This window comes from Coffea arabica, chromosome 6e (assembly GCF_036785885.1).
Source record: "Coffea arabica cultivar ET-39 chromosome 6e, Coffea Arabica ET-39 HiFi, whole genome shotgun sequence".
Lineage (NCBI taxonomy): Eukaryota > Viridiplantae > Streptophyta > Magnoliopsida > Gentianales > Rubiaceae > Coffea > Coffea arabica.
In genome coordinates, this window is record NC_092321.1 from 31,920,892 (window position 1) to 31,992,980 (window position 72,089).

The following is a 72,089-nucleotide window of genomic DNA, read 5'->3' on the forward strand; positions in this document are numbered from 1 at the left end:
GAAGAAAAATAATTAATATGAATTCTCTGAAAATCATATACTTCTAGTAAAGAAAATAAAAGAGCAATGCAAAAATTTATCATTTTTAACTCTACCATTTGATGAAAATAATCTTATATAAGAAACTGATACTTCAGAAAAAGTATGGAGTATAGTTTTAAAAACAGAAAATAACCTATTAGGTTGATATGCATCAGGAATATTTTCAGAAATAGAAAAAAGATATCACATAAGTGAAAAGAATTACTTGCAGTAATAAGAAGATGTCATAAATTTTATACTTTTTTTATTACCTAAGAAATTTAAGTTACGAACAGATAATTCTTAATTAACAGCATTTATTAAAAATAATATTAAACCTTTGCCTCAAAATAAATGATTAATTAGATGGCAACTGGCATTATCTGAATTCATTGTTGAAATTAAACTAATAAAATTTGATAAGAATTGTCATGCAGATTTTCTCACTAGAGATGGAAGGCCTAATGAATAAGCAAACAATCCTTTTGAATAAAATCTCAGAGTTATCAAGAAATGAATAAAGAATTTTTTGAATTTCTTATCAATCATGCCGAACAAGGCTAGAATATAGTCAGCCTTTACGACAAAATTTAACCATTATTATATGACCTATTCAAAAATGATGAAATGGAAAATCTTCCCCCTTAAATGGGACAAGACGATTGTCAATAGATTGAGAGATCTAGAATAAAAATTTTCAATGATGGAATATATTTGAGACTAGATTTTAGCCGGAACCAGACATTTCAAAGGATACCCATACTCGATAATATAATTAATGAGCATCCGCTTGTTTCTAAATACAATTCACTTATGAGAGAATGATATGATTTACTGTGAAGACTCACAAAAATTTATCTATTTTAAACTCCTAATTCTAGTTCATTTAATTATTTAATTGCCTGTTTGCCCCGAATATTATTTTCTAGCCTCTTTAGACCTAATTACATGGGTCTATAACTTAATTATATTTTTAAAGTGATTTGTTTCAAAATTTAATTTTTGGAAGCTCGTTAAGTGAGAATAGCGATTGTGCGTTTGGAAACAATAACCGTTTTGGGCGGCAGTGAGCTTGGAAAATTGGAGACATGTACATTAGTCTTAAAATAGGTATTTTTATGTTTAAGTGTTCAAATGTTAGTTAGTTATATTATCGTTATAAGAATTTCTCGGAAGGTTCACTTTATCGCGTAAAAATCGGAAGTACGCTTTTTTACGCACGCGATTAATTGAGGGACTTAACACTTTTATTTTTAGACCATTAAGAGTGAATAATAATAGTATAAATGAAAGTGCATTAGAGGTTTAGTGCACTAGTGAAATAAACTCGAGAGGAATCGAGCACAAAACCCGCGCGCGCGCGCACTAGTCACGGTTGACTTTTGTGCACAAAGACCCCAACTATCAAGCTTCCTTTAGAAGCTAACTTCACCAGATTTTTTCTCTCTCTCTCTTGCTCCAAACAGCCGGCCAAGGAGGAAGAAAAAACAGCTCCAAATTCTTCTTCATTTCACCACTAAATCCTTCACCAAATCACCTCAAACTTCAACCACATTTTCCTAAGCACTTGGCGATCAAGATAAGCTAGGAAAGGAGCTGCCTCTCACGGGTTTTCTTCAGCTCAAAGTGACCGAAATTTCTGTCTTGACCATTTAAGAAAGTAATGATGATCAACCCCTTAATTCTTGATTTATGGAAGTTAGATTACACTCATGAGCTCTTGGATTCTCATGGGTAGCTTTATTGATGTTGGAAAGTTGATGTGTGGGCTCTATGAACTCCCACTATGGCTTAATGGACTAATTTGTTGTGTTTTGATGATATTAATGTTGGTTTAATGCTTAAATTAGTGGAAATGAGTGATATTATGGATGAAAGTTCAAAGGGGAGTGAGGATGAAAATTTTCCATTTCTGCCCCTGTGTTGTCCGTGACCCATAGGGTGATTTTTCGTGGTTCTAATGACTTGTTTCTGATGTATATGTGTAGTATAAGTTGTGTAGAAAGTTTCGTCAAAAAATAACGTGATTTGGTTGGCCAAATGTTGTGTTTTCGGAAATCAGTAAAACTGGAAATTTTTCCCTTAACTGCTCTGGCAGTGTTTTTCAAACGGCTATAACTTTTTACTCCGATGTCAAAATCGAGTTCCGTTTGTGGCACTGGAAACTTGACATTCCAAGATTTCCAACGGTATAAAATTCAAGTTCTGATTCCACCTGAATAGTCCATACCAATCGTTTGAACATGACTGTCCTGTTTCGCGTCTACATTGGGAGCTCTGTTTTGAGCAGCGAATTGATGCTCAAATATGAGCTAGCTGTGGACAGATTTTGAAAATGATTTATTCTAAGAAATTGTAGCTTTATAAATCTAGTTTTTAACACCATGAACCACGCTTAATTCTGAGTTGAATTGAGTGATTTATGACCAAATTTTGAAACTGACTTTGTGGGAGAAAACCCTCATTTTGGACAGATTTGTAACCAATCTTGACTTGAGACTTGCTATTCGAAATTCTTGGTGTAAATCACCTACCAAATGTATCTTGGATCATTATTAGACTTGGTTATCATAAATGAGATATGTTTTAGGAATTTTTATTGGCCAAAGGTTTGAGGAAAAGAAAACTAGAGGTGCAAGGCAGCTTTGCCTTGGAGATTTGGAAACTTTGATGGTTTTATTAACCAACTTCCCGAATGAATTTTCCTATGAAATTTGGTAGAGGAATAGCCCTTATAAGGTAGGATGATACTACCAAACTTGGTGCCATTCTAAGTCCATTTCAATATTCAACCAACGTTCCAAAGTTAGCAATTTAAATCTGGAAAATTGGCCCAACGGTCTCATTTTTCAGCAAATTTGAGCCGCCATATCTTGGTGCTCAGAACTCCAATTCTTATTCTGCTTGTTGTGTTGTAAAATTTAAATGTAACTCTAATTGAGTTCCGAATTTCAGAGGCTAGTTCACATTGTGTGAATTATACCGAATTTCCAAACTTTGCCGAAAATCAACCCAAATCTGTCTTGGTATTCCAAAACAGCAAATTGAAGCCAAAATTCGAATGTCTTCCAATTTGAATCATGGAAAAGTGTCTTCTAGGAACTTTTAGTACTTCGGAAGTAATTTCCAACGGTACCAAGTTTTCCAATTTTGGACCTACTGAGTGCAAGATCTGATTTTTCTAAGTTTGACGCGCAAAGTTGAAATTTGCCGATTTCTTAGAAAATGGAATTTTGAGAACTCGTTATTCTTTCTTGATAATAATTGGTCACTTTAAACTCGATTTCATGAAGGAAATAAGTTTTTCTTATGTTAATAAAATCTCACTTTTGAACCTTTATTTTAAGTGGTTAAGGTTCTTGGTTTGAGGTATGGACTAGTCCAAATGAGTGTAACTCCTTTCTTGATTAATACGTGATTGTGAGTGAAAAATACTTGTTAATTGTTTCAGGTGCTCAAGTGAGTCTTGAAGAGAATTCCGGAGGGGACAACTAAAGATTTTCTCGCTCAATTACTTTTGAATTGGTGAGTGTCAAGTGCATGACTTGCCGTGTTTACTTGATTTACCTGTTTATGTACGTGAATATCACTTGATGAGATGAGTGTGTACTTTATCGCACTCGATCTCCTTTACTTGAACTTTACTTGCATTAACTTGGTTTTCAAAGTCGATTTGAGTGAATCTCGTCGACTAAAATATACTCGTTTTCGTGTGCATGTCGTATTGTTGTGCGTGTCGTGCGTGTCGGGTTGTCGGGTGGAGTGAATCTCCTTGACTTATGGGGACACCCAATTCTCTTAGCCAATCTTGCAACTCGAGCCGGCATGGGCTTGGTCGGGAAGCTTGATAAACCAAGAGAATAACAAAATATAACTTGATCTTTTGAGATCTTGTTCGGCATACTCGTGGAGTATCGCCCTTTTCGTGCGTGTTTTAAAAATCAAAACTTGATCTCTTGAGATCTCGTTCGGCATACTCGACGAGTATCGCCTTTTTCGTGCGTGTTTGGTTTCGGATCCGAGAGGGTGGAATGTTGGCCGGATGAAGTAATAAATGAAGTTTCTACGGATATAATACCCACCCGGATGACGGAGTATCATCACGAGGGGGTATCGGATCGAGCCGTGGCGAAGCAAGTGGAAAATAGCTCCTGAGAGCTCCTGCATCCTTGAATTGTTTCTGTTTACTTTTCTCACTCGAATTGTAATTTACTTGAATATTGGGATTGTTACTTGGACAACGTGTTTGCATGTGTGTTTTCTTGGCCTCACGAGCAATTGCTCACCCCGTAGATTTATTTTCCTTAGCAGGAATGGATGGAATGAAACTCGATGGAACCCTTTGGATGTACTTTTGTATTAGGGTTTCAAATGTAATCGACTAGACATTTTGGCTGTTGTATATATTTGGGAATTGATGTATCTTTTGGATCCTGATGTAAGAATTGGGTAACGGATGTATTTTGAACTCGTGGTGAAAGACTTGGATATTCGATTATGGAAGCGACTTTTCCTTATTTGACTAGTATAAATTGTTATATATTGTTAAGTTTGAATCGATTTGTCTCGAGTCCTGGCGAGAGTTGGGCAGGCATTCCGCGGATACCCTTGAGTTCGCCCTTGGGAGAAGTGGGGGCGTCACATTTACAAAATACAGAAACATATTACATGGATTTCACAAAAAGTTATTCTTGGATGAATTGTGTGTAGGGATGTGATAGCTATGATAGAATTACGGAGTAATCAGTGCTATATACATGACTACTCCTAATTTTTCTAAAATTTCCAAACTCTCTCGGTGGATTCAAGAAGGAGTAAAGCATATTTATCAAAATAATCTTACATATGGTTTCAAAGATATTTTAATGCTCAAGATTATTTTAACTGGACTAGATTTTAAAGATTCAAATAGATATGATCCCTTTCATTAAATCTAAGTTATGAAATTTGATGAGTTAGACATAAAAATTTACCTTCAACGAAATAAATATGAATACTTTTCTGAAGACAAGATATATTGAAGAACCCTTGAAATATAAGAATTGTTCTGTAAAATCTTGAAAGTACATCCAAATGAGGTTTTCGTACATATGGAGAAAATGGAGCATTTTCTTCAATTATGACTACATATGCAAGAAAAACTGTAGAGGCAGCAATGAATTATTTAAATTGAAAAATATGCTTACTTGAAAGTGGTCGGATAAAGTCTAGCAACAAAGCAATCAAAACTTTATGCAGGATGAGAAAACATAAAAATAACAAGTGTCCGACTTGTACTAAGAATAAAAAAAGAAGATAAGGACACCGCCTAAACCCTAAACTAATGAATTAATAGAAATAAATAGACTTGCAGAAATAGAGGAAATATTTTTCGATGAAAGTATATTTATCTTTACAGATACATAATACGAAATAAATAGTAAAGCTAAGTGAGATAGAAGAAGAGAAAAATAAATCTACCAAAATAATAGATATTCATTCAAAAAAAATTAGGTAAATATAGTTAGGAAGCGCTTATAGATAGAAAAATATTAACAAAATTTTAAAAAGTAGTTTTTCAATAAATTCTTATAGTGAATTTGATGTACCTGTATTAGAAAAGATAAAATTTTATCTAACAAAACACCATATGCTCTATGGAATAAGTCTCAAAGAAAAAGTGCTAGAATATAGCCTTACTACCAATAAAATAATGATTCCATTATTATCTCAAAAAGATATTTACGACAAATTAGAAAAAATACTAGAGAAAATAAGAGAATGCATAGGATGGATTCATATAGGTTTTATTCAAATAATTATTAGATCCACATTTAGAGAAGGACTAAATACTCAAATAGAACTTGCTATAGTTGACAATCGAATAAAAAATAGGGAAGAAGTAACCCTTGGTATTCTTAGAGGAAACCTTAAATATCAAAAACCAATTTTTAATATATATCCAAAAAAATTTTATAATATACAGGATAAAAATTTTGATACGACACTTTCCTTAATACAAGATTTCAAAAGAAAAGGTTTCTTTTGAATGGAAATAGACCATTCTCTATTACATATATGATTGCTTATTCTTTATCAAATACTTATCATACTGAGAAATTCATAGATCTCCCTAAATTATTTGTCAAAGCAGAAAAAATATATCCTCCATAAATTACTAATATAGAAGTAAATGAGGAATTTAATCTAGATACAGGTCGAAAACCCCTACTAGATAAGCCAAATGCATTGTTACCCAAATTATCCCACACAAGAAATATGGTTAGAAGTAGTTCACATCGTTTTCCAAAATTAAATACCAATCAAAAAATAATACCAAGTTACAAAATAGAAACTAAATATTGGAATGAAAAAATATGAAAACTGTAATATTTTAATACATACAGGTGTTAATGGAAATTATAAATCTCATAAATTGGTTGAGAACTTATCTTTTTATCAATTACAAGATCCTTATCAATATACAAATTTTAATGGAGAAACCCATGAAATAAAGGAAACTGTAGAAATAGAAATTAAATTAATAGGTAACCGAATTCCTATTCGACTTCTAGTTGAAAATGAAGGATTCAACGATTCTCTTGAAATAATGTTGGGAACAAGATTTTTAGATTCAATATCCTCCTATAATATAACTATTAGTGGAATAGTTATTACCCCCAATGATAAAAGATATATGCTGAAAGAAAATAATGAGTCAATATAGTATTTATATACCCATAAAAATACGCTATAAAGAATATAAAGTTGATTACTTTGTAGCATATACTGATAGTGGATCGGGAACATATTATGTAAATCTATATGTTTTCCACCATAATATCATGAAACCTTACCTGATTGAACATGTATTGATATTTCTAATAACCCTATTACTTTAAATTTTGAAATAGCTAAATCACAAATATTACTTGGTTCATTTCTTGTTAAATGTCCTCCATTTTACTTCTTTGATATAGGACTAAATATACTCTTAGGAAATAATTTTCTCCAAATATTTCATAAAGTTTTATTCGATACTTTACAATTTCAAATATATTTTAAAACTCCTTATGGCCACTGAATCGTCGTTTCCTGGTTTAAATATGCTTATGCCTGCAAAATTCCTATAACTTTTCATTCTCGCGTAGGTCAGCGTAGTGATATTGGATATTCAGAAAAATAAAAAATACATAAAGGAAACCCTATGTGAAAGACAATTACATTTGAAACAATTATAAGTAAAAATCATATCTACTACCTTAGAAGGCATAAAAGAAAAATTACGATTAATTTATACAGAAAACCCTCTAAAATTTTGGGATAAAAACCAAGATTATGTTGAAATAAAACTCAAAGACAAAAATAAAATAATTGGGTTAAAGCTTATGAGGTATAATCTAATTGATCAAGATGAATTCAAAAAATAAATTAAAGAATTGTTAGAAATATCTTTAATAAGAGAAAGTAATTCTTCCCATTTTTCACCAACTTTTATGGTAAGAAACCATACTAAAATAATAAGAAATAAATTTGGAATGGTTGTTAGCTATAAACAGTTAAATAATGAAACTATATTCGACAGATGCTTTTTACCATATAAAGAAACTCTCACAAACACGAGTAAAAGAATGAAAAAATATTCTAAATTTGATTGCAAGAGCAGTTCTAGCAAATAAAAATGCATCCTGATGTATTAAATACACAGTTTTTAGTACTTTTGAAGAATAATATGAATGGTTAGTTATGTAGTTTGGATTCAAAAATGCCCCTCAAATATATCAACGAAAGAAGGATAAAATCTTTAAGAATTATCCTTTCTTATATGTACATATTGATGATATCTTAATAGAATCAGATTCAATAGAAGAGCATTTAGAGCATTTAAATATATTTGCTGATGTATGTCTAAAACATGGAATCGGATTATCAGAGAAGAAAGCAAAATAGGATTAAAAGAAATTAAATTTTTAGGTTTAGAAATAAATGGTGAAGGAATAAAAATGTAATCACATATTTTAGAAAAAATACAAGCATTTCCTAATAAACTAGAAGATAAAAAATAATTGTAAAGATTTTTGAAAATATTAAATTATGCATCAAAGAAAAAAGCAAAAATAGGATTAAAAGAAATTGAATTTTTAGGTTTAGAAATAAATGGTGAAGGAATAAAAATGCAATCACATATTTTAGAAACAATATAAGTATTTCCTAATAAACTAGAAGATAAAAAATAATTGTAAAGATTTTTTGGAACATTAAATTATGCATCAGACTTAATCGACAACTTGGCATAAAAAAAAAAGAACTACAAAATTTACTGAAGAAGAATAATAAATATGAATTTTCTGAAAATCATATAACTCTAGTAAAGAAAATAAAAGAGCAATATAAAAATTTTTCATTTTTAACTCAACCATTTGATGAAAATAATTTTATATTAGAAACTGGTACTTCTGAGAAAGTATGGAGTGCAGTTTTAAAAATAGAAAATAACCTATTATGTAGATATGCATCATGGATATTTTCAAAAACAGAAAAAAGATATCACATAAATGAAAAAGAATTGCTTGCAGTAATAAGAGGATGTCATAAATTTTATTACTGTGATACCCCAACTTTTAGGATACTATTGTTGTTTAGCCTCAAAGAGAATATTACGGTTTCTTTATTTTATTGTTTTGTTTTACAGACTAGAAACCCTAAATTCTAGAAATAAAGTCTAATCAAAACCCTAGTTTCATTTGTGATTGACCGTTTTCTCAAATTTCTCATATTTCAACCGAAATCCTAAATTCAATTTATGGAATTGTAAAATCCCTCACGTTTTCTTAAAAATGCCCTTTTAATTGGAAATTATGATTTTATAATAGCCCTACCATCCAATCACCCCACAATAAGTGCAAATGAACATGAAAGTAAAGGTTTTCACTTTTCGTTTTCAAGTTGGAACAAGTTAGGGTTTTCATGTTTTTCCGTAAGGTGATTTTTTGGTACGGAGTGAGGATCAAATTTGGTAGGTACGAGTGACTTTTGGATGAGGAAATATTATATGATTTGAAGTGATAATAATAAGTTAGTGATTAGAAGGTAAAAACCCTAGTATACGTGATTTAAGAAAAAACGGCTCGAACCGACGGGTATCGATCACTACCGATTGAACCCACCACTTGACCACCACTTTCTTACTACCACATATCCTTGATATTTTTGCAAAATATCCCCCCCCCCATCCTCAGCCATGTGGCCGAAAATTATGGCCAAAAATGCAAGGAAAGAAAAAAAAAATTTTGGATGGCTTTGGTGGTGACAAGTGTCACTCACCTATGGTCACTTGACCAACCTCTTGTCTTGCCTTCTTATCCCTTAATTGAGCTCATTTTCCCTCATTTCTTTCTGTTTTTGGCCAAGAGCAAGAGGAGAAAGAGAGTGAAGAGAGTTTTCCATCTTCTACCTTGAATTCCACCGTTTGAGTGCAACCAAGAAAAACTAAACCGGTCAATCACTAGTTGGAAGCTTGGGAAGCCTAAGGAACCAAGAATATCAAGGAGAGGTGAAGGATCATCCTAGCAAGGTCTTGTCTTGAGGTATGATGGCTGATCAACCATTTCTTCTCCATTAATCATGATTAAGTTGGGCATTAATGTTAGTATAGTGCTTGTGATGCTTGTTTCAAAGAGTTTTGATGATTGGATGGATGACCTTTGAGTTAGAGTTTCTTGTGGGTTAGGTGTTGTATGATGCATATATGTGGTATATGATCTTGTAAAGGTAATAGTAGTGGTAGTTTCAAGGTGAAAATATGAATTATAGCTTGAAATAACAAAAATTCCAGATTTCTGGAAATCTTAGCTTCAGTTCTGTCCGGTTCTATTTCATCATGTTAGAAGCCGAACTAGGCTTAGCACAAAACATGAAAGTTGTATAGAATGACATTTTATGGTTTCCTACAAAATTTCAGCCCAATCGGAGCAACGTAGCCTGTTAAAAGACCAAAATACCCTCACTGCCCTAGGATGCATCCAGTGATCCGTTTTGGACAGTTCATCCAATTGACCGTATCTATTCACTATGATCCGTGCTGATTTAGCCATTTTTTAAAACATAAAAGTTTTAGTACTTTGTCTTATATTTTCAACGCCTCCAAGAACACCTTAAACGGACTTTGGTAGCTTGAGATATGGCCATTTAAAGGTAGTGCGGTTAACTAGTCTATTAGTTGGAATTTGGTTCTGTGAATTGGGAATTTGACTGGGGTACACTGGAAATTGGACTGAGTGGTCTTCATCAAAATTGTATCCCTCTGTCTTAGCTTCGAAACGGTATAAGTTTCACCTCAATCCGATAAGCATAGCCTCAGATATGTCCATTCCACAAAAATACGTCAAATCTGTCTTTTGTTAAACTTCATTTCCGCACATGTCATTAGCTTGATTTTTGTACTTGTATTACCTTGAGCCTATTGAACGGCTATTATGATGAATTTATATTGTGTATGACTTTGGGATTGGCTGAGGAAACTAATGAAGCCGTAAATGGCTGGAAAATTAGGTAAATACAAAGGCATGCTGCCCAAATTTACGCTCGAGGACTAGAGAAATATACTTGCAACTTGAGTAAGAGTTAAGAGTGATTACCACTTGAACTATCTAGGATATTTGCATCTCCTTTTTCCGAGGTATATAAGTAAGGATTTGGCCGAACTTGTACCCTTGAGAAATACAACCATGACTACTAGAAATACGTTTTCCTTGTACTTTCGACTCAAATGGCATTTTCAAGTATAAATGTTACAAAGTTATATAGTTTGAAAAGCGAGCGAGTGTTTCACGAATATTCTCCAAGTGAATTTCCATTTCTTGATTCTTATTGAACGAAACGTCTAAGTTTCGAACCTTAGTCGATTTTTAAAGTTCTGAAACAAAGTTTTATTGCAGATTTGGACTCCGAACCCGAAGTATAACCCAGACGTGATTACTAGGGGCACTTCATTTTGGTGAGTGCTTCCAAATACCTGATTGAACTGGACACTTGTTTCCAATACTTGATCAATATGATTAAATGATATATGATTGGTTTGATCGGGCAAGAGTGTACTTTATCGCACTTGCCCTTATTTGATATACTTGTTTATTGTTGAAATTGATTTGATATACTTGTTTATGATGTGCGCACTTCCTGGAATTCCAGAAACCCTGCGGCAAGTTACTCGAGTCGAGCCGGCAAAGGCTTGGTCGATTGGGTAACGAACCCTGGGTCTCTTGATTGTCGAGTGGAGTGATATCTCCTCGACTAATCGGTATACTCGAGTATTACCACCCGTGTTTATTGAGGATTTTGGGCCCAGTAGGGGGTTTGAATGGTGGACGGAGAGTAGTGTAAGTGGTGTTCTACTGGATTGGTTACTTACTTGAAAGTTGACTGAGTGTCAATTATTACATGATCAACCTCCTGGTGATGCAATGGGAATTTGGCTCCTGAGAGCCCTCCGTATCCTTATACTTTGGAATGATTATTGCTTATTGGATTATTGTTTATTCTGAAAACTTTTACACTCGCTCATTTTGAGATTGCTACTTGAAGTGTTATTGCTCACTTTTATGAACTCTTCATGCTCGTTACTTTGCTATATCTAAAACTTGTACTTATAAATAATGGTCAATTTGCTATTTGGAACCTCACTGGGATTTTAGCTCATTCCACGCCATTTGTTTTCCTTACAGGGGTACGAGCGAGGCGTGAGACGTGTACAGACTAGCGTAGTCTAGTTGTTTTGAATTTTGTAATTGTACTCGCACTAGTCGCTCGATTAGGGTTGAATGTACTGAGAACTTAAATCTTTTGATGTATTTGGGACTGTATGGATGGTTGAGATAGAAATGAATGTATTCGTATGTTCCAAACTTGGGAACCGTTATTTCATTTATTATTGAGGTTGCACCTTATTTTAATTGATGCGAGTGAGTGAGTCCTGGCGAGAGCTGGGCAGGCGGTCTGCTAAACCCTAGGGTACGCCCAGGGGGAGGTAGGGCCGTCACAATTACTTTTTATTACCTGAAAATTTTAAATTACAAACAGATAGTTCTCAAGTAAGAGTATTTATTAAAAATAATATTAAACTTCTACCTTAAAATAAACGATTAATTAGATGGCAAATGCCATTATCTGAGTTCATGATTGAAATTAAACTAATTAAATTTTACGAGAATTGTCTTGCAGATTTTCTCACTAGAGATGGAAGGCCTAATGAATAAGCAAACAATCCTTTTGAATAAAATTTCGGAGTTATCAAGAAATGAATAAAGAAGTTTTTGAATTTCTTATCAATCATGCCGAACAAGGCTAGAATACAATTAGCTTTTATGACAAAGTTGAACCATTATTATATGACCTATTCAAAAACGATGAAATGGAAAATCTTTCCCCTTCAACAGGACAAGAAGATTGTCAACAAATTGAGAGATTTGGAATAAATTCTCTCAATGATAAAATATCCTTGAGACAGAATTTTAGCCGGAACTAGAGACCTCTAAGGATACCTATACTCGATAATATACTTAATAAGCATCCGCTCATTTCTGAATACAATTCTCTTGTGGGAGAATTATATGATTTATAAAATACAAAAACATATTATATTGATTTCACATATTATATGATAGCATGGGGGGGAGGGTTGGGTTCAGTGGTACGGGGGGAGGGAGTGTAAGCAAGAGGTCTCGGGTTCGAGTCCTTCCGCTTACACTTAAAAAAAAATGATATCAATTTTATTTAAAAGTGATACAATTTTGGAGTAATCAATGCTATATACATGACTACTTCTAATTTTTCTGAAATTAAAAACTCCCTCAATGGATTAATGAAGGAGTAAAGCATATTTATCGAAATAATCCTACATATGGTCCCAATGATATTTTAATGCTTAAGATTATTTTAGCGGGACCAAATTTTGAAGATTCAAATAGACATGATGCCTTTCATTATATCAAAGTTATGAAATTTGATGAGTTGGACATAAAAGTTTACCCTCAATGGAAGGAATATGAACACTTTTTTGAAGACAAGGTATATTATTGAAAAGCCCTTGGAATAATAATTTTTTTGCAAAATCTTGAAAATACACCCAATCAAATTATTCGTACATATGGAGGAAATGGAGCATTTTCTTCAATTATAACTGCATATGCCGGAAAAACTCCAGAGCTAGCAATAAATTATTTAAATTGAAAAATATGCTTACTTAAAAGCGGTCGGATAAATTTCAGTAACAAAACTATCAAAACTTTGTGTAGGATGAGAAAATACAAAAATAATACGTGTTCGGCTTGTATTAAGGAGAAAAAAGAAGATAAGGACACTGCCTAAACCCTAAATTAATGAATTAGTAGAAATAAATAGATTTGCAAAAATAGAGGAAATTTCTTACGATAAAAGTATATTTATCGCCACAAATACAGAATAAAAAATAATGAAGATGAGTGAGACAGAAGAAAATAAAAATAATTCTACCAAAATAATAGATATTCATTTACAAAAGTTAGATAAACTATACTTACTTAGAAAAATGTATAGAAAATTTAATATTTTAAAGAACAGTATAAAAATGTAGGCAAAGAAATAAAATAATACTTAAAAAATGTGAAAATTTTCGGGTTCTCACATATTGAGTAGGTTCCTCGATCTCCTCGTCCATGGTAATAACTCCAACAGTATCCTTGTGCGTAGGAAGAGGGTTCTTGCTAACATTTGGTCCTTGTTCATCTCTCCTTCTTAAAATTATGTTTCCGGCCTCAATCATATCTTGAACTTTATACTTAAGTGCCTAACAATTGGCAGTAGAATGTCCATGAGCTCCAGAATGATATGCACAAATAGCTTGAGGATCATAACCTGTAGGAATGCCCCTAGGGTAGGTTTAAGGAGGTATTGTACCAATTTTTTCTGTGGCTTTGAGCTGTTCATGTAACTGATCAACGGGCCGATCTAGATTGGTGAAAGTTCTGTATGGGGTTGGGTTTTGGGTGTCATTGATTTGTTGGTAGTTGTAATTTTGGTTAGTTGGTGAAGCAGGTCTTGAATTATAAGGAGGGCGAGATCTAGTTTGAAAATTAGGTGGAGGAATATGAAATGGCGTCGTGGATGTGTTTGGATAGTTTGGTCGGGGTCGAGGATGGTTAATAGTGGTATGATAAACAGGTCGACTATGACAGCCCCACCTCCCCCTAAGGCGAACCAAAGGGTTCGGCGGACCGCCTGGCCAGCTCTCGCTGGGACTCAGTCGTTCACTCAAGCAAATCAGAAATAAAACCACAAGAAAGAGCAAAACAAGGATCCAAAACTTAAAACAAAATTATATACATTGTTATCTCAAAAGGAAGTACAACCATCGAATATACAAAAGTTCTCAATTCACCATACAACCAGCCCGTGCCAAGCACTAGGGCGAGAACCATTACAAAACCAAAGAACTAGACCAAGCTAGTCTATACAGAGCTCTCGTCCTTGCTCGCCTTCCCCTGTTAAGGAAAACAAAACTAAAGGGATGAGTTAAAAGCTCAGTGAGGTTCCGAACACATAAGCAGCAATCCATCCAAAACATTAAATATAGAATTTCAATAATTCAAGTAACATTTACAATGGAAAGCGATAATAACACATACTTTAAAAGGATACAGGCTCACAAGGAGCCATTTGTTCGTTCGTTCGTTCGTTCGTTCGTTCTCCTGACATTCCCCTTATTCCTCCATTCACTTGAAAATGCATTTTTGTAAGTAAAACCCTCGTTCGTTCGTTCATTTCATTCACCCCCTTCCCAGACATTGGCCGGGCTCCACCAGACTTCAAGGTAATACTCGAGTATACCAAACGTTCACACCCAGGGTTACCATATCGCCTGACCGAGTCCGCTTCTGGCTCGAGTCGATCGGTAACGAAGGGTAGGGCCCAATTCAGCCAAACGGCTTACATTCATGCACAACTAGCATTTAATCATTAATCATTGAAAATTTCACATTTATTTAGGTCGAGTACGATAAAGTACACACTCGCCTAGAAAACTCGTTTTAACAATCATTGATAGCACTTAACACATTATCAATCAATAATAATAACAAGCCAATAAGTCAAGGAAATATAACAAACAAGGAACACTCACCTATTTACGTAAAACAACGTGCAAATATCCTTTCGGATATTACCTCAGTCACCGAGAAAACCTAAGAGTAAATGAGAACGAATATTACAGTCTATCTAGCACAAACAAGTAAGTGAAATCAAAGAAAAATCGGTAAATGATAAGTAAAACGTATAAAGATGCCTTTATAGTGAAAAGGGGATATTTGGATCGGAGGACGAAAATAACTAGGGTTTCATAACCCAAACACAAAACTAACTCAAGGGGGTTATAAAATGTCCGGCGAAAAACACTTGGACCAAAGACAACTCGGACTCCAACAAGATAAGCTAAAAATATTGTTTTCAGAATCGTTTAGATAGTTCAAAATCAACTCATACCCAAGCAGCTAGTATAGACTAAACGTCATGATAAAATCATGTGAAAAGGAGGACAATACTACCTTACGTTCATTCTTAAAACCTCACTTAAAAGTGGTTCACTTGTGGCCGAGAAAACTCTAAATCATACCTCTATATTTTGGGAAGGAGTAAGTAGCATTTGAAGTGTTAAACTAAAGAGGTATCATGTTTTAAAATGGAAAGCCGGTCATGGTATTAGCCAAACAAAAGTATACAAGTTCAAATAGAAACTTAGCCCTTGAGCGAAAATTTGGGCAGCACGCCCTTTGTATTTACCTATTTTTCCAGCCATTTATGGCTTCATTGTTTTCCTCAATCAATCCCAAAGTCACACACAATATCATCTCATTTCAATAGCCATTCCATAGGCTCAAAGTCATATAAGTACAAAAATTCAAGTGAACAACAAGTGCGGAAATGAGCTTTAGTAAAAGACAGATTTGATAGGGTTTTACGGAAAGGACACATCCGAGGCTACACTTATCGGATTGGTGTGAAACTTATACCATTTCGAAGCTAAGACAAATCCATACAACTTTCATGAAGATCACTTGGTCTAATTTCTAGTGTAACCTAATCAAATTCCCAGTTCACAGAACCAGGTTCCAACTAATCGGCTAAGTAACCGTACTACATTTAAATGGTCATATCTCAGGCTACCAAAGTCTGTTTAAGGCGTTCTTTGAGGCGTTTAAAATTTAAGACAGAGTACTAAAACTTTCATGTTTTGGAAAATGGCTAAATCTGCACGGATCATAGTGAATAAACACAGTCAATTGGATGAACTGTCCAAAACGGATCACTGGAAATATCCTAGGGCAGCGAGGGTATTTTGGTCTTTTCACAGGCTACGTTGCTCCGATTTTGTTGAAATTTTGTAGGCACCTATAAAATATCATTCTCTACGACGTTCATGTTTTATTCTAAGCCTAATTCGGCCTCTAACATGATGCAATAAAACCGGACAGAATAGGGCTGTAATTTTCTAGAAATCTGGAAATTTTGGGATTCAATGCAACCTTTCTTGATTTCTTGCTCCAATCATCAATACAACCACTTATATAAGCTTAGATACAACATATATCATCCATATAGCAAGTATAGGCAACAAATACCTCAAAACCTAACTCACATACATCACCTTTAAATCATCATAACAACTTGTATCACAACTAATCCAACCACAACATGAATTATACAACTTAAACCAAAATAAAAGAACCAAAGCCATGGTTTAGCCTTATACCTCAACAAATGAAGCTTGCAAGAGTAATACTTCACCTCCTCTTGGAATTCTTGGTTCCCCTAGCTTCTCAAGCTCACAACTCACACTTTAATCGGTTTAGAATTTTAATGCCTCACTTGGATGGCTCAACTCAAGAAGAAGGAAGTTTGTTTCTTGCTCTCTTTCTCTCCTCTCTTGTCTCGGCCAAGCAGCAGAAAAATGGAGGGAAATGGAGCAAAATGAAGGATAAGAAGGTTGGACTTTTGGCTTGTTTAAGTAGCCATGGTTGAGTGACACTTGTCACCACTAATACCAACCAAAATTTTCTTTTTCTTTCTTGCATTTTTAGCCCTAAAATTCGGTCAAAGCTAGCTGGAAAATGAGAGGATATTTTGCTCAAATATTAATGAGCTTGTATGGTAAGAAAGTGGTGGTCAAGCGATGTGTTCAATCGGTAGTGCACGGTTCACGTCGGTTCACACCGTTTTTCCTTAAATCACACGTACTAGATTTTTTTTCTTCCTATTCACTAACTTTTTATCATTTCTTCTAATCACATATTATTTCTCACCCAAAAGTCACTCTTAAGCACCAAATTTGATCCTCGTTCCGTACCGGATAATTACACGACGGATACACGAAAAACCCTATTTCACTTCGAATTGAAATCGGAAAGGAAAACCCTAATTTCCTATGATCATTGGCACTTTTTTTTTTCTAGGGTGATTAAGTAGCAATATGGTATAGAATAATAATTTTCAAATAATTTTCAAATAAAAGGAAATTTTCAAGAAATATGTAAGGAATTTACAAGTTCTCACATCGAGGGTGTGGCTGGTACGGGTAATGGGATGAGTAGGTGGGATATTGTTGGTATCTAGGTCAAGCAGAAAATCCTTGGTCCCAGACAAATGCAACTTCCCCGTCTTTCTTTTTGAACTGAGGCTTCTTGCTACTGCTGCTTTGACTTTGCAACGCTTTAATTGCGACTTCAGAGCTAACATATTAACAATCTTTCCCACTCTTATGAACTCATCACACTCCTTCAATTTGGTAATAATTTCTGCGAATGAACATCCAGTCATGCAAAAAAATTTCTCAAAATAAGGCAGATCATGAGTTTTGATAAATGTACGAACAGTTTCTTCTTCAGTCATAGGAGGTTCCATCTTGGCAGCCAATTTCCTCCATTGCTTTGCATAACTCTTGTGATCCTCAGATGGCTTCCTTTTAGTCCCCTCCAGTGTGGTCCTTGTCGGAGCAAGCTCACAATTATACTCATATTGTCTTACAAAAGCGGTTGATAGATCCACCCATGTCCTCATCTCCTCAGGCTTCAAATTGGAATACCAATCCAGTGCATCGCCTTCTAAGCTTTCGGGAAATAATCGAACTGGCAAATTTTCGTCATCTATTGGCTTTCCTAATTTGTTGGCAAACATTCGGAGATGTGTCTTGGGGTTGCCCGTTCCATCATACTTGCTAAATTTGGGTGCTTTAAAACCTACAGGCAGTTGTATATCAGGAAACAGGCACAATTCATTATAGTCCAAACCTCCTTGATTGCTCAAGCCTTGGCTCTTCCTCAAAAATTCATCAAACCGATCCAACATCTTTAACAGATTCTTATCAATTGGCGCGGAGGATTCTCCTACTTCAACTTTTCCTTGGACAGTGGTGTCTAGAGTGAATGGTTCCACAGTGGAATAGTAGTGGCATATTCAGACTAACAAGTGGATAATTTTAAGGAATTTGAGTATGAGAAGGATTGATTTGGATGTTGGGTGTATAGGTATGTGGTAGGCCATGAGTGGGATAGGTGAAAGATTCTTCAGGTGGATTTACAACATGTGGAGCAAAAGAAGTTTGAGTATAGGGTAGGGGTAGTGGTTGCGGTTCAGTTTGACTAGCAGGTAAGGGCTCATGTTGGACTCCCCGCTACTGCTACCAGTGACCAACTGATCAATCACGCGTCGTTGTGCGGTCATTTTCATGCTTAACTCATTGAATCTGTTTAGCACTTCGCTCAGTTGAGCTCCCAGGTTTGCAAAGTCGGATGATGGCATTGTTGTAGGCCTATCGGATGATTCAGGATGTGTACTCATGTTTACACTATTTCTTGAACCTCAGCTACGTGATCGTGTGATAATGGGGTTTCTTCGTGTAGGTATGTTTGCAATTACCTGAAAATTTAGGAAAAATCCTATTTAAATTTCCCTCTTGATTAACTGCTAACAAAAGGAAGAAAAAGAAAAAAAAAAGACACGAGTTAGTAAAAATTAAAGTAATTCGGATGCATGTCCTATTGGGGAGCCCTTTTTTGTGTTAAGGGTAGGCCTAGCATGATGCAACACCTTCAAAGTGGGACCCATTTATCAAACTTGCTTTTGATCACCATTTTGTATAAAAGAAAAGTCATTTCAAACTTTCAAATTTCTATTTATAAATATTATTTACATCATTCCTCGGAGACGGTTTTGTACAAAGTCATTAAACCTCTTTAACCTATCTATTACAGCATCCTTGGATTCTCTGGCATAAGGATTTCTCATATGTTCCACTTCATCGTACAGTTCCCCGCATTTTCTTTTCAATTCTCGATGTTTCTCTTGCATCCTTTCGCATGCCTCTTTATGTTTCTCTGTTATCTCTTGGTGAGCTTTAACGGACTCTTTTAGTTGCAAATTTTCTCTATCTTTGGCTTCAATAATGGCCCTCAATCTCTTGACCTCCTTGGACGGTTCGTCTTGTGATTCTCGCGTACCCAAACCCTTTAGCCAATCCTCATATTGCGGCGTTACTAAACCCTTTTGCTTGAGTTCTGGAATGTACTTGACATGCTCGTCGTCGGACAATGTTTCTCATGCCTCAATGATAGGAATCTTCTTCGAAATTTCACTTGGACACATTCCTTTGTCAAAAATAACGGTGAATTCGGTTAAATCAAACGTATATGGCAATTCTTGAATACGGCCCAATTGTCGAAGAAACCTTTTCAGATTATAAGTCATGATACCCTGGGTGCCTAGCAATGGAATGAACTCCAATGCTCTAGTGCGAAGTACGAGTTTAACACAATTAGTCCAATCTAAAACCCATCTAACATTCTGATCAAGCAAGTTCTTCAAGAAATCCACATACTCGGATGCATTACTCGGCGAACCATTTCCATTAACCCTCTTGTGATGCGTGATTATCCAATTATACCCAGACATCGGCAGACTATCGGGAATGGGTGATCGTCTCATGAAGTGCTCCATAGCCCATATGTGCAAAACCAAATTTGACCCATGAAAGAATTTTCCACCTCATTGACATGTAGTGCAAGCTATAAAGATATCGGCTAAGATAGTCGGAACAATAGAGCATTGCCTATCTTTTATCCCTAGAAACAGATCAAACATGACTTTGGTGAGTTTAAAAGTTATCTTTTTATTTTTCCTTGGGAAAAGGTATGTTCCGACCATAACCAAACCATACACCCACACTCTTTTACGTTCCCACGTTGCCTTGGCCGTAAATGAAAAATCTCCTAAGTGTCTCTCGAATCCATCCCTTAAAGCAAATCGGTAGAATCAGAACTTCACGTCTACGCTTTGGTCAAACCCCTATATTACAGATTCCTTTAACCCAGTAAAATGGCAGAACTCGGCTTTGTTAGACACAAACGGAAATATTACGGCAGTACCATGAATTGGTAAAAGAAGGCCAGAAACCTCCTCAATTGTCACAGTCATTTCCTTCTTGTCTAGTCAAAATGCGGAACAAATAGGGTCCCACAAGTGTATCAAAACTTCTACCAAGTAGCCGTCTGATTTGATATCTTTAAAATCCCCAATTGGTCCTAAGTGAGAGGCTACTTGATTAATTTCACTAGGTGAAAGCAATACGGGCCATCTCTGTACCTCAATCGGCGCTACTAACATTTGCCGGACTCGTCGAGAGCGTTCCATCTAAAGACAAGAAGTTGGTGTCAAGTACCTTACCTACAGGTCCCACTTTTTTGATTAAACTGGAATTTAAACATGAAAATCCCAAAATAGGGTTAAATATCCAGGGGAATATAGGGTTGGCTTATTCTTAACATGGGATTCCCTAAATGGCATTCCCTCTATAGTTTATGTATGATGCCAATTTATCAAAGCAATTTAAATATGCAATTTGGAATGAAACATGACCTAAGGGACCCTTCGTATGCCAGGGTGGGCCTAAAATGATGTGCAATTGTTAACCTACGAATGCAATACATCGGAATTTAAACGTGCAATAACCTATCTAAGATGGTAGGTTCTAAAGAGTATCATGCCAGAACTCTTATTTTCTAGCGTTTGTGAATGCAATAGACGAGAAAACAAGGAAATCTTAGTTCAACAAATAACACATAACACGTTGGGGCAATTTAGATGATATAAAAAAAAATTAAGAAAAGAGGGGTGGAGTCCCTCCCTTTGTGCCTAATGTTCCTAGTTGGGTACGGTCGACTCTATCCTAGGCGATTTCTAATATGGATGCATGAGGTTGGGCTCACTAATGCATCTAGACTCGATAAGGTTTTCAGGCTCTCAAACCTTCAGACCAAAGGCGAAGGGTCATCAATCTCAAGGCCTAAGAGTCGGTGGTTCGAGTGATCCCTCGGACATTGTTACGCACACGTCGTGCCACGGCCACATGTCCAAGTGGATCGATCCTAATCCTAATGGGGTGGAGTGGTATGACAACCACTAAAAATAAAAAAAATGAGGGTTTATAAAGTAAAACTTATGCACGTATGAAGTGCTCCTTTTGAAAGAAGGGATTAAATACCATCAAATACGGGTAAAGGTTCTAGGGTGACTACCCCCCCAAGATGCAAGCACGATATATAAACATAAGTGAATGAAATAAAACACTTTATTCATCACATACATGGATATCGAAACGATTGTGCGTGCTAAATGCAAGAAAACCCTAAAAAGGAAAAATGCACCCTAAATCCTCCAAATGTGATATATAAAAAGGTTAAAAGAAGAACAAGATTGACTAAATCGAATGCTTGGACTCTCTAAATCCCCAATGGAGTCGCCAACCTGTCGTGCCCCATTTTTTTGAAAAATTAAGATTACGGGTTAATAAAATGAATTTTGATTTATTTTTGAGTGAAAATGAGTTTTTGATTTGTAGAGAATAAATAAAGAAAAAAGGCCTAAAATGGGACTTAAAGTGCGACGATTTTGGTCTAAAATAATAGTTTAAAAAGGGTTTTTAATAAAAATAGAAGTCACCATTTGACATTGAGTTAAGGTGTACCAAATCACCTAAAATGAATTTTAAACAAAAAAAGTGGAGAAAACCCTTTTTTAATCGACTCCAAATCTTCGAAAATCAGGAAAAGGGGTCGGGAGTCAAGGTTGAAAAAAGGGAAGGCAAGGATAAAATCCAATGCACCCTTCCAACCTAGCCAAGGTTAGTTGCGTGATTTAGTTGAAAAATTTTTCTTAGTTTAACCTATAGAACTTATCACATTTGGATGTTACTATACGAATGCAAATCTAGACCTAATGGTTATCGAAAGGGTCAATGTGACAGCCCCACCTCCTCCTAAGGCGAACCAAAGGGTTCGGCGGACCGCTTGCCCAGCTCTCGCCGGGACTCACTCACTCACTACCATGCTCAAATAACGTACAAGGCACATCTCAAATAATACATCAATTCCTCCACGAATTTACATGTCACAAGCGAAGCGAATACTAGTTCCCAAGCGTGGAACGTACACATACATTCGTTCCAATTCCAAACATTCATACAATCCCCACTATTACACAAGATGAATCTAAATTCAAACTGTACAAGAGATATTCCATCCAGTCCCACGAATAACTTAATACAAGTGCTTTCTTTGCCTCGAGCCCTGTGAGGAGAAAAATATTTTTGGGGTGAGCTAGAAACTCAGCGAGTGACCAGTAAAATTAGTAATCCAACCAGTTTCACAACAATGCATTTAGATGATGTCATGAATCAGTGATCAAATGTACGTTTATTGCTCTTGTGAGCCAGTGAAATCATCGTACTTAGACCTCCAACGCTCAAACAGATCCAGTAACAGTCAAACAGTAATAGGGAGCCATCGATGCTCCAAATAAATAGTGGTGGAGACGTTGGTTCTAAGCACCAGACTTCCCAAGAACTCATTGGAGCCAAATCATTTCATGATACATATACAAGCACTCATGATATGCAATCAAGTAAGCAATACAAGAAATAGTTCGAAAAGTAACTTTGTAAATAGTTGTGGAATCACTCACTAACCACAACTCATGAACCTCATCCATCATAAATCAGTGCCCTGTTCAAATCCAAGCCCTAGATCACAAATATCATGTCAAGCAAAGGGAATTCTAAAATAGTCAAGTTCTTATCATCTTTTGGCATTTTAATCACAATTGAAGCTATACTTATCGAATTGAGACGAATCTTATGGCATTACGAAGCTAAGACTAGGTCTACATTTCTTATGAAGACCTCCAAAGCCGAATCATACATTTCCATGGACAAAAATCGAAATCTCAGAGAAAATGGAAAACTGTTCGTGAAACAGGGTTTAAAGGCAGTCAAGGGTATTTCAGTCATTTCACATGTTACAGTACTCCAATCAATCTGAAATTTTGCAGTAGACAGTTAACTCAAATGTCTACAACTTTCATGTTTTGTCCAAAAGCTGGTTCGATTAAAACATAGAGAAATTGGCAGTCCAAGTTGAGTCCAAAAACGAGGTAAGACTGAAATTACACTTCTAAACTAACCTTGGCATATAACCATCACTAATTGCGATTAAGGGCTAGAAATTCCACCTTAACACTAGCATAGCTTCTACTAATCATATACATGCCAAATCAAAGATGAAATATGTAACGCCCCCACTTCTCCCAAGGGTGAACCCAAGGGTATCAACAGAACGCCTGCCTAACTCTCGCCAGGACTCACTACAAAACTCAAGCATAAATATAATCGATCGTTCTTAAAAGCTCAAACGGAGTATATTATATCCACCAATCCAACATACCAAAGTACAAGTCCAATACTTCATCTAAATTTTCATAATAATAATAACTTAAGTACAATCCTTATGTTCGCAATTCAAATCGTTCTTACAAAAGTATAATCCCCAAAGTATCATGAGGTTTACATTCACTTCAACCACAAGTACATCATACCATAAAGTTCACAAATCTTTCAAAATAACCATTACATTCCATAGAGAAAATCAATCACAACCCAGATAAAGGATAATCCACGGTACTCGAAAGCCTTGTGCTTGAGTAACTATCCTTCCCGAGCCCTGCATAGAACTAAAATATTTTTGGGGTGAGCTAAAACTCAATGAGGTTTCAAAAGGGAAAATCAAGTTTTTATAAATCAGTGCATAATTGCTATTTTAAAATCACGTGGACAAATAGGACTTTTGCTAGTAACTTTACTATGAGTACAACTCATAAATCATTTAAAATCACTAATGTATATTTGGAATGAATGACCATGTAAATGTATTTTCATGAATTTTTATAGTCAAACAAATAGCGGCTCGTCCGACTAGAAGAACATTACAAGGATTGATTCGTCTCAGAGCTTAATGCTCATGAGGAGTCTTACCCGAGAAATGTCAACTAGGAGAGCAATAACAGTAGCAATAGTAAACCAAACACAAAAGGATACAGTACTCGGTCCACTTCCCGTCCTTATAACTCCCACCGGTAGCTCCTTTGGTTGACTGGCAATCACCTTATCCCTCCAGCGGTAATACTCGAGTATACCAAAATACAATGCCCAGGGTTATCAATCTATCCGACCGAGTCCGCTTCTGGCTCGAATAGGTGATAACGAAGGGGGGAAGGCCTTGTTCAGCCGATGTGATAAAGTACACATGGCCTACAGCATACACAAGTAACACATAAACAATGAAATATTGAACAGTTAAGTGATACAACAACAGTTAGGTCGAGTGCGATAAAGTACACACTCGCCTAGGAATAATTATTTATCATTCACGTGAACAAGATTCATCAAGTATTTCACCACTTAGACATGTAAGAAGAACTTATCAAGTCACATCACGTATATATATATATATATATATATATATATATATATATATATATATATATATATATATATATATATGCAATTATACAAACAGTGGTTATAAAAGTTCGAGAAGCAATTTTTTTTTTTTGTGCAAAACAGTTTGGAATCCCTCATCGTAATCCGGAGCAAAGCAAGAGCAACAGCAAGAAAAAACAAAACCTCTTAGATACACACACTCAAGAGCCTCTAGCTCAAACAAATCGAAATAGGAAGTTTTCACTTAATCATTGGAATAATAACTAAAAGGAATTTAAAGTCCCATTTCCGAGTTAAATCATGGCAAGGACTATCAATTCCAAAAGAAGAGTAAAATGCTTAAATTTGGCACGATAATCGAGAAAGGAGAAAAATGTGTTCATACTAGAAAATCTTCAATAAAAGCCCAAGTGCAAGAATATAAGTGAAAAATCATGTTTTCTAAACTTATGAAGCCAAAGTCTCCTTACAATCACCCTTTTTTTATAATAAATATGGAAGTTAAAGTTCTAACTTTCAAATAGGAAATTTAGTGAAATTTTTCAAGAATTTCTCTAGTTAAAATGCTCAAGGCCAAATTTTCAAGTGTTTCGATTTATCGAAACCAACATTCAAAATAAAGTTCCAAATTATAAGTGAGAACCTTTTCACCATAAAAATAAGTTTGGAATATCCCAAGAGTCTCAAAAGCGTGACCTAAGCTCTTAAAAGAGCAAGTAAAAATTTCAGTTTTACGCGTGGAAATTTGGAAAATCGGTCCGGAAGTCCAGAAAGTCCAAAAATGAAAAACTTGATACCGTTGGAAACCTCTTTGAAATTACTAATAGTTCTTAGAAGACACTTTTCCATGATTCCAAACCGAAGGTATTCAAAAATTGGCTCAAATTTACTGTTTTGGGCACTCAAGACAGGTTTAGGTTGGTTTTTGGCCAACTTTGAAAATTCGGCAAAATTCACTTGATTTGAACTAACCTCTGAAATTTGGAACTCTATCAGATTTACAATCCAGGTTTAACACAAAACAAACGGAACAAGAATCTGAGTTTTGAGCACCAAAATATGATAGCTCAAAGTTGCCAAAATTTTCTTGTTAAACAAGGGTTTTCAAAACTTAAATCATGAAATTTGGAAGTTCAGTTGAGCATTGAAACGGCTTCGGAATAGCACCAAATTTGGTATGATTATAGTACCATATAAGGGCTATTCATCTACCAAATTTCAAGGAGAAATAAGTACAGGAAGTCACTTAACTAAATCACTCAATTTCCCAAGATTTCAAGGCAAAGCTGCCTTGTGCATGGAAATTTCCTTTTCTAAACTTTTGACCAAGGAAAATGCCTAAAACATGTCCCATTTATGATGATCAAATCTGGTAAGGGTTCAAGGCATATTTGATTGGTGATTTACACCAAAATTTTCGAGTACAAGTCCCCAAACCAAGATTTGTTAAGGATTAGTCCAAAATGAAGAATTCCATCACTAAGTCAGTCCAAAACTTTGGCCGCAACTCACTCAATTCAACTCGGAATTGAGCGTGGTTAGTGGCGTTGGAAAATAATTCCATAAAGCTAGAATTTCTCAGAAGAAATTATTTTCAAAATCCATCCACAACTAGCTCACATTGGAGCATCAAATCGTAGTTCATGTTCTGCCCTCTGGTAAACCAACGAAACAGGACAGCAAATTTCAAACGAATGGTTTGGCTCCCCCACGTGGAACCAGAATGTGAATTTTATACCAATGGAAAACTGGGAATGTCTAGTTTCCAGTGCCACAAACGTCACTCGATTTCGACATCGGAGTAAAGAGATATAGCCGATACAAAATGACTGCCTGGGCAATCCGGGAAAATTTTCCAGTTTTACTAAACTTTGGAAATCAACACATTTGACCAACCAAATCATGTTATTTTTCAATGAAACTTTTTACGCAATCCCAACAACATATATACATCATAAATAAGCCATTAAAACCATTAAAAATCACCCTAAAGGTCACGAACAACATAAGGGCAGAATCGGAAATTTTTCATCTTCACTTCCCTTTGAGTTTCTACCAACTATACGACATTAATCCACTAGTTTAAGCAATAAACCCACATTAATACCATTAAAACATCACAAATCAGTTCATCCATCCAATGTGGGAGTTCATAGAGCCCACTCAACAATTTTTCCATCATAAACAAGCTACCCACATGCATGTAAGAGCTTAAATGTGCACTAGAACTTCCATAAATCAAGATTTAGGTAGTTGATCGTTAATTACCTTTGATGATGACCTAACCAGAAATTTTCGGCCTCTAAAAGCTGAGAAAAATTGTGAGAATCAAGCCTCTTTCCTAGCTTAGGTTGTTCACCATGTGATTAGCAAGTTGCGTGTAAAATTTGAGGTGATTTGGTGGAGGATTAGTGAAGATTTGATGAAGGAAAATGAAGAGCTCTTGGTTGTTTTTGCCTTGGAGTTGCACGCTGGAAATGGAGCTATGAGACGTCAATTGAGGTAAAGGTGTGGAGGGTTTTAATCTAGCGTGATGCTCTCATGAGAGCTTAAGAATGTGTGGCCCAAAATGCTCCAAAAGTCAACTAATGTACGCGCGCTTCGTGCTCGATTCCTCTTGGGTTTATTTCACTAGTACACTAAACCTCTAATACACTTTCACTCATACTATTATTATTCACTCTTAATGGTCTAAAAATAATGATTTAAAATCTCTCAATTAATCTCGCGCGTAAAAACGCGTATTACCGATTGTGTGCGATAAAGTGGAATCTCTAAGAAATTCTTATAACGATAGTATCACTAACTAATACTTGAGCACTTAAACATTAAAATACCTATTTTAAGACTAATGTACAAGTCTCCAATTTTTTTAAGGTTATTGTACTCTCAGTTCGGCTACAGTTTCCAAACGCGTACTCACTATTCTCACTTAACGAGCTCTCGAGAAATAAATTTTGAAATCAAGTCATTTTAAAAATACACTTGAGCCATAATTCCATGTAATTGAAGTAATAAAAGTCAAAATAAAATATTCGGGATAAATGGCAAAAATAAATAATTAAATGAGCTAGAAATAGGCGTTTAAAATAAGAAAATTTGCGAGTCCTTACAAAATAACTGAGATAAAGTCTAGAAATATCACTAATATGGAACTTTATCATCCCAACTTCCAAATCACAAGAATTTCCGTAAAATTAATCAAGATCAACTCATCCAATAACTTAACCACAACATTAAAGAATAAAATAAGCTTCTAATGATTATACCTTCCAACACCTTGAAAACAAGCAAAGAAAACCCTTTTCTTCTCAAAACTCTCCACCCTTAGCTTGCTATCCCCTTAGATGTGAAGTTAATCAGAGTAGATCTTGGCACTTGGAAGAAAACTCTCAAGATTTGGTGAAGGAAATCAAAGAGAAAAATGGAGTTTTCTCTCTTTGTTTTGCTCCCAAGAAGTTCGGTCAGCTTAGAGAAGAAAGAAAAGTGGCTTTTGAACTCCAAATGAAGTCAAAAGATGAAGACTTAATCACTAAGGAAACTGTACGACGACAGAATTCTAGCCGGATTCAAGGCAGAAGCTTTGCAAATTTTATTTTCAAATCACCATGCCAATCCGGCCAGTATGCGGCCGAATTCTCTCAAAACACTGCTCACCAGAAATTTTTCTTTCTTCTTCTTTTGGGGCGTCACAGTCAATATGTCTCGTCGAATTTTAGTTGGTGCAAATCGCATTAATTGTGATGCCCAAGAGTGACTCTTTGAAGAGGTCACGAATATGCAAAATATGAGACTCGAAAAAAAGAAAAGAAAATAATAATATACAAAATATACATGAGCTAAAGGATATACATGAGCTAAAGGAATGCATCATAACGGATGTGGGGAACCAAGATTCGTGACTATATTTTCTTTTTTATAGAGGAGATACGAACGTGTTAAAGCTAAAAGGCCATACTCGTCCATATCCCATATTTAAAGGGTTAATTCTCCTAATTTTGGTCAAGCAAATGATCTAACATATTTCTAATTTTCCTAAATGAGATGCAAATCTAAATGTTATGTTTTGCATATAGGGATAGGGGTAAGGGATATTTATTCGGGGGAATATTATGCAAAAATGGTAAGGATCCTAAAATAAATAGAAAATATGCATGAAATGTAGTGATTTGTCACACAAACATGATCTAATGCGTGGATGGTCCCTAAGCGTCTAGCGTTGGACTAACTCATGTCTATAAGTTCTCACTAGCGTTGGACTAGTGAGAAATTAGAAATGAGGGCCACAACTAGCGTTGGACTAGTGTGGAATCGGAAAAAAGGGCCACAACTAGCGTTGGACTTGTGTGGTGACGTCATGCATTTATTATAATCGAATAAATCACATAAAACATGATAAAGCAAGTAAACATATAATCACATGTAGCACATGGCACATAAACATGATATCTAGATGCAAAGATCCTAAGAAAGCGAGTAAACACATAAGCACACAAGCATGCAAACACATAAACAAATAAAAGCGAATAAAGACCAAACTATTACATTCGGGGGCCCTAACTACAATCTAAAGGGGTAAAGAATGAAACAAAATAAAATAACTATTACAATTTGGCATTTAATCGCCTTTCAAATAATCAAAAATTAAATTAAAATAAATATACAAAATTAAAACCAATAAAGGGAATAAATATATAAATGAAATAAAATAAAAAACATTCAAACAAGCATGAAATTACACACATAAAATCACATAGGAGACCATAGGATCAAGTAAAATCAAAATAAAGGAGTAGAGTGTACCTCCCTTGAATTGGTAACCTAATGAAATGAAATTTCTCTTATTTACCCTCCAGCACGAAAAAAATGGTTAAGGCACCACTTTAATTATCAAACAATCATAAGAGATGGAAATAAACATGAAATTGAACAATTAAATCATTTAAACGAAAGTAAACAACCCATCTTCAAGAAATTAAAATAAGCAAGGACCTAATTTACCCAATTAAAGAAGTTTGAGGGGTCAAATTATTATTATTACAAATATTAAGGGTCTAAATTAAAATAAAATAAAATAAAGGGCTTAAGATGAAACCTACCAAAACCAAATGCTAAAATTCACAAAAATAAATCAAAACCCTCTCATCAAACCCCAAAGCAAAAATATTACCCAAATTTTAATTATTTTACTAAAAATCCAAATAAAAACTATAAATCTATCAAAATTATTAAACCTCAAATTTCATCCTAAAATTCATAAATAATCTGTCCGAAAATCACATTAGAACATACCAAAGAAAATTAACATTTTGAAGGGACAAAATTGATTACTTTTCCCAAATTTCTGTGCCATAGTAGTATTATTCAGAAAATTAGGGGTTAAAGTGCAATTTTTTAAAAATTGCATGCAAAGCTTCGGGAAAGAGCTTTCTTCTGCGACATTCTATAACCGAAAGCTTTTTGCAATTTTCTTCTGGATCATGATGCAAACTTCCCTTCACATAAAATCTCAACCAAACATCAAACTTTATTCTGGCAATCAAACACAGTAATTCAACATCCAAACATGCAAAAAAATCAGAATAGGAACTTGCAATTCTTCTTGTGCAAGACTCATCACATGGAAGACAAAGGGAAAAAAATGCATGGCTGATGGAAAACAACTCTAGTTGAGTTTACTCACGGGTTTAACTCTCTCCTTTTTTTTTGTGACGAAGATAGGTGACAAAATCACGATATAAAGCCATAGTTCAAGTCCTCCCCCCCAACAGATCCACAAATGGCAGCAAATATAGAAGGAAGAAAGCCGACAAGAAGCATTGCAACAAGAGTTTCAACTTTTCTGATGCAGATTCAACACTATATGAGTGGAAAAAGGGGAGAAAGAAACTACCTTTTTGCACCTTAAAAGGTAGAAAGAAGCATGAAACCAGGAGCAAACCCAAAACGCGTGAAATTGCAGAGGTGAAAAACCAAGTTTTGCTGCGAAAGCTGTTCAAGAACTGATGAGTCTGCACTTTTGAGCCTAGATTTGACGAGCTTATGGACTTTTAATCTGAAAATTTCCAACAAAAAAATTCTTCACCTACATCTATAGAGTATCCAGAACTCCAGAATAGATCTAAAAGAGGTCAATAAGAAGGAAAAAAAATGGCGTCTGAACCCAGTCACTCCTCCAACCCTGGCTCACTTTTCCAAAAATTTCTCTACACTTTTCTCTCAATCTTCCTCGATCTTTCCTCTCTATTTCTTTTTGTTTTTTCCTTCCTTTTTCCTCTGATTCTCCCCAGATCCTTCCCTAGATTCCTCCTTGCTCTCTTTCTTTCCTCCCCCCTTTTCTTTTTTTTCTTCTTCCTCTCTTTTTCTCCCCCGAAACCCTTTTTCTTCTTTTTTCGTTTTTCCTTTTCCCAACTTCCCTCTTGTTTCCTTGCTCTCCAGAGTCTCTCCCTTTCTCTCTTACTCTCCCAGATTTCTCTTTCTCTTTTCAGCCACCCCCTCTCTCAATCTCTTGCTCTCTCTCCTTTTCCAGATTTTTCTCCCATTTTTTCCTTCCAAATTTCTCCCAATCCAACAAGTGTCCTTGCCACCTAGCTCTTAAGTGTTGTGGTATAAAAAAAAAAATAAAGACACTTGTCTAATGCCTATCTCACACACTTAGTTATTTTGCACGGCCTCCACCTATTTCCTTTTTTATTTTATTATTTTTTTGTTTTTCAAAACAAGTTTAGGGTAAACAAAATGTTAATCTCCTATTTGAAATTGCCTTGCAAGTTTTCATTTATTTTGAAGAAATTAAATTTGAAAAGATTAAAAACAAATTTTTGTGAGACTTTTCTTTTTCCGGAAATTATTTAAAAAAGAGAATGAACCCTAATTCAATAAATTAGCTAACTATCATTTTGTGAACTAAAAATAAAATAAAATAAAAATGAAATTAAATAGAATTAAAATTTTGGTGTCTACAACTTTCTTTCATCTCCTTTATTATTTGGACACTCTTAGGGAAGCGAGATAGTACCTAGAATAGTAGGAATCAACTCGGAGAACTGGGATTTGTGATTACCGATCAAGTTTCTCTTTCCTATCCGAAATAGCTAGTTGTCAGCTTCAATTGAGCAGTGGCCCTTTCATTGCCCTCCCTTAGTCTTTCTTTTGAAATAAGGACTTTTCCCGCGGGTCAGCTAGTATGAATTTATTTCTTTAAGTTTTTCAATATTTGTCAGTAGGTATGAAATAGAAACATATTTGGATTAACTGTGGCCCTTTACAGGTTGGATTAATTATAATTGTGTCCAAAATAAAATTTAGAAATTTAGATTTATCTGGTTAATTTGTATTGTTGGAATTTATTTTGCGCCAAACACAAGCTTAGCACTCATCTCACATATAATTCAAAGTACATAATAAATTAGTCTAAATTCATTTGATATGTAGACACCAAATTTTGATTTTAAACTTTATTCATTTAATTAATTTAATTTTTATTTTATTTGTTTCGATTTTAGGTTTTTTATTTTATTTTATTTTATTTTTGTTTTGTTTCGTGTCTCTTGTTTTATTTTAATTGAGTTAAGAGTTTTTTGCAAAAAAAAAAAGGAAAAAAGAGAGAAAAAGGAACAAAAAGGAAAAATAATAAAAATGGCAAGTGAGGGGCCTGCATTAGGACAAGTGTCTCATTTATGTATTGGACAACTAAGCATTTAAGGGATTAGATATTAGACACTTGGAGGCCTAAGATTTGAAGGAAGAGAAAAACAAAAAGAAAAAAAGGAAGGGGGAGGAACCAAAAAGAAACGGAGGGAGGCTTCGGATAAAAGAGGGAGCGGCTAGGTGTTTTTGAAAAAAAGCCAGGACTGAGGAAGCTTTTGGAGATTGAGAGGGAAAAACAGAGAGCTTCGTTTGGGGGGCTAGAGAAAAAGAAAACAGAGAACCAGAAAACAGGGGAAGGGGCTTCGGCCGAAACAAAAAAAAAAAAAAAAGAGAGCAAGAGAAAAACCTGGAAAAAATTGGGGAGGTTTTCGGAAGGCAAAACAGAAAAGGAAAAGGGAAGATTCGGACTGAAACGGAGAGGAAGGAAACAGCAATGAAAAATCAGAAAATAAAGCTGGAAGTTGGAGAGGAAAAAGGGAGGATGGCGGAGAGAAAAAGAAGACTCCAATGGCGGCTAGGGTTGAGGGAACCAACAGAAAAAGCTGAGATCAAGCGGACAAAAAAAACAGAGGGAGTTTCGTCTGAGAGCAAAGGGAAAAATCTGGAAAAACATGAAGAGGGAATCTGAGAGTTTGGAGGGGCGGCTGAGCAGAGAAAAACCAGAAAAAGGAGAGGAGCGGCAGAGTAAGGGAAACTAGAGAGGCTATGGGCTGAGGAGAAACGAAGCCAAGGCAAGAGAGGAGAAGGAGGCTTCGGCTGAAAATGGAAATAGAGGAGGAAAGGAATTGCGGGCAAGAAACCAGAGCCAAGCTGCGGCGAGAAACGGAGGGGCTGCCACCACCTCATCAGATATCCATCACCATCATCTGCGGATCTTCACCGAGGAGGAGCTTTGTAAGTTATCTTTTTCTTTTAAAATTTCAGTTTCTTTCCAAGCATGGATTCTTGAATCTTTCAAAGCATGTTATTTGGTTTTGTGAATTTGTTCATTGCAGTGTTGTCGATTATACACGATTGTGAAACATACATGCTTTCTGTGATTGTTTGGACTGAAATTTGTGTGTTGTGGCAAATTTTTGGGGCTGGTTATAGTATCAATTGAGCCACGAATCGATGATGTCTTTGATGCCCATTCGGTGTTTGAAGAAATGCCTAATAGAAAACTTTGAATCAAAGCAGCAAAAATTGATGAATCTCGTGTGTGTCTATGTGTGTGAGGTACGGCTCTAGTCAATCCAAAGCTGGCCGAAGATCATTCATTTGGTAGCAAGAAACCTGTGAATGTATTCGAACTTGTCAATTTTATTTTTAACCTAGAATTCCTTTGTATGCATCTTATGTTTGAAGGGGGGGTTTGTGGAGTCTGATGAATATTGGGTTTCGTTGCTCTGCTGGGATTGTTATCTTGAATATAAAGGCCGCAGCTCCCCTAGGCTGAGCAGGGTTCCGTTCTAGACCAACGAAGCTTTGGTTTTGATGTAAAAGGAAAGCAAGATACGTGAATAATTTAACTAGAGTTGATTTTCCTTTAAATTTGTGCATAGCTGCTGTCCCTGTTATTCCCGTTCCTTTCTCTCCATTCTATTTTGATCAGAAGTTTGCTTAGTTATCCATGGGTTGGAGAGCCAAGCTGACGCTCGGCAATCTTGTTTGAAAGCTGTACAACCCCTTGATTTTCCCATCCAGATTTTTCTTCCCCTTGTGAAATATTTCGATGATAAGTTTAGATCCCTGTTGCTAGCTGTTGTCTCGTGGGAGTGCAGGAGTCCTTGAAGCATCAGAAGTTGTAGACGGTTGTCCTGTTTTGCATGCTCTTCTCTTTTTATTTTTATTGTGTTTAAATCTGTTGGAAAGTGTAGGTTAGCCCATCTGTTTCATTGGGTTTTGATTGGGCTTAGGGCGTTTTCGGCCCCAAAACAAATAAGAAAAATGGCCAATGGCCTGTTTGTCTAAGAATCTGGTAACCGAATTTGCAGATCAGTCCTTGGATTTTTTCTTAACGATGCTAAGGCCCTAGAATTTTAGATTCTCTTTCGATTAAGTCCCTAATTTAATTGCAAATAGGTCCCTAAACTTTATTTTTCTTTAATTTTGGCCCCAAAAGTTTGTTAATCTTTGCAATTAAGTCCCTTCTTCTTTTAACTTCTTAAATGTGGGTTGTCTACATGATTTAACTGATTCAATTTCATTTTTATTTTTATCTTTTGTGATTATTTGTTAACTAAAGTGATGTCTTGACCCTTTCTTTGTTTTTTGGAGGGCAAATAAGTGATTTCATTTCATTAGGGCCCCAATTCAAGGGAGATACACCCTGAACTCTTATTTCTTACTTTATTTGACTCTACGTGTCCTATGTGACTTTACGTGTTTGATTGCATGCCTCTTGAATGTTTTTTACTATTTTATTTATTTATTTATTTATTTGTTTGCTTTATTGGCTTTAGTTTGTATGTTTATTTTAGTTCAATTTTGATCATTTGAAAGGCACTTGAATGCCAAATTTGTAATAGTTAGGTATTTATTTTAATTATTTCATATCATATTCCCCTTTTAGATTGTAGTAGGCCCCCTCTCAAATGTAATAGTTAGGGTTTGTTTGCTTTGTGTGTTTTGCATGCTTATGTGCTATGTGTTACCGCTTTCCTAGGATTTAGCATCTAGATATGCATGTTTATGTGCTATATGAATTACGTGCTCACATGCTTACTTGCCTTAACTATGCCCATTTACTTGTATATATATGGTGAATGCAAATGTACGATATAACCGTGGCTAGTCCAATGCTAGTCATGGTTACTTATTCTCGATCGCTCACAAGTCCAATGCTTGTGAGAGAGCGTTAGTAAAGGGTTAGTCCAATGCTAGACCCAATAGGGCCGTCCCTCGCTAGTACATGCTTGCATGCCCTCACTACATTTTCATGCATTTGTTAATATTTTTACATTTTTGCATGATCCTTTCCTTTTTTCCCATATTTTAAGTATGATCTTTAGGACTTTGCATTTCACTTTAGTCATTAGGGTCATTTGCTTGATTAGTTTAGGGAGTCATCCCTTGGATATGGGATATGGACGAGTTTGGCTTTTCTAGCCTTAGCACGCTCGTATCCCCTCTATTAAAGGAAAAATTGAGTCACGAACCTTAGTCCTTTGTATCCGACATGATGCACTCCTTTAAGACATGTATATTCGTATAATTATGATTATTTGTGTTTCCTTTTTTCTTTTCTTAGAGTTTCATATTTTTGCATTATTCGTGACCTCTCCAAAGAATTTGCATTGGGCATCACAATTAATGTGATTGGCATCAATTGAGCTTTGAAGAGAAATTTTGACCCCTCGATATTCTCTTAGGTCTAGGGTTTGCATTCATATAGTACATTTAAATGTGATAAATTTTTAGGTTAAGAATAAGAAAATATTTGACTAAATTACGCAACTAGTCTTGGTTAGGTTGAAAGGGTGCCTCGGATTTTTATCCTTGTCTTCCCTTTATTCAAATGTGACTCCCGAACCTTTTTCTTTGATTTACGTAGACTAGGAGTCGTTTAAAAGGGGTTTTTCTACTTTTTCCTTTGAAAAATTCATTTTAGGTGACTTGGTACACCTTAACTCTATACTAAGTGACGACTCTGATTTTTATTCAAAACCCTTTTCAAATTATATTTTAGGTCAAATCGTCGCATTTTCAAGTTCCATTTAGACCTATGTTTTTCATTTTCTTTTTAAATCAAAAAATTCATTTTCAAACAAAGAATTGAATCAAAAGCCATTTTTCTAAACTCGTCTTTTTATTTTTCTTATCAAAAATGGGGCGCGACATGATATTTAGTGAAAATATTAAAATAACTAATATATCTTTTAATATAAAATTTCTTTCTTGCTAGTAATTAATTTTACGAAATAGCTATTAGTAGAGGTTTCATCTTTATTGACTTTAGCTACAATAGTAATTAATTATACTTATAATCATAAAGGTTCAGCTATTTGATTAATTTTCTATAATGCACTAATAATTTTAATAAACATTTAAAATTTCAATGTTCCTTTAAAAAAAAGAACAAATTATCATTGTAGCAGGTTTACATTGTAGATAAGATTTTTAACTTACTAATATAATAGAAATAAATTATTACTGTTTCTGCCGCACAGTCAAGAGCTCTGCAAGGCGATTTTCAGGGATATAAAAGCAGCGTTTGAGATTCAGTTTTCACGGGTGATAGATGCATGTGCATTTCCGAAGATGTATGGTGGCCAAACTCCCTTCCCCTAGGTATGGGTTCACCATTGTGCGTTGGAAGCCAAGTGCAACTGGGCAGCTGACACTCAACACTGATGGGTGTTCCAAGGGGAATCCCAGTATGAGTGGTGGAGGTGGAGTGATTAGGGATTCCAATGGTCAACTAGTGTTTGCATTCTCAGCGTTCCTTGGTGAAGAAACCAGCTTACAGGCAGAGACTCTAGCGCTATTAATAGGGCTCCGGCTGTGTGCGGGATGGGGAGTGGCCACACCGTTTGTTCAATCGGACTCTGCAATCTTAGTGGGCGTTCTACAATGGCGATTCCATTGCCCGTGGCATGTTCGGGCGGAGGTAGAGTAGATATGGCAAATGGTTACGGAGGTGGGCAGGTTCTGACACTGTGTTCGAGAGACGAACAAAGTAGCAGACGTATTGGCTAATGTGAGGGTCACGCTTACAATTTATGACACCCTAGAGGCGGCTCCGGTGTTGGCTAGGGGTGCAATTCGACTTGATCAGTTGGGAGTACCGGCTGTTAGGAGAGGGAGGAGGGCCGTGAGAGGAGACACTTTGTCGTGACAGGAGAAACTTTTCCTTGTACTTAAAACTTTGTGCTTCTATATCTTGTATTTGGTTTTTATGAATAAAATCTAAAGAGTTTGTTTTAAAAAAAAGAAATAAATTATTACTGTTATAAAATGTCTTAAACTACTTGTTGTATTTTTTCATATATCTTTAATTATTTTATGATGGATTAATCATTTATATTGATACATGGACCAGTTACAATGACAAGCAAGGATATTAGTTGGGAACATGGTACACTCGTGGGTGGGAATTATTGTGGAAAAATTGTGAGATACGATTATTGTGGAAAAGTAATGCATGGTGGCATTACAAGGTTGAAAGAGCATATCAATCATGTCATAGGACAAGTTGAAGCTTGTCCAAGGGCACTAAAAGAAGTTACACATATAATAAAAATGCATCTAAAGATTGCTAAGGCTCAAAGAGTTACAATAAAAAAGAAAAAAGAAGAAATATTGAACTCTCTACAACAAGAAAATACGCATAATAATTTCAACATAGTTGGCGACGAGAAGGACGAAAATGTTTTTGAAATTGATGAAGAAAGTAGGATGGCGTTGGAAAAAAAATACATGAAGCAAGCAAATAGAGAGAGTTAATACTTGCAATTTTTAGACGAACAATGAAGGCATTCAATATCTGGGAGTTGACCTTCTATGTTTATGTCAGGTATTATTTGTAAACTAAAATATTATAACAAATTTGATATCATTTTATAAAATATAATTAAATAAAGTTGGAATTTATTTATTCATTTTTTATTTGTTAAACATTGTTAATTCTAGGAAATATGAGTAGTGGCACTTCACAACCAACGCCTTCTGAAAATAAAAGAGAATTGTCACACAATTTTATTGTCAAACAAGCAGATGAAATGACAAGCAGAGGAATTGACTCACATATGTTTCCTTTGAAATAAAAATCAGTCAAATCAATGTTTGCAGGGGAAAATATAAAAAGAGTCGGTAAGGTAATTTCAAAGTTTTTTCATTTCAATGCTATACCATGTCATGCAGCTGACAATCCTTATTATCAATCGAAGATTGATGAAATTGCCAAAGTTGGTCCCGGTATTAAAGGCCCTTCAACTTATCAAATTGGAAATGAATATTCAGACGAAGAATTTGAGGAGCTTGAGAAAATATCTTAGAGATATTTATGATAAATTTTCAACTTTTGGTTGTACACTTATGTGTGATGGGTGGAGCACCCATACAAAGCATCCACTAATAAATTTTATGATAGACTGTGATAGGGACATGATATACCATAGTTCAGTTGATTGTACCAATGTCAAGAAAGCTGTTGAATGTATTTTCAAGTTAATGGATGAGGTTATAGAGGCTATGGGAGAAATAAATGTTGTGCAAGTTGTGATAGATAGTGAATCTAGTATGAAAGCAGCTGGACAACTATTGATGAAAAGAAGAAAAATCTATTCTGGTCACCTTGCGCTGCTTATTGTGTAGATTTGATGTTGGAGGATATTGGCAAAATAGATAATATAAAAAAACTGTTACTCAGGGGAAGAAGATGACAAATTTCATATATAACAATAACAAAATAGTGAATCTGATGAAGATATATACAGGAAAAATGGAACTAATACGTCCAAGTATCACTAGATTTGTAACTGAATTCATTTCTATGGAAAGTCTTCTTCAGCATTCTACAGAATTGAAAAGAATGTGCACCTCAGATGAATGGGTAGAGTTCAATAACACTAACAAGAGAAAAACAGAAGTTGTTAAAGTAGCTGAGTTGATATTGTCAGAGAAGCTCTGGAAAAAAGTCAGAAATATGTGTGCAATAATGGAGCCTTTGGTCAAAATTCTAAAAACTATTGATCGAAATTATAAACCGGCATTGCCAATTACTTATGAGGCAATGGATAGAGCAAAAATGGCTATTCAAAAGTCGGTGTAATCATGAAGAAAGATTTGGGAAGTGATTGATAATAGATGGTACAACCAACTTCATTGTAATTTACATGCAGCAGGTAATTTAAAATATTACATGCAATTTAAATATGTAATATATGTGTATTTATTTATTTTCTAATTTTGTGATTTATTTTATTTAGTATATTTTTTGAACCCAGCCCTTCAATATTCTAGAACTTGTGTGTTTAATATGGATGAAGTTCGAAAAGAATTGAAGAAAGTCATGCAAAGTTGGAGCCAAATTAGGATGCACAAGTTGATGCAATAAATGAGGTATTCTTTTGTTATTTTATTTATTTATATTCATGATTATATTCATGAAAAAATTTTAAAAATTTAACACCTATGTATATATTATTTTTGTAGATCAAAATTTTTATACACTAAAAAGGAGAATTTGGAAGTGCGATTACAGTAAGAGCATTTTTGAAGCCTTTACCAGGTTTCAACTCAATTCATACTTATATAAACATTTAAATCATATTAATGAAGTTAATATTTTTATAATCTTAAAATAATAATAATAATTTTTTATTATTATTTTATTTAATATTACTTTATTTGTTTAGCTCAATGATGGCTTAACTATGGTGAAGATGCACCAAATCTAAGGAAGATTGCAGTGATAATATTGAGTCAAACTTGCACATCCTCTGGTTGCTAGCAAAATTGGAGTATATGGTCATTAATTCATACAAAACTACGTAACCATTTGGCAGTTAAAAAATTGCATAAATTATTTTTTGTGCATTACAATATGCAATTAAAAGTGAAAAATTTGATGCATCAAAGAGATACTGATGATTTCTATAACCCAATCGACTTAAATCACATTTTTCTTCAAGATGATAGATTGGATGATTGGATAAGAGAAAATGAACAACCTAAATTGCCTGAAGATAATCTGGATTGGTTGGATAAGAGCATTCATCAAATTGAATCAGAAAGTGATGAATATCAAGAACATGACAATAGTGGTTTTGGTGGTACATTGTCCCACTATATTACCAAAAAAAATAAAAAAAGGGGTCGCTAAATCATCAAGTAGGGAGCAGAAAAGTAAGGCTAAATAAACTAGTAAACATGCAGTTTCATCATCTTCAAATAAAAGTGACGGTGGTAACGATGATAATGAAGATGGAGGGGACAATTTTTTGAAACATAGGGGTGGTTACAATCAAGATAGCCAACAAACAGGAGGTATGTCATGGGGTCACGGGCAAGATAATTATTATGCCACTCAAGATACTGATCATGGCAATCGTCCTGGAATAGAAGCACAACGTCAATTCATCAATAATTTAAGTCAGTTTTCGAGCGAGGATACTTTTTCTCACCATTCAGGGTCACAAAGATATAGAGGAGTCGATGAGCAGATGCAAAATTTGGATATACATCCAACCTATGAGCATGAATCTAGCCAAAATTGGAGTACTAGTCAATTAGGATATGGTTATGACCAATCTCATATGGAATTTGTGAGGACTGGTAAAATCCCTTATCTTTTTTTTAAATTCCCTTTAATTTGGAATTTATTACTTTACAATAGCTTTACTACTCATTCACTTCCCTAATAGTTACAATTAATCATAGAACCAAGGGTTCCCCCTTTACTTTCATCATTAAGGAAACTTAGGATTTTTACGTCTTTTCGTAGTGTGAGTAATCGGTATAGAGGTTTGTGTACTAAATTTGGTGGTTAAGAGTGAGTTTATATAAGAAAAAAATGTGTGATTAGAAGTAATAATAATAAGTAAGTGAATCATAAGTGAAAACACTGTTACGGGCAAGTTAAGGAAAAACGGCTTGAACCGACATGCACCGTTTGTTGCTGATCGGGTGCACCACTTGAACACTATTTTATTAATTTAATCTCCTTGCTTTTATTTCATAAATATCAACCCTAAATATCTCTTATATCAGCCGAAATATTTGACTTAAAACAAGAGGAAAGGAAAAAAAAAAACAAGAGGAAAATTAGTGGTGCCAAGTGTCACTAGCTAGCCACAATTTTTGACTAAGAAACTTTCTTATCATGTCTTATCACCAATTCATCTTTCATGTCTTAAAACCAAACAAAAAAAACTTAAGAGTAGGAGAGGGAAAGAACCGTGAGCTAGGGGGAAAAAAACAAAAAGGAAAAAAATCTATCCAAGGTCTTGACCAAGACCCTTTGACCAAGCCTTTCTTAGTCTTCATCTTGTACACATTGAACCCAACCATTTCATTTTCTTGTAAGCTTGGCCGAGAGAGAGAGGAGAGGTAGAGAGAAAAACTCCATCTTGATTTCCTTGCTTGCTTTGTGAAAAAAATCAAACACTAACCCAAATCCATACCGATTAAACTTAAGTTAAGCTTGGAGAGAAGACCTTGGTGGAGTTTTTGGAGGAATAAAACTCTTGTTTGCTTGGGGTTTGAGGTACGTTTCTGGAAAACATCTCTTTTATTTGTCTCTTGAGATTCATTCAAGATAAGTTATGATTGAAGCTAAAAGAAGCATGGTTGTGAAAGATTTTATGGTTTTGGCTAGGGTAGCATGTAATTTCCAGCTTTAATGTTGAATTCCAGCCTTGATATGCATTTTCCAGCCATGAGATGAACTTGATAGTTTTGATATGAGATGGTTTAACTTTGATGTGAACTTTTAAGCTTGGGTGTATGGTTTTCCAGCTTTGGTTGAAATTTCCAGCTTCAGTTATAAAATTCCAGCTTTAGTAGAGAAATTTCCAGCTTTGATGATGAACTGCCCTGCTTCTGACCAACTTCATTCGCCCATGTTAGAGGCCTAATTAGGCTTAGGTCAAAACATGAAAGTTGTAGGAAATAATGTTACATAGCTACCTGTAAAACTTCAACTCAATCTGAGCACTGTAACATATGAAATGACTGAAATACCCCTGACTGCCAAATGTTCTTTTTCGCGTGCAGTTTTGAGATTTCACATTTTTGGCTTCGTTTTTCACTTTGATCCATATCAAATCAGCATTTGGCCATAACACTAAATTTTAGCTCTATGTTTCAGCTTTGCAACGCATCTGAAAATGCCTCAATCGGAATTTTACAGTTTGAGTTATTGCCATTTAAATCCAGTGCTGATAACCAGACTGACAATGAAATTCTGGTTCTGTAATATGCAAATTTGACCTAGATCAACTGGGAACTGGGTTGAGTTATTTTCATGAAAGTTGTAACCCTTTGGCTTAGCTTCGAAACAGTATAAATTTCACCCCAATCCGATAAACGTAGCTCCAGTTGTGACCAAAATGCTATAAGATGTCAAATCTGCTTTTAGCCTTTTGTCTTAAAAACTGATTTCCGGTTGTATTATTAGACTTGTGTTGTAATTGGATGATTTTGGAGCCTAACTGAAGGGCTATGATGGTAACATTGCTTGTGTGTGATTATGGGGCTGAATTGAGAAAAATAATGAAGCCATAAATGGCTGGAGAATAGGTAAACACAAAGGGCCTGCTGCCCAAATTTTCACTCGAGGGTTAGGTAGATACACTCGCGACTTGAGTAACGATTTGAGGATGAATCTAACTCGAATTGTCTAGGTTATTTGAGTCCTCTTTTGTAGAGGTATATAAGTTAGAGTTCGGCCGAAACTTGTACCCTTGAAAAAAATGAAAGTAACGACTAATAGAAATACGTTTTCCTCGTCACTTCGACTCAAATGGAGATTTCAAAGTTTTAAGAGTGAGCATGAGTTTTACAAATATTTTACTTATGTCCTTTGGTCTAAATGTACTCTTTTCACTCCAAAAATCATCTTTATACATTGTACTAGTAGTTATTCGGACTTTCTTTGATTCACCAAAACTTTAGATGGTTGAACAGTAATATTTTCTCTTGGTTATTCTTAGGGTTTGTCGGTAATTGACGGTATTATCCGAAAGGAAATTTGGACGTTACTTTGTTTAAACAGGTGAGTGTTCTTTGTACGTTATGTTTCCAATGACATTGTGGATTGTTGTGAATGTTTGATAATATGTTAAATGTTTTCAGTGATTGCTAAAAATGAATTTTACTAGGCGAGTGTGTACTTTATCGCACTCGACCTAAATGAATGTGAAATTGTTAATGATTAAATGATTAAATGCTACTTGTGCATGAATGTAAATCTTTTGGCTAAATTGGGCCCTTGCCCTTCGTTACCAATTGACTCGAGCCAGAAACAAACTCGGTCGAGCGATTGGTGACCTTGGAATAATGTTTGGTATATTCGAGTATGACCACGAAGATTGGTGGAGACTGGCCAGTGAATTGGCTAGTGGGGGAAATGAAATGAAGGAACGGATGACAAGAACAATGAAGGGGTTTTCGCTTACAAATGTGTTTTTAATGATTGGAGGAATCAGGAAATGGTTGGTGAATGACTGAACGAATGGCTCCACGTGAGCTTGTATCCTTTTAACGAATGTGTTACCATTGTTTTTATATTGTAAATGTTTTCTAGATTATTTGTTTTTCAATGATTAATGTCTTCGACTTAGTTATTTGATTATGTGTATGGAATCTCACTGGGCTTTTAGCTCATTCCGTTAGTTTTGTTTTCCTTACAGGGATGCGAGCGAGGGCGTGAGACCTGTACAAACTAGCATGGTCTAGTTCTTTTGAATTTTTACGATTGTACTCGCACTAATGCTTGGATAGGGTTGAATGTATTGGGAATTTAGAACCTTTGTCTTATTTGGGATTGTATTACTATTTGAGATAAAAATGTATGTAAGTATACGTTCTAAATTTGGGAACTGTTATTTCACTTATTCTTGAGGTTATATCTTATTTTTCTTGACGTGAGTGACTGAGTCCTGGCCAGAGTTGGGCAGGCTGTGACGCCCCCATTTCTCCCTAAGGCGAACCAAAGGGTATCCGCGGGACGCCTGCCCACCTCTTGCCAGGACTCAGTACAATCCACAATTCAAAACTCGGAATACTTCAAATAACTTCAATACATAATTAAAGTACTCCAAAATATTTCACACATACAATTATTTAGCTTTCAAACTTAAGTACAACCCAACGGAATATGTACTATAACCATCCACTATAATACAATTGAAAATTTTCAAAAGAAAGCTATCTAGTACTATTCACGAGCATTTTTGGTCTCGAACCCTGTTAAAGAGAACAAAAACGTGGGATGAGCTACACAATCCAGTGAGGTTCCAAGACACTCTAGTAGTTCTAATAAATCAAGTAATTGAGCATACCACATGTATGGTTCGGGGTTGCACGTTGGCTCATGAACATGAGACAATTATCATTATACGAGTACTTTGACCATATCACAGGTATGACACATTAACATGAGACAATTATCATGGTACGAGTAATTTGAGCATGTCATAGGTATGAGTCAAGATTTGCACATTGGCACATTTGCATGAAATAGTTATCTCTATGCAAAATAAACACACATTGAAGGATACGGTGTTTCAGTGGAATCATGTCGGTCATCTGTACCTTATAACTTCCGGAGACCCTTGGTTTGTCTGGCCATCACCTTATCCCTCCAATGGTAGTACTCGAGTATACCGAAACGGTAGCCCAGGGTTCCAACCTACCCGACCGAGCCCAGTCTTGGCTCGAGTAGGTCAGTAACTAAGGGCAGGGCTCAGATTCAGTTTAGAGCTTACAACATGCACAAGTAATCAAATAACTTGGCAAATGGTAAAAATTTATTCTTTTGGTAGGTCGAGTGAGATAAAGTACACACTCGCCTTAAAATGGTGGAAATTTCATATGAGCAATTACTAGCAACAATTAACACATAAACACGTAAGCAATATTTGATAATTTCATGTGAACATGTAATTTACAGTAATCAAGTAATCAAGTAGATAGGAAAACGGTAAGTAATTACGGTAAACGGTTAACGGTTGACGGTTAACGGTAGTAATCACGGTTAATTGGTAGACATTAGTCATTTTAATAGGCCACCATTGGCCGTTTCTCACTTTACCACTTAAGAGTCGAGGAGGTTCACTCCAGCCGACTTATGCAGCCATAGCATAATTAATCATTTAAACACATCACATGAATATGCAATTCAAGTATTTCATATCGAGTAATTCAAGTAGTCATGTAAATGTGCTCTTCAAACATTTCATATCGAGTAGTTCAAGTAGTCACGTAAATATGCTTTTCAAGTATTTCATATCTAGTAATTCAAGTATACCTTACTTAGATATGCATGAGTGTGGTAAATACTTAACATGTAGCACTTAACACTTAATGACAATGGGATAAGCATGTCATAGACTTATTCAAATTACGTACTCCTATATGGAACACTCACCTATTCAAAACAAGTGAGTAAGTACTCAAACAAGTGTTTAGGCGTCCACTTCGAGTTTCTCTTGAAGGTCTCCTTGAGCGCCTGAGCAAATAACCATCAATTATTATACACTATCACATAGAACCCCTACTTATCAAAGAAAGTTGTACTAGTGTACAATCTAAGGAGAATTCATGAATTGAACCTTAATTATTTATAATCGAGACTCGGAAGTGGGTTTCAAAAACACAAGAGAAATCTGATTTTCGCCTTTGAAATCAAGTGTAAAACGGTCTAGCAATATCGGAGGAAAATGGAGAGTTTGAAACCCTCAATTTCCTTTAAGGCCTTTAAGTTCGGAAATTTCAGATTCAGCAAGCAAACTTTGAAAAATCAGATCTCACTCTCTATGAGTCCAAAATTGGAAAATTTGGTACCGTTGGAAACTACTTCCAAAGTACTAAAAGTTCTTAGAATACACTTTTCCATGATTCCAAACGGAAAGTACTCAAAATTTAGCTCAAAGTTGCTGTTTTGGGACACTTGAGACAGGTTTAGGTCGATTTTCGGCCAACTTCGAAAATTCGGCAAAATTCACTTGATTTGAACTAACCTTTGAAATTTGGAACTCTATTAGAGTTGCAATCCAAGTTTAAGACAAGAGAAACGGAACAAGATTCGGAGTTTTGAGCACCAAGATATAGTAGCTCAAATTTGCTGAAAATTTGAGACAATAATGAAATTTCCAGGTTTAAAGTACCAACTTTGGAATTTTGTTCGAGTATCGAAATGGACTCGGAATGGCACCAAATTAGTGGTATTACACTACTGTAAAAGGGCCAATCCTATACCAAATTTCATAGGAAAATTCAATCTGGAAATTGGTTAACAAAACCACTAAAGTCCCAAGAAGTTCCAAGGCAAATCTGTCACGGACTTCCGTTTTTCCGTTTTCAAGCATTTGGCTGAGGAAATTTCCTCAAACATGGTTCATTGGTGTAGACAAGGTCTAATAAACATTCCAAGATAGGTTTGGTAGGTGATTAACCCCAAGAATCTCGAATTAACAAGTCTCAATCAAGTTTAGTAACAATTCTGCCCAAAAGGAGGGTTTTCCTTCAAGAAGTCAGTTTTGAAATACGGCTACAAATCACTCAATTCAACTCGGAATTGGACGTGGTTGGTGGAGTTGGAAAACAAATTTATAAAGCTACAATTTCTCAGAAGAAATCATTTTCAAAATATGTCCACAACTAGTCCACATTGGAGCCTAAAGTTGTAGTTCATGTTCTGCCTTCCAGGGAACTAACGAAACAGGGTAGCCAAGTTCAAACGGTTAGTACAGATTACTCAATTGGAATCAGGATGTAAATTTTATACCGTTGGAAATTTGGGAATGTCTAGTTTCCAGTGCCACAAACAGCACTCGATTTTGACATCGGAGTAAAAAGTTATGGCTGAAAGAAAAAGACTGCCTGGGCAATCCGGGAAAATTTTCCAGTTTTACTAAACCTTTGAAATCACTACAATTGACCAACCAAATCATGTTATTTTTCAATGAAACTTTCTACACCATTCATATAACATGTATACATCACAAACAAGTCATTAGAACCTCAAAATTTTGCCCCAAATTGCACGAACATGGCAGGGGTAAAATGGTCACTTTTGTTCATTGCACCTTCCTTGAATTTCTACCAACAATCCAACATTAATCCACTAATTTAAGCACTAAACCAACATTAATAGCATCATCATTCATCAAATTAGTCCATCCAATCCAAGTGGGAGTTCATAGAGCCCACACAACAATTTTTTCAACATAAACAAGCTACCCACATGCATGCATGAGCTTATATATGTTTTACTACTTCCATAAGACAAGATTTAAGGGCTTGATCGTCATATACCTTCTTAGATGCTAAAGGTCAGATTTTTGGCCACAAGAAAGCTCCAAGAAACCATGGAAATGAAGCTCTTCTCCTTGCCTAAGTGAATCTCCAAGTGGATAACAAGTTGGGTGTAAATTTTGAAGTGATTTGGAGTAAGAAAATGGAGTGAGATGATGAAGCTTTTGGTTCCTTCTTCTCCTTAGGGAGTTCGGCCAGCTTGAGGGGTGAGAGAGAGTGTAAAAATCTGATATGGTTAGCTTCTAGAGTAAGGTAGGTTGTTGGGGCTTGGTGCACAAAAGTCAACTCTTCATTAATGCGCATACGCGCGCGTTTCGTGCTCGTTTCCGCTCGGATTTGTTTCACTTGTGCACTAAACCTCTAATGCACTTATATTCATACTATTATTATTCATTCTTAATGGTCAAAAAAATAAAGGTCTAAAGTCCCTTAATTAATCGCGCGCGTGAAAACACGTACTTCCGATTTGTGCGTGATAAAATGAATTTTTCAAGAAATTCTATAACGATAGTATAACTAACTATCACTTGAGCACTTAAACATAAAAATACCTATTTCAAGGCTAATGTACAAGTCTCCAATTTTTCAAGCTCATTGTACTCTCAAATCGGCTATAGTCTTCAAACATGTATTCACTATTCTCACTTAACGAGCTTTCAAAATAATAACTTTTGGAATCAAGTCATTTTTAAAATACATGTGAGCCATAATTCCATGTATTTGAGCAATAAAAGGTTGAAATAAAATATTCGGACAAAACGTGTGAGTAAATAATTAATTAAACCAGTAAAATAAAATAAAATAAGAAAATTTCGGGTCCTCACAACTCCCCTCCTTAAAAGAATTTCATCCTCGAAATTCACACTTACGATAATAGCGTACCCCTTATTTGCCAGGTCCACTAGATCTACCAAAATTCACAGCTTCTATAATTTGCACTAACAATTAAGCACTGATTTCTTCATGGGACTCCGACCCTCCAAACTATAGGGCAACAATCACACTTTACTTGTACCACTCACGAAAATAGGGTTTTCACAAGAATAGTCAACTTCAGGGTCAATTAAAGGTCTAGTTAAATGATTCCATCTGATGGTTCGAAACTCGAATAGGAAGATATATTTTCGATAGAAAACTAACTTTACCAAAATCTTCGACTCAATTTGTCCAAAAATCATTTACTGGCATTTGATCTCCAAAATTAATAATTTTAGAAATAACCGGATTTCTTTGGTCCCAAATGACCACTCAAATTTTTGTTTAAATCAAGTCAATCATAATATGCGAGACAAAAACGAGGGTTTTTTTTTTATGTACACCAGATAAGTAATGAGTTCAAGTCACTTCACAAATAACCAACGAAATATTTCGAAAGTTCAAACATTCATAAAAGGTTGAAACATGTCCACAGGACCAACCACAAGATACGGTAGAACAATTATTAAAATTGAACAGAGGAGAACCTCTCTAGGTACCCAACTAGATCAATCTTTTATATCACTGATAGGTCTAATCTTCTCGTTCATTTTCGATTCATATCTATCACTAAGATCCCATTGGATTACATAAGACCGGCCATCATTCTTTCTCAAGAGTGCGGGTTGCCTAAACCCACACCACAACCCATTCATTGTCCTGGCCAAGCCATACTTAATATAAGTCTATAGGCGTAAGAAAAGGAGTAATTAAACATAGAAGAATTTAAAGCATATACAAGTTACAAATACATTAGAATTAGAAGCATGATTCTTTACATATATCAAAAGTCATAATATGAATCAAGAGGTCACAAACAAGCCAAGTAAAGTACATACCAAGTCAAAGTCAATAAACAAAAATGAACAAGTGATTATCAAAAGTGCATCCATCTCTAAGGCACAAACTCTTAAGTTCTACTCCCATCGTCCCACTACGAAAGATCACAAGTAGTGCTTCACTAGATTAATTGGAATTAAATGATCCCCATTCCTTAACATGTTCAACTTTAACCCCAACACAATGATCTTCTAGGCCACGATCTTCTTCACCTCTCGCACTTAATTATTGTGCCATCTTAGCCAAACGATTATCGGTTTCTTGTAACTATTCACGTGAAATATCGATTCATTCTTATTCCCCACAAATGGAGATCTCAAGTCCTTAACATTGTCCTCAACGCTTGAGTACTCGGGTACAAGAATTCGAAATAAGATAATTCACATCTCGAGCTGGCCAGTTCCCAAGAGTAAATCATCACATTTAAGATTCCTATCCAACATACATACCAAATGTTTTTCCCAAATATCAAGACAAAGGGGTTTATACCTATCACATTCATGATTCACAACATATACTTTAGAAGAGTACTTAAGCCTTTACTCATTCACATAATAAGGACCATAACACCATTTGACCCAAGCTCACCCCGCGCACAGACTACGCGAAACGGTTCTGATTTTCATCCTTACAAGCGGTCACTTAACTTTCAAACCAGTCACACAGTTCGGCATCCTAAACTTTTAAGCCTAGGATACACTACAAAGATCTGAAGCCTAAGCTCTGATACCAACTGTGACGCCCCCACTTCTCCCTAAGGCGAACCAAAGGGTATCCGTGGGACGCCTGCCCACCTCTCGCTAGGACTCGGTACAATCCACAATTCAAAACTCGAAATACTTCAAATAATTTCAATACATAATTAAAGTACTCCAAAATATTTCACACTTACATTTATTTAGCTTTCAAACTTAAGTACAACCCAACGTAATATGTACTATAACCATCCGTTATAATACAACTTAAAATTTTCAAAAAAAAACTATCTAGTACTATTCACGAGCACTCTTGGTCTCGAACCCTGTTAAAGAGAACAAAAACAAGGGACGAGCTACACAGCCCAGTGAGGTTCCAAGACACTCTAACAGTTCTAATAAATCAAGTAATTGAGCATACTACATGTATGGTTCGGGGTTGCACGTTGGCTCATGAACATGAGACAATTATCATTATACGAGTACTTTGACCATATCACAGGTATGACACATTAACATGAGACAATTATCATGGTACGAGTAATTTGAGCATGTCACAGGTATGAGTCAAGATTTACACGTTGGCACATTTGCATGAAATAGTTATCTCTATGCAAAATAAACACACATTAAAGGATACGGTGTTCCAGTGGAACCATGTCGGTCATCTGTACCTTATAACTTCCGGATCCCCTCGGTTTGTCTGGCCATCACCCTATCCCTCCAGTGGTAGTACTCGAGTATACCGAAACGGTGGCCCAGGGTTCCAACCTACCCGACCGAACCCAGTCTTGGCTCGAGTAGGTCAGTAACCAAGGGCAGGGCCCAAGTTCAGCTTAGAGCTTACAACATGCACAAGTAATCAAATAACTTGGCGAACAGTAAAAATTTATTCTTTTGGTAGGTCGAGTGAGATAAAGTACACACTCACCTTAAAATGGTGGAAATTTCATATAAGCAATTACTAGCAACAATTAACACATAAACACGTAAGCAATATTTGATAATTTCATGTGAATATGTAATTTATGGTAATCAAGTAATCAAGTACCAGGTAATCAAGTAGATAGGAAAACGGTAAGTAATTACGGTAAACGGTTAACGGTTGACGGTTAACGGTAGTAATCACGGTTAATTGGTAGACATTAGTTATTTTAATAGGCCGCCATTGGCCGTTTCTCACTTTGCCACTTAAGAGTCGAGGAGGTTCACTCCAGCCGACTTATACAGCCATAGCATAATTAATCATTTAAACACATCATATGAATATGCAATTCAAGTATTTCATGTCGAGTAATTCAAGTAGTCACGTAAATATGCTCTTCAAGCATTTCATATCGAGCAGTTCAAGTAGTCACGTAAATATGCTTTTCAAACATTTCATATCTAGTAATTCAAGTATACCTTACTTAGATATGCATGAGTGTAGTAAATACTTAACATGTAGCACTTAACACTTAATGACTATGGGATAAGCATGTCATAGACTTATTCAAATTACGCACTCCTATATGGAACACTCACCTATTCAAAACAAGTGTTTAGGCGTCCACTTCGAGTTCCTCTTAAAGGTCTCCTTGAGCGCTTGAGCAAATAACCATCAATTATTATACACTATCACTTAGAACCCCTACTTATCAAAGAAAGTTGTACTAGTGTACAATCTAAGGAGAATTCATGAATTGAGCCTTAATTATTTATAATCGAGGCTCGGAAGTGGGTTTCAAAAACACAAGAGAAATCTGATTTTTGCCTTTGAAATCAAGTGTAAAACGGTCTTGCAATATCGGAGGAAAATGGAGAGTTTGAAACCCTCAATTTTCTTTAAGTTCGGAAATTTCAGATTCGGCAAGCAAACTTTGAAAAATCAGATCTCACTCTCTATGAGTCCAAAATTGGAAAATTTGGTACCGTTGGAAACTACTTCCAAAGTACTAAAAGTTCTAGAATACACTTTCCATGATTCCAAACGGAAAGTACTCAAAATTTTGCTCAAAGTTGCTGTTTTAGGGCACTTGAGACAGGTTTAGGTCGGTTTTTGGCCAACTTTGAAAATTCGGAAAAATTCACTTGATTTGAACTAACCTCTGAAATTTGGAACTCTATTAGAGTTGCAATCCAAGTTTAAGACAAAATAAATGGAACAAGAATCGGAGTTTTGAGTACCAAGATATAGTAGCTCAAAGTTGCTGAAAATTTGATACAATTATGAAATTTCCAGGTTTAAAGTACCAACTTTGGAATTTTGTTCGAGTATCGAAATTGACTCAAAATGGCACCAAAATTAGTAGTATTACACTACCATATAAGGTCCATTCCTATACCAAATTTCATAGAAAAATTCATTCGGGAAGTTGGTTAACGAAACCACTAAAGTCCCAAGAAGTTCCAAGGCAAATCTGGCTCGGAATTCCGTTTTTCCGTTTTCAAGCATTTGGCCTAGGAAATTTCCTCAAACATGGTTCATTGGTGTAGACAAGGTCTAATAAACATTTCAAGATAGGTTTGGTCGGTGATTAACGCCAAGAATCTCGAATTAACAAGTCTCAATCAAGTTTAGTAAAAATTCTGCCCAAAAGGAGGGTTTTCCTTCAAGAAGTCAGTTTCGAAATACGGCCACAAATCACTGAATTCAACTCAGAATTGGACGTGGTTGGTGGCGTTGGAAAAAAAATTAATAAAGCTACAATTTCTCAGAAGAAACCATTTTCAAAATCTGTCCACAACTAGTCCACATTGGAGCCTCAAGTTGTAGTTCATGTTCTGCCTTCCAGGGAACTAACGAAACAGGGCAGCCAAGTTCAAACGGTTAGTACGGATTACTCATGTGGAATCAGGATGTAAATTTTATACCTTTGGAAATTTGGGAATGTCTAGTTTCCAGTGCCACAAACAGCACTCGATTTTGACATCGGAGTAAAAAGTTATGGCTGAAAGAAAAAGACTGCCTGGGCAATCCGGGAAAATTTTCCAGTTTTACTAAACCTTTGAAATCACTACAATTGACCAACCAAATCATGTTATTTTTCAATGAAACTTTCTACACCATTCATATAACATGTATACATCACAAACAAGTCATTAGAACCTCAAAATTTTGCCCCAAATTGCACGAACATGGCAGGGGTAAAATGGTCACTTTTGTTCATTGCACCTTCCTTGAATTTCTACCAACAATCCAACATTAATCCACTAATTTAAGCACTAAACCAACATTAATAGCATCATCATTCATCAAATTAGTCCATCCAATCCAAGTGGGAGTTCATAGAGCCCACACAACAATTTTTTCAACATAAACAAGCTACCCACATGCATGCATGAGCTTATATATGTTTTACTACTTCCATAAGACAAGATTTAAGGGCTTGATCGTCATATACCTTCTTAGATGCTAAAGGTCAGATTTTTGGCCACAAGAAAGCTCCAAGAAACCGTGGAAATGAAGCTGTTCTCCTTGCCTAAGTGAATCTCCAAGTGGATAACTAGTTGGGTGTAAATTTTGAAGTGATTTGGAGCAAGAAAATGGAGTGAGATGATGAAGCTTTTGGTTCCTTCTTCTCCTTAGGGAGTTCGGCCAGCTTGAGGGGTGAGAGAGAGTGTAAAAATCTGATATGGTTAGCTTCTAGAGTAAGGTAGGTTGTTGGGGCTTGGTGCACAAAAGTCAACTCTTCATTAATGCGCATACGCGCGCGTTTCGTGCTCGTTTCCGCTCGGGTTTGTTTCACTTGTGCACTAAACCTCTAATGTACTTATATTCATACTATTATTATTCACTCTTAATGGTCAAAAAAATAAAGGTCTAAAGTCCCTTAATTAATCGCGCGCGTGAAAACACGTACTTACGATTTGTGCGCGATAAAATGATTTTTTCAAGAAATTCTTATAACGATAGTATAACTAACTATCACTTGAGCACTTAAACATAAAAATACCTATTTCAAGGCTAATGTACAAGTCTCCAATTTTTCAAGCTCATTGTACTCTCAAATCGGCTATAGTCTTCAAACATGTATTCACTATTCTCACTTAACGAGCTTTCAAAATAATAACTTTTGGAATCAAGTCATTTTTAAAATACATGTGAGCCATAATTCCATGTATTTGAGCAATAAAGGTTGAAACAAATTATTCGGAGAAAACGTGTGAGTAAATAATTAATTAAGCCAGTAAAATAAAATAAAATAAGAAAATTTCGGGTCCTCACACAGGCGGTCCGCTAAACCCTGGGGTAGGCCCTAGGGAGAGGTGGGGTCGTCACAGGTGGTATCAAAGCCATTTCGCGTGGTCTATACGCTGAGTGAACTTGGGCCAAGTGGTATTATGGTCCCGATTACGTGAAAAGTGTAAATGATTTGATACTCTTCTTGAATGTAAGCTGTGAATCACGAATTTATAGGTATAAACTCTTTATCTTGATACTTGGGAAAATTAGATAGGTATGTTGGGTAGGAATCTCAAATATGGTGATTTACTCTTGGGACCGACCGGCTCGAGTTGTGAATTATTTTATTTCGGATTCTTGTACCCGAATGCTCAAGAGTTAAGGGCAACGTTAAGGACTTGAGATCTCCATTGCGGGGAATAAGAAAGGGCTAATGTTTTGAGAAAGCAAGTGCAAAGGGTCTAAGGACGGCTAGTTTGGGTAGTAAGAGAAGTGAGAGATCGGATGAAGAATATTTTAACCGAGTATGGGATGGCATGTTGTGTTTTCTTCTTGTTTTGCCCCTGTGTTGCCACTGTATGTATTTTGCTTGTAACATGTCGATGCTTACATGCATAGTACTTGCTGCACTTGATTTTGTTCAATTTGATATGTATTTTTGTGAACTTGATATGTTATAGATGTGCTAAGCATGTTTCCTTACTCTTGATTTTATGGTCTAAAAATTGTCTTTATCTTGCCGCTTTAGTCAATTTATTTTGTTTACCTACTATATTACCTTTTGGAAAAGAAAAAAGAAAGAGAGAAAAAGGGTATGGAGGGGAGACGTAGTCGCGGACATGGAGCTAGTCGTGGCCGTGGGGCTAGGCAAGCTCAAGAACCAAGAGGAGAAAGAGAAACTGCAGCTGAGCAAGATCGTGAACTAAGGGTTGAAACAGGAGACCAAATGGCGACAGCGATACAATAGATGACTAATATCTTAGCGCGATTGGTAGACCAACAAGGCCAAACGCCAGTGAATCAACCCCGGAACCCCGAGATAGGAGAGGATAGGGCCCTGGAGCAGTTTCAAAAGTTTGTCCCTCCGAAATTCCTTGGAGGGCCCGATCCGGAGATAGCTGAGCAGTGGTTAGAGGCGATTATTAACATCTCCGCAGCTTTGAACTACACGGAGCAAAGACAGGTGAACTTTGCTGTATTTCAATTTGAAGGACCGGCCGAGCATGGTGGAATGTTATTAGGGCAAAGTGGGAGAGAGAACAGACTGCATGGACGTGGGTAAACTTTATAAGGGAGTTTAATGAGAAATATCTCCCACATTTGGTGCAAAAAAAGAGAGAGAATGAGTTTATTAGATTGCGTCAGGGAACCCAGAGTGTGGCCGAATATGAGACCCAGTTCACTAAACTATCTAAGTTTGCTTTCGAATTGGTGATTACGGAGCGGAGAAGAGTGAGACGGTTTATATAATGATTAAATTTGGAAATCCAGGAAGCTTTAGCGGCGGTTTAAGTTAATACTTTTACAGAAGCTCTTGAGAAAGTTCAAAGAATTGAGGATGCGAAGGCACAGGTAAAAGCTTTCCAAACACGAAAAAGAGGTACATGTAGTAGTATACATGAAGAACCTAGAGAAAAGATAATGCCTTCCAAAGTGCAAAAGGTGAACCATTTACCTCACCCACCATGGACCTGAGGAGCACTAGATGAAGGGTTTACAAAAGGAAGTCAAATAGGACAAGAGGAAATTTTTTGAGAAGGCCAAAAAGTTTCTTCTTGCTTGGCCTGTGGGTATTATGGGAAGGCAAATCACAATGAAAATGATTGTTGGAGAAAGGGGCGAAAGTGTTTGATTTGTGGGAGTAGCAATCATCAAATTAGCAATTGTCTGAAGAAACAGCCACGAGAGAGTAGTGCACAACAAGTGGATAGAACCAAATCGAAACAAACTAATGAAAGAGGGAACCGATCCAAAGTACCAGCACAGGTATATGCCTTAGACAAGCAACAAGCTTCAGAGCCATCTGAGGCGATGGAAGGTAAAAATTTCGAGAACGAAATTTTCTTAAGGGGGAGAGAGTGTGAGGACTTGTAAAATCCCTTATCTTTTTTTAAAATTCCCTTTAATTTGGAATTTATTATTTTATAATAGCTTTACTACTCATTCACTTCCCCAATAGTTACAATTAATCATAGAACCAAGGGTTTCCCCTTTACTTTCATCGTTAAGGGAAATTAGGATTTTTACGTCTTTTCGTAGTGTGAGTAATCGGTATAGAGGTTTGTGTACTAAATTTGGTGGTTAAGAGTGAGTTTATATAAGAAAAAAATGTGTGATTAGAAGTAATAATAATAAGTAAGTGAATCATATGTGAAAACACTAGTACGGGCAAGTTAAGGAAAACTGGCTTGAACCGACATGCACCGTTTGTTGCTGATCGGATGCACCACTTGAACACTATTTTATTAACTTAATCTCGTTACTTTTATTTCATAAATATCAGCCCTAAATATCTCTTATACCAGCCAAAATATTTGACTTAAAACAAGAGGAAAGGAAAAAAAAACAAGAGGAAAATTAGTGGTGCCAAGTGTCACTAGCTAGCCACAATTTTTGACTAAGAAACTTTCTTATCATGTCTTATCACCAATTCATCTTTCATGTCTTAAAACCAAACAAAAAAAACTTAAGAGTAGGAGAGGGAGAGAACCGTGAGCTAGGGGGAAAAAAACAAAGAGGAAAAAAATCTATCCAAGGTCTTGACCAAGACCCTTTGACCAGGCCTTTCTTAGTCTTCATCTTGTACACATTGAACCCAACCATTTCATTTTCTTGTAAGCTTGGCCGAGAGAGAGAGGAGAGGAAGAGAGAAAAACTCCATCTTGATTTCCTTGCTTGCTTTGTGAAAAAAAAAATCAAACACTAACCCAAATCCATACCGATTAAACTTAAGTTAAGCTTGGAGAGAAGACCTTGGTGGAGTTTTTGGAGGAATAAAACTCTTGTTTACTTGGGGTTTGAGGTACGTTTCTGGAAAACATCCCTTTTATTTGTCTCTTGAGATTCATTCAAGATAAGTTATGATTGAAGCTAAAAGAAGCATGGTTGTGAAAGATTTTATGGTTTTGGCTAGGGTAGCATGTAATTTCCAGCTTTAATGTTGAATTCCAGCCTTGATATGCATTTTCCAGCCATGAGATGAACTTGATAGTTTTGATATGAGATGGTTTAACTTTGATGTGAACTTTTAAGCTTGGGTGTATGGTTTTCCAGCTTTGGTTGAAATTTCCAGCTTCAGTTATAAAATTCCAGCTTTGATGATGAACTGCCCTGCTTCTGACCAGCTTCATTCGCCCATGTTAGAGGCCTAATTAGGCTTAGGTCAAAACATGAAAGTTGTAGGAAATAATGTTACATAGCTACCTGTAAAACTTCAACTCAATCTGAGCACTGTAACATATGAAATGACTGAAATACCCCTGACTGCCAAATGTTCTTTTTCGCGTGCAGTTTTGAGATTTCACATTTTTGGCTTCGTTTTTCACTTTGATCCATATCAAATCAGCATTTGGCCATAACACTAAATTTTAGCTCTATGTTTCAGCTTTGCAACGCATCTGAAAATGCCTCAATCGGAATTTTACAGTTTGAGTTATTGCCATTTAAATCCAGTGCTGATAACCAGACTGACAATGAAATTCTGGTTCTGTAATAAGCAAATTTGACCTAGATTAACTGGGAACTGGGTTTAGTTGTTTTCATGAAAGTTGTAACCCTTTGGCTTAGCTTCGAAACGGTATAAATTTCACCCCAATCCGATAAACGTAGCTCCATTTGTGACCAAAATGCTATAAGATGTCAAATCTGCTGTTTAGCCTTTTGTCTTAAAAACTGATTTCCGGTTGTATTATTAGACTTGTGTTGTAATTGGATGATTTTGGAGCCTAACTGAAGGGCTATGATGGTAAAATTGCTTGTGTGTGATTATGGGGCTGAATTGAGAAAAATAATGAAGCCATAAATGGCTGGAAAATAGGTAAACACAAAGGGCCTGCTGCCCAAATTTTCACTCGAGGGTTAGGTAGATACACTCGCGACTTGAGTAAGGATTTGAGGACGAATCTAACTCGAATTGTCTAGGTTATTCAAGTCCTCTTTTGTAGAGGTATATAAGGTAGAATTCGGCCGAAACTTGTACCCTTGAAAAAAAATGAAAGTAACGACTAATAGAAATACGTTTTTCTCGTCACTTCGACTCAAATGGAGATTTCAAAATTTTAAGAGCGAGCATGAGTTTTACAAATATTTTACTCATGTCCTCTGGTCTAAATGTACTCTTTTCACTCCAAAAATCATCTTTATACATTATACTAGTAGTTATTCGGATTTTCTTTGATTCACCAAAACTTTAGATGGTTGAACCGTAATATTTTCTCTTGGTTATTCTTAGGGTTTGTCGGTAATTGAGGGTATTATCCGGAAGGAAATTTGGACGTTACTTTGCTTAAACAGGTGAGTGTTCTTTGTACGTTATGTTTCCAATAACATTGTGGATTGTTGTGAATGTTTGATTATATGTTAAATGTTTTCAGTGATTGCTAAAAATGAATTTTGCTAGGCGAGTGTGTACTTTATCGCACTCGACCTAAATGAATGTGAAATTGTTAATGATTAAATGATTAAATTCTACTTGTGCATGAATGTTAGCCTTTTGGCTGAATTGGGCCCTTGCCCTTCGTTGCCAATCGACTCGAGCCAGAAGCGGACTTGGTCGAGCGATTGGTGACCCTGGGATAATGTTTGGTATACTCGAGTATGACCACGAAGATTGGTGGAGACTGGCCAGTGAATTGGCTAGTGGGGGAAATGAAATGAAGGAATGAATGACAAGAACAATGAAGGGGTTTTCGCTTATAAATGTGTTTTTAATGATTGGAGGAATAAGGAAATGGTTGGTGAATGACTGAACGAATGGCTCCACGTGAGCATGTATCCTTTTAACGAATGTGTTACCATTGCTTTTATATTGTAAATGTTTTCTAGATTATTTGTTATTCAATGATTAATGTCTTGGACTTAATTATTTGATTATGTGTATGGAACCTCACTGGGCTTTTAGCTCATTCCGTTAGTTTTGTTTTCCTTACAGGGATGCGAGCGAGGGTGTGAGACCCGTACAGACTAGCATATTCTAGTTCTTTTGAATTTTTGTGATTGTACTCGCGCTAATGCTTGGATAGGGTTGAATGTATTGGGAATTTAGAACCTTTGTCTTATTTGGGATTGTATTACTATTTGAGATAGAAATGTATGTAAGTATACGTTCTAAGTTTGGGAACTGTTATTTCACTTATTCTTGAGGTTATATCTTATTTTTCTTGACATGAGTGAGTGAGTCCTGACGAGAGTTGGACAGGCGGTCCGCTAAACCCTGGGGTAGGCCCCAGGGAAAGGTGGGGTCGTCATAGAATCACTCCTGACTATTATAGCGGATATGGGCCATTTGGTGGATTTGGACAGGTCAAAAGGTCTACTAGCATTCATGGTAGTGGATACCATGAAAAAGAAATAGATAAATCTTATGATGGTTCTTCTTTCGATTCCAATAGCATTGGATTTTATGGTCATGATTTTGCTACATCATATAGTACTATCGAGGGTTTGGATACTACCATCATGCTCAGCAATTCATCTCCAATCCAAAATTTCTTCCGTCTAATGATTAGGGAACGTCTAGTCAATCCTCACATCTAGCAAATACACCAGATAGCTCTTATACATTACCTACTCAAGGCCCTGTGCCATTTCCACATCTATTTTACCGTTCATTTAGAAATGAGGGTGACTTTGAATCATATCGTCATTCTAAAGTAATAGTATATCTTTTTAGATATTTGTCTTTTATTTAATATGATTTCTTTTTTTTGAAAGGAGATTGATCATGAAATAAGCACAATTATTCCAACTTTATGCTATAAATAAATTCTTATTTTGTATTGTTAATGGTTAATATTACTTTTGTAATTATTAGTTTTAAAATTTTGGTCTGTGCTATTTTGATTTTGATTGTGATGCCATTGTGTTAAATGATTAAAAGTACTTATTGTATTGAATATGTATAAAAATAATTCATTTTATAAATTTTCTTTTGCTAGTTTTTTATTATTTTTGTTTAGATATATATATTTTTATATTATTAACAATTTTTGGAATATTAAATGTTTCAAAATTTACGCCTCACCGAAATTGCGACCGATATGTCGAGACCGATGTGAAATGTTCCGGACCACGACTGCGACTTTGAACCATGCTTGCAACTAATGATATCAAGGATGATCATCAATTATCACTCGAGGAATATGAAAGGTAATAGAATGAGGAATTGGGACTCAATGATATGGACATTCTTCAGATGATGTAGCTTACAATGCAGTGGATACTGGACCTAATGGTGAAACAGAAGTCTGACGTGATGCTCTTGTTTCTTTAACTGAAGCATGTTTAACTTTGACATTTCTTGGTATCATTACTAGGATGTAGTGTATAACACTTACATCAGCAAGATATGGATATAAATAGATAAAGATTAGCATACATTAATTAAGTTTAGATGCCATCACAGTATGTACCAAGATTTATGAGTTAGGCCCGTTACTAAAACATAGTCTAGCTAGCAAAATATTTTGTGACGACCCCACTTTCCCCTAGGGTGTACCCTAAGGTTTAGCAGACCGCCTGCCTGACTCTCATCAGAACTCACTACAAACCCCAATCAATAACATTTAAATACTTCAAATTGTCCAAATATTCAAATCAAAGTACAAGTCAAAAGAAAAGAACTTAAATGACTAGTACCATAATACAGTGCCGGCCAAATACAAGTTCAAGATTTTCGAGTACAAATTATTATTATTTTTGTCTCTCTGATCCCCACACCCTGTTAAGGAAAACAAATAATGGGATAAACTAAAAACTCAGTGAGGTTCTATGAAAACAACACGCAATCTATTAGGCTTTATAAAATTCACATCATGGCATGATCACATATTTTATGAAACAAGCAATATCCAGATAAATCATTTAATAATGTACAGTCAATAACATATTCATGTAAAAGGATATAGTCTACTTGCGAACCAGTTCAGTAGAAATAGTATGCTCTTGTGAGCCAATTCAATAGAAACAGTAGCTCTTGCGAGCCAATTTAGTAGCAACTTATCCAGGATCTGTTGACACTCCGTCAATCATGGAAATATAGTAACAAGTCCAATAGAGCATCGCTTATCTCCAATCTCCGTCCACCGTTCAACCCCTACCGGGCCAGAATTTCAAAGATAACAGTAGAGGTAATACTCGAATATACCAAATCCAGTTGATCCAATCCAATGGAATAACAGTAAATAACACCCATGATTCGTCAATCTACTCGACCAAACCCTTGCTAGCTCGTTTCGACCAACGAGCCAGTGGGGTTTGGGATCCCAGACAGTTACTTTCAAATCATGCACATGTATATCAGTTCACTTGTAAACAGGATAACAAGATCTCAGTAAAATTAGGTCGAGTGCGATAAAGTACACACTCACCTATTCAATATCAAGTCAAGCAAGCTTAGCAAGTCGAGTGCGATAAAGTACACACTCGCTTTTGAAATAACAAGTCAAGATATCTAGCAATTTCAAGCAACAAGTCACACAAAGCATCAATCAAGTATATCACATGGTCCTAACATGCACTTAGAACACTCACCAAATCAAGTGGACAGTCATGCCTTAGCTTCAAGATTTTCTTCTAGCACACCACCGACTCTTGAGACATGTGCAAATTACAATTACTAGACCTTTCGACATTACTAACTTTCGTCCCAAAACTACTAACTATCTTAGTCAAACCAAGTGGAATATCACATAAATTCTAGTTTAGAAGAGTTATCAAACAAGTAGGTTGAGATATATATAGTTTTATAACCAAATTCTTGAAAATAAGGTTGGAAAACATGCCCTCATTCTCAGCTACTTTTGATAGAAATTTGTCACCAAGTTTACTTCAAATTTTCTCCAAAAATCAGTGAATTTAAGTCATAGAGACCATTTTGCGAGTAAAACTCTTATAAGATAGTATAAATGGAGTTTTGGTCAAATTTGGTTAAATTTCTATCCTAGAGTTCAAAGTTAGACCCCAAAATCCAAGTACTAGTTTAAAATTACTCAAAACAGAATTTTTCATATAGCGTGATTCATGTTTTCCACCTAAAGTTCATTAGTTCTTCACTTAAATCCTCTTCAATTCCACATGTATTTTACTATCATACTTCCTAGGTTGTTCTAAGCTCGAAGTTTGGTCGAAGTTCCCAGAAAAGTTTAAAAAATAGTTTGAAATTGTCAACCGTTCCAATCGGTCCAAAATATATTCAAATAGCTGACCAGCTCAAGTTTCTTTCCCCAAAACTCAATGTTTAATGCTCTAGTGAGGGTAAATGTGAAATACAAGGCAAAATAGAGGATTATAGAGTATTCTTGACCAACATTTGCACAATTTCAGCTCACAAAATGGAAATCAATTGGAAGAAAACACAGCCACACTCTTGAATATAAATCAACAATTCAACCATGTTCCTTTCAAAAGTTTCATTCAATCTTCCAAATCATCAACCAAGATCCATCATGCAATCACATAAACAACGAAATGAGGGCATGCAGCTTTAAAATCCAGCAAAACTTTCCAAAAAATTTCAGTTTTAAAACAAAATTCTCAGCTCTACTCCATTGGCTCTCAAATATCAACATAAACATAAATTTCAGTAAGGTTCCTTCAAAAGTCAACACTTATCTCACTTGGATTCAAGCAAAACACAATATGCATGTCAAGATGAGAGAGATAAGAGACATGTAAAGTGTGATACCTCAACTTTTAGGATAATGTTTTTTTTAGTCTCAACGAGGATATTACGGTTTCATTATTTTATTTTTGTTTTAAGACATTGTTTTGCTTTAAAGACTAGAAACCCTACTTGTACTCAAAACCCTAGTTTTACTTGTGACTAACACGTTTTTCTTAAATCCCTCATATTTTACTCAAAACCCTAATTTTAATTTATGGAGTTGTAAAATCCCTCATATTTTTCTTAAAATCCCCTTTTATTTGGAATCTATTACCTTATAATAGCTATACTACTCATTTACATCCCCAATGGTTGGAATAAAGACTCGAAATTAAGAGTTTTACCTTTTCATTCATCGTTAGGGTAAGCTAAGATTTTTACGTCTTTTCGTAGTGTGAGTAATCGGTACGGAATGTGTACTAAATTTGGTGATTAAGAGTGAGTTTTAGATAAGAAAAAGTGTTTGATTAGAAGTAATAATAATAAGTTAGTGAATTATAAGTTAAAACCCTAGTACGTTCGAAATAAGGAAAATCGGGTTGAACCGATGTGTGTGAGAACCCGTAACTTTTCCATTTTCTAGGTTTTATTATCTTTAATGGCATGTTTTCTGCATTTTCTTGATTAGGAAATTTCTAGATAATTTTTATGAGTAAATAGAGGTTTTAGGTGATTTTTCTAGTATCGAATAGGTTTGGAGAAATTAAGAGCGTATTTCGGACGTGGGACCCGCTAGGGTGAAAAGTTCGGCAAAATTCGGCCAACTAGGTTAAGTTTTGGACACTGGGTTTAAATTATCGGGTGCTAAGAGATAATTAGAGGTTACCCAAGTGGATTGGTGAGAGAGGAAACAAAGAGATAGAGATGCATTAATTAGGGTGACAAGTGTCACCATATGATTCAATCTTGCTATAAGACCACTATTCATTCTTTTACCATTTGACCAACTAAACCAATAAAATAAAAATTACCAAAATTTACCCTTATTTCAAGCTCTTGAAGTCGGCTCTCTCCAAGGAAGAAAGAAAGAAAACCTCTCCAAATTCTTAGCTCTACTCTTGCTCAAATCCAAGAACTCAACCATTTAATCTTGCTTTTGTTCCATAGAAACTCTTAAGTGAGTGATTGTGAGGTGTTTAGTGGAGTTGTTTGGAATACTAAAGTGATTAGTTGCTCCCTCTCTTGTGTTGCTAAGGTGAGTAGTGAAGGAACCCCTCTCCTCCATCTAATGATGTTTAATTCATGATTGGTGGTGGTATAAGATGCAATTTTGTGGATTATATTTTGATTTTTGGTTGAATTGGTGAAGTTTTATAATTATTGGTGATATTTCTGTTTTCATATGAATATGATTATGTGGTCATGTATGATGATTGGAAATGATAGTTAAGGAAGCTAGAAGGTGGAAAAAGTGGTTAATTGCAAGCAATTTCTATTTTGGAAAGAAAATTGGAAAGTTAGGGTTTCTTTGATTTACATTCTGCCTGGCACTGTAGCTCATAGTTAGAGGCTGAATTGGCCTTGGGTTAAAACATGAAAGTTGTAGGGAATGATATTTTAGAGATACCTCCAAAAGTTAAGGTCAATCGGAGCAACGTAGCTTATGAAAAGATGGAATTACCCTTGCTGCCCTGTTTCTACCCGAATTTGAGAATTGCTTCTGTACTGGGTTATTTTGGTTGGGAATGCTTCGGAATTAGTTGTTGAGGCCTTCTGATGAATTGTATCCCTGTTTCTTAGCTTTCATATGGCTTTGGAATTACTGGATTTGGACTTAGGTAGCCTGATTTATGATGTTTGCACCAGAATGCGATTTGTGAATCTGTTTTGGCGGTTCTGGTGTAGTATATTGCATTTTTGACCTGGTTACACTCGAAACTGGGCTGAGTGATCTTCTGTAACATTGTAACCCTATCTCTTAGCTTCGAAAAGGTGTCTCTTGCACCTCCATCCGATAATCGTAGTACCATTGGTATGAAAACCGCAAAATGGTGTCAAAAACTATTTTTTTTGGGTTAACACTTAACTCCATTTCCGGATTTTTCTGGTTTCCTCTAATGCTTATGTATGCTTATAGAACCCTATTTTGGTAGTATTTGGCATTGGTTTATGACTTGTAATCGAGTCTTATTGTGCTTATTGGAATATTTTAGGGCTTGACTTTCCTTTCCGGTCATTTTCCTAGCTAAATTTTGTACTTGAATGACTTTAAGCCTAGTGAACGGCTTTTGGAAATGAGATTATTTTTGTACGAGATGTTGGAACTGATTTGAGGAAATAATGAAGCCATAACGACTGGAAAAGTAAGCAAATTTAGGGGAAATGCTGTCCAATTTTCTAGGCCGTTTGGTTCCTTTAAGTTTGAATTGCCTTTTGGTAGAAATGAAGGGCTTTTGGGTTGTTTGAGCCTAGGTCTTCATGTTACCTTTTCGTTTCCAAAAATCATGTCTTGCACCCTTGCATTAGTAATTATTTGGCGAGGCATACGACTGGTAGTCGAGCCTCACATATGCATTCTGTATACTCGATTTTTGACAGTGGAACCTTCAATTGTTTTATTTTGATTATTTTAGGGTTTCTTGGTGATTAAAGCTCTCTTGTGGGCAAAAACTTTTGAGGTATCTGTACTGACATCGGTGAGTGTACCACTCCCCTCACTTGTTGTTTAACTCGATTTCTGTACATACAATCTGTGATATGAACGATTGAACTATCTGTTTATTTTGTTTGAGACGAGGGTGTACTTTATCACACTCGTTCTCTTGTCTGTTCATATGCCAATTTTTGGTGCGAATCTGAATCTGTTATCTGTATCTGTATCCGTATCTGTATCTGTTCTGACATCGTTTGGAAGCTTGTATCCAACGACCTTTCTGTGACCTCTGAGCTCAACACCTGTGGCTAGTTACTCGAGTCGGGCCGGCAAGGGCCTAGTCGATTAGATAACGAACCACGGTAGTCTGTTTTGGGATCTTTGGGTATTGAGACCCTTGATTCCGGTATACTCGAGTATTACCATTTCTGATCTGATTGGATTTCGGGCCCGGTGGGGGTATGTGAGGTGGAAGGAATCGAAGAAAGTGGAGTCTACGGTATTGGTTACTTCTATAACGTTGACGGAGTGTCAACTGTTATTTCGACCAAGTTTCGGTGAAGCAAATGGGAATTTGGCTCCTGAGAGCCACCCGTATCCTTTCTGTCTATGGTGTTTGTTCACTTCTTTATTTGATGCACATATGTGATTAATTGAATATGAAGTTCCATGTTTCTTATTTGCTATGATTTTGGTACCTCATTGAGCGTAAGCTCACCCCTTCCCGTCATCTTTGTTTTCCTTACAGGGAACCACTTTTGGGGCTAAGATGTTTTGACGCACGAGTCAAGCTAGTTTTATTATAGTTTTGTAAAGCTCCTCGATAGTTGGAAAACCCTAAATGTATTTTGATCTAATTATCTTCTTTTGTTCCGTAAATTACAAACGTATGTGTATAAAACTATTTACCCTGTTCATGTATACTATTTGGATTGGAAATGTTTTCCCGAGTCATATGGCCATATCTGTATTCGTTGGGCTCCGGGCTGGGTGGTGATGTGGCAACTACTATTCATTGTGGTGTTGCTTTTCGTTTTGCCATTTGGCGACTCTGAATCGTTTGAGCGCACTATTACCTTCCTGAACGTTTTCGATTTCTTTTAACGACTCGATTGAATCCTGGCGGGAGTTGGGCATGCGGCCCACCGAACCCTTTGGTTCGCCTTAGGGGGAGGTGGGGCTGTCACAATGTGTACCGTTCGTTACCGATTGAGTGCACCACTTGACCACTACTTTATTACCTTAATTTCCTTGTTATTAATTGAACAAAATCAGCTCTAAATGTCTTCTCAATGCAGCCGAAATTGTGGACCAAAAAAACAAGCAAGAAAAGAAAATTTTGACTTCCAATCAAAGTGTGACACTTGTCCAACTTTGACCCAAATCAATTCCTACCTTCGTATCTTTCTTGGAGCTCATTTCAGCCTTCATTTCAGCACCTTTTAGCTGTGAGTTGAAGAGAGAAAAGAGAGGAAGGAAAGCTAGCAACTTCACCTTGAATCCATCTTAGTTTGAGTGAAAATCCAAAATCCAAACCGATTAAACTTTCATTTTAGTGCTTAGATAGTTGTGTGTGGTAAAAGTTTGGGAAGAAAGTATTTGGTTTCACACCTACAAGGAGTTTCTAGAAGGTACCATGGCTGTTTAAAAGGAGAAGAAATGAAGTTGGTTCTCTCAATACTCTCTCTCTCTCTCTCTCTCAGAAATGTAAATGATGAAGGCAAGAAAGTGTTGGTTTGAAAACTTTTGTCTTGGTCAAATTTGTCATGCCATATTGGAAAAGTGTCATGCCATTTGGGAAAGCTTTTGTCTTGGTCAAATTTGGTAGGAAAGCTTTTGTTTTGGTCACATTTGTCATGCCATTTGGGAAAGCTTTTGTCTTGGTCAAGGTTGGACAGAAGATTGACAAGTGGCAAAATAAGAAGTAATACCTGTCTAATTACCTCTAATTTACCAAAAATATCTAGTTCTCCTTCAATTATCTCTTAACATCTCTTGATACATAATGCCGTTAGCACAAAACTCCCTCTTTTTCACTAAATTTATTGCACATAGCTCACCAATCAGTCACATTTGCATAACGCACTATGAAACATAACATGCAATAAATTGAATGAGGCAATAGAAATAAAAATCATGACTCAACCAGTAAAGTAACAAAAAATGCAAGGCACATAAGTTATACCAATTAAAATCATAGGAAATGAATTTTCGAGGCCTCACACTCTCTCCCCCCTTAAGAGAATTTCGTCCTCAAAATTCCAACCTTTTCTCACACAAAACTTGATTCTATAAGATTTTCCTCCAACTCCCAAGTTGCTTCCTCTTACACAAGATGTTTCTACCACATTGTACCTAAAGGAGAATGTTATAAACAAAATGGCTAAACTAATAGGCTAAAGAAATTCAAAGAAAATTCCATTATTCAAGATGATATACGCTTAGGTATCGATAAAAAGAAGAAATCGTAACTACGAAATTTACATACTACTCTTGCTAGATCTTTAAATCATACACTATACTTTGGCAAATAGTCCCCAATATAAATCTCCTATCATTTCTACAATTAAATCATTAAAAATGTGCTATCCTCTGTAATTGAAATTCCTTCCTTCATTACTAACCACAAATCCAAGAATAGTTTGCAAAAATTGAATCATTGAATCAGGTACCAAGTTCATTCTAACGGAGATACAACTTACTACGTAAATCTTTCACTCACATAGTCCGATAAATACAACTATTTCAGGTAAAATATCACTAATTGCTAACTTTGACTATTACAGCAGTTTCACCATCATGAAATTCATTTATTTTGGGCAGCTCCTCACTTGATGTCCAAGTTTGCCGCATCGAAAACATGCATCAGTTTTCAAATAACATATTCCAGTATGAGTTTTATCACAAATTTCACACTTAGCGACATTTGCAATAGAATTAAGTAAGAAAGTTGGAATCTTTGATGGAGATCTTACTGGAAAATTTCTGTTATGACTGGCTGAGAAAGAGAATTTCAGCTTTCTTTTCAGAAATTTTGCGGTGATTTTGATATATTCTTGTTCAACATACTTTATAAGACCTTAATCTTTACACGTATGTCGGACTTGAGCCAAAACAAAGAGATTTAAGAGGGAAAAAACTTAGTTTTCCAAACTGTTTGCTTGCTGGAAATATTTCAGTTTTGAATCAAAAGAGTTTTGGCCAGTTTTCTTCAAAATTCTTGGTTATAATTGAGATATTTTTGCTCTACATAGCATTTGAATCGTTAATCTAGCATATATGTGATTTTTTCCCTTGATTTGAACTTGACTTTTAGTACTTGAAACCTTAATTTGGTGAGATTTTGGATGCTTAAATTGCTCTCCTCACTTTTAGAATACTTGTGTTGGGCTTTTATCTTAAAGTCTTGAGTTTAAAGTGAGAAGCATATGAAATTTCTTGGAATACTAGACCCATATATTTGGGCTAGTTCAATCTACTAAGTTTAAATCTATTGTGATTATGAATCTTGCCTCAGGGTTTGGTAGCAATCAAGGTTATCATCTAGAGATTGACGTTTAATCTACTAGTACTGATGAGTGTTCCTTGCATGTTTTTGCATTAAATGACTAAGTTGTGTTAGTACTTGTTGTGCATATTTGTTTGAGTGTTAAATGCCTTCCAATCACTATTATATTGTTCATAGGCGAGCATGTATTTTATCGTACTCGACCTAATTGAATGTGATTTGGCACTGTTCAAATGATTGAACACTCAATGTTCAATGCTCAATGTTCAAATGATTGAATGGTAAATGACCAAGGATTGAATGTTAACTGTGCATGAATATAAGCCAGAGTACTTTACCGCAACGGCTGAACTGGACCCTTGCTGTGATGACCCCATCTTCCCTTAGGATGTATCTCAAAGATTAGCAAACCGCCTGCCGAACTCTCACCAGGACTCACTCACTAGCATTTTCAAATCAATAACACTAAAATCCTTCAATATAGCATTTACAGGTTACAAATCGTACAAATATTCAAGCCAAAGTACAAACCAAAGGAAAAGAACTCAAACCATTACTATTCTTGTCACTCTCATCCCTGCACCCTGTTAAGAAAAATAAATAATGGGATGAGTTAAAAGTCTAGTGAAATTCCAAAAAAAACAACAAGCAATCTATCTGACTTTATAAAATTCACATCATGGCATAATGACATATTTCATGAAACAAGCAATATCCAAATAAATTATTTAATAATATACAGTCAATAACATATTCACGTAAAAGGATACAGTCTGCTCTTGCGAGCTAGTTCAGTAGAAACAGTATGCTCTTGCGAGCCAACTCAGTAGTAGTTTGTCCAGGATCCGTTGACACTCCATCAACCTTGAAAATATAGTAACAAATCCAGTAGAGCACCGCTTATCTCCAATTCTCATCCACCATTCAACTCCCTACCGTGCCTGAACTCCAAAGATAACAGTAGAGGTAATACTTGAATATACCAAATCCAGTGGATCCAATTCAGTGAAATAACAGAAAACAGTACCCATGGTTCATCAATCTTCTCGACCAACCCCTTGCAGGTTCGATTCGACCAACGAGCCAGTGGGGTTTGGGATTTCAGGCAGTTTTAAGTCATGCACATGTATATCAGTGCACTTGTAAACAAGATAACAAGAACTCAGTCAAATTAGGTCAAGTACGATAAAGTACACACTCGCCTATTCAATATCAAGTCAAGCAAGCTTAGTAGGTCGAGTGTGATAAAGTACACACTCGCCTTTGAAATAACAAGTCATAATATCTAGCAATTTCAAGCAACAAGTCACACGAATCATCAATCAAGTATATCACATAGTCCTAACATGCAGTTAGAACACCCATCAAATCAAGTGGACAGTCACGCCTTAGCTTCAGGGTTTCCTTCTAACTCACCACTGACTCCTGAGACATGCCCAAGTTACAATTACTAGACCTTTCAACATTACTAACTTTCGTTCCAAAACTACAAATTATCTTAATCAAACCAAGTGGAATATCACATAAATTCTAGTTTAGAAGAGTTATCAAACAAGTAGGTTGAGATATATGTAGTTTTATAACCAAATTCTTGAAAATAAGGTTGGAAACCATACCCTCACACTTAGTTGCTTTTGAAAAAAATTTGTCACCAAGATTACTTCAAATTTTCTCCAAAAACCAGCGAATTTAAATCATAGAGATCATTTTACGAGTAAAACTCTTATAAGATAGTATAAATGGGGTTTTGGTCAGATTTGGTTAAATTTCTATCCTAGAGTTCAAAATTAGACCCCAAAATCCAAATACTTGTTTAAAATTACTCAAAACAGAATTTTTCACATAGCGTGATTCATGTTTTCCATCAAAAGTTCATTAGTTCTTCACTTAAATCTTCTTTGATTCAACATGTATTTTCCTATCATACTTCCTTGGTTGTTCTAAGCTTGAAGTTTGGTTGAAGTTCCCAGAAAATTTTAAAAATAGTTTGAAATCGTCAACCGTTCCAATCGGTCCAAAACAGATTCAAATAGCTGACCAGCTCAAGTTTCTTTTCGTAAAACACAGTGTTTCTTGCTCTAGTCAAGGTAAATGTGAAATACAAGGTAGAATAGAGGATTATAGAGTATTTTTGACCAATATTTGCCAAATTTAGTTCACAAAATGGAAATCAACTAGAAGAAAATACAGCCACACTCTTGGATATGAATCAGCAATTCAACCATATTCCTTTCAAAAGTTTCATTCAATCTTCCAAATTATCAACCAAGATCCATCATGCAATTACATAAACAATGAAATGAGGGCATGCAGCTTCAAAACCCAGCAAAACTTTTCAAGAAATTTCAGTTTTAAAACAAAATTCTCAGCTCTACTCTATTGGCTCTCAAATATCAACATAAACAGAAATGTCAACAAGGTTCCTTCAAAAACCAATACTTATCTCACTTGGATTCAAGCGAAACACTACATGCATGTTAAGATGAAAGAGATAAGAGATATCTAAAGTGCTTTTTGATAGAATCTAACAAAATTTCTGGAAAACAAGAATTGAAATTATAGCTTTACCTCTTGATTTGCTGTGGAAAAATACTAGCTTTGAAAATGCTTTAAAAGTCGATATTTCTTGCTTTTAACTCCTCAAATATCACATGCATGACTAGATTTAGGTGTTAGAAGGCATATAGTGCCAAGACATGTCAATTGACAACCAATGGTTTAGGGATAAAGCTGGAAAAATCACAGCTTCTTCCCTTCTATTTTAAACAGAAAATTCCAGCATTACCATTCAAGTTTTTCTCTTTTAGCTTTTAGATTTAGCACATCAAAACTTGACATTAACCTTTAACAAGGCATATCACATGAATTTACAGTAAAATGGTAACAAAATTTTGAAATAAGAGCTGCAATTTAACCATGATTCAAGGCTGCAAATTTTTAACCTAAAACAGGTTACATACATGTT

General features: G+C 35.7%; 2 long non-coding RNA genes across 2 annotated transcripts; one reads left to right on the forward strand and one right to left on the reverse strand.

Annotated features, from left to right (window-relative positions):
* Nucleotides 1-23,803: 23,803 nt before the first annotated feature.
* On the reverse strand, nucleotides 23,804-31,556 carry LOC140009624 (uncharacterized). The gene is made up of 2 exons (XR_011817110.1): nucleotides 30,747-31,556; nucleotides 23,804-24,084 (listed from the first exon to the last, which is right to left on the reverse strand). It is a non-coding gene; the product is annotated as an uncharacterized lncRNA (long non-coding RNA).
* Nucleotides 31,557-32,496: 940 nt separating this feature from the next.
* LOC113694532 (uncharacterized) lies at nucleotides 32,497-44,011 on the forward strand. The gene is made up of 4 exons (XR_003449407.2): nucleotides 32,497-39,330; nucleotides 39,433-39,547; nucleotides 43,141-43,202; nucleotides 43,840-44,011. It is a non-coding gene; the product is annotated as an uncharacterized lncRNA (long non-coding RNA).
* The last annotated feature ends 28,078 nt before the right edge of the window (nucleotides 44,012-72,089 follow it).